This window comes from Atractosteus spatula, chromosome 27, assembly GCF_055471065.1.
Source record: "Atractosteus spatula isolate fAtrSpa1 chromosome 27, fAtrSpa1.hap1, whole genome shotgun sequence".
Lineage (NCBI taxonomy): Eukaryota > Metazoa > Chordata > Actinopteri > Semionotiformes > Lepisosteidae > Atractosteus > Atractosteus spatula.
This window is the reverse complement of record NC_142732.1, coordinates 5725625-5786572: the sequence shown is the minus strand read 5'-3', so window position 1 is coordinate 5786572 and position 60948 is coordinate 5725625. Positions and strand designations below refer to the sequence as shown.

At 37.3% G+C, this 60948-nt stretch overlaps 2 protein-coding genes across 2 annotated transcripts in view; one reads left to right on the top strand and one right to left on the bottom strand.

The window, feature by feature from the left end:
• The first annotated feature begins 489 nt into the window (after window positions 1-489).
• Window positions 490-43052, top strand: caln1 (calneuron 1). Its single transcript, XM_088906910.1, has 5 exons — window positions 490-610; window positions 6977-7120; window positions 13177-13289; window positions 36173-36329; window positions 39214-43052. Exons 1-5 carry the CDS (start codon window positions 493-495, stop codon window positions 39339-39341), a joined length of 660 nt encoding a protein of 219 aa, XP_088763036.1. The 5' UTR covers window positions 490-492; the 3' UTR covers window positions 39342-43052.
• A 12486-nt stretch (window positions 43053-55538) lies between these two features.
• galnt17 (polypeptide N-acetylgalactosaminyltransferase 17) overlaps window positions 55539-60948 on the bottom strand; it is an 11476-nt gene continuing 6066 nt past the window's right edge. Inside the window, exons 4-11 of the mRNA XM_088906907.1 lie at window positions 60945-60948; window positions 60107-60304; window positions 59491-59608; window positions 58261-58446; window positions 57662-57799; window positions 57307-57402; window positions 56194-56355; window positions 55539-55676 (exon numbers count right to left, since the gene is read on the bottom strand). The exon at window positions 60945-60948 is cut by the window's right edge and continues 171 nt beyond it. Coding sequence (XP_088763033.1) covers window positions 55539-55676; window positions 56194-56355; window positions 57307-57402; window positions 57662-57799; window positions 58261-58446; window positions 59491-59608; window positions 60107-60304; window positions 60945-60948 — 1040 coding nt within the window. The remainder of the gene's footprint in view (window positions 55677-56193; window positions 56356-57306; window positions 57403-57661; window positions 57800-58260; window positions 58447-59490; window positions 59609-60106; window positions 60305-60944) is intronic.

Genomic DNA, 60948 nt, shown 5'->3' with positions numbered 1-60948 from the left:
GTTATATTTATTGTATGAATACATAGCGAACACCATGTTAGCACAGTTACAATTCAATAAACACACGCAGACAATCAGCATGTAAATTAATAAAAATGCGGCACTTCAGCGGGCACTGGCAGCAGTATTAAACGCTGAGAAACCATAGATTTAAAATGAAGCAAAAGTGGACTGATCTCGTTTAGCGATTAGCGTGTATGTGTGAAATATTCTTTTAAGTGGTATCCGGAGGTTTAAAACAAGCCTGTAAATGTTAACAATGTTAAAAGCAATCCTCTTGAGAGGATGTCTTGTCAGTGGAGGCACAGCATGCTGTTGGTACGCCTAACTCTCCAGCCATCTAAGGAGAGATTCCACTACAATCACTTTATAACAAGGTAAAAGTAAGAGTTCTGTAGAGCGATCAGCAGTAAGTCATGGGTGTGCAAGCTAGAGAAAATAAAGTCCATTAACTGCTGTCTCTCTCTGTCTCTGATGGCGTTTAGGGAGAAGATGCCATTCCACCATGTGACTGCAGGCCTGCTGTATAAAGGGAATTATCTGAGCAGATCCCTTTCTGATGGGAGCGACAGTGAACAGTTAGCCAACATCTCGGTGGAAGAACTTGATGGTGAGTGAAGTGCTGGAGTAGTTGGAAGCAGAAGAGTGAGACAGGCTTCTGCACCTTCTTTATAAAGTCTTGCTGTTCAAACTGTTTTGATTCTCAGAATTGCGTCTTTACAATGAGAGAAATCCTGTCTAAAAGTTTAAAAGTTTTAGATATCTTGGACAGAATCAGCAGTTATACAATGGATGCACGGTATGAGCAACAAAATTTGCTCAAGCATTCCCCTTATTTGTCTCTGCTTTTACAGCAGTTGTTAAAAGTTTATTTGGCTGAGACAAAACCAGGGTTGTCATTTAGCAATCTTGATTCACATCGATCAGAATCTTCAAAATCTTGATCACAACCACGCAAGATAAATCGTACGTGAGCAGCCGATATGAAGTGTTGTCACAGCTCCTCCATCATATTTAACAGTCTAGGTAAATCATTGTTAGGCCTTTCTGGTCATTACTGTCTTTTCTTCCTCTCTGCACATCCACTAAGATAAAATATTAAATGTAAAACATTTAAAACATTGTACAAAGTACCAGAATTCATTCAAATTTTAAATGTGTTATGATTCTGCCCAGAGAACATAAAACCCTGAGGGAAACGAATACAACAATGTACAGCATAATAGAACGATAATAACCATATGGAAATGTTCTTTTCAATTTCAAAACGTAACACAATAATACAGCCGCTGTAAGCTGCTGGACAGAGCTCTGAATATAGGCATGATATAGTTAATAAACATGTGGCAGGATTCTAGATTATAATCTAGATTTGGTGGCATTTCTCCAGAGGTGCTCTGGGCTGTTTTAAACTTTGCTGTTCTTCGCATTAGGCAGCTCCTGTATGCTGCAGATAAAAAAAAAATCAGACTGTATTTACACATCCCTTTGACTTGAGAATTGCTAAGCTTATCAAACATTAATTCAGGCTTGTAGTGTATTTTGGAGGTTGGGCAGTTGAACACGGAAAAAAAATATTTGACAAATAACATATTTAAACTGGAGCTTTTGATATGGAGACTACAGTTGTCACATATGGAAATAAACATCTTTATCTGGATGTTTTGAAATGAATGGGCGAAATAAAGTCTTACTATCCGCAGAAGCTGCAGATATGATTTATGAAAGGTTAGAAAAAAGAAAATCTAACTAAACTGGATTGGAATGCAGAAAACACCAGTTACACAAAGAGTTATATGTAGAACCCAGTGCCTTCAAACAGGCACACTTACACCCTAAATTAAAGTGTACTTCAATTCATTAGAAGTAAAATTTATTTTAAAAAATGGTCCATCCTCAGAAAAATGCAAAAAGGTTTTGTTTTTTCACACCACAGTTCAAAAAGTGAAAAAGATTATATATATAATAACAAAAAGGACCTCAGAGAAAAAATCCATGCTAGTATACGACTGAATAGAAAGATCAATCATCTTTTTCTGGCTTTGATTATATCACATTGGAGGTTTTTCTGAAAGTCCTATTTTTTTCTTTTTTTTGGACTGCAGCTTTGTACGCAGCTGTAATAAATAAAAAGCTGTTTTATATGTAATTAAAAACATTCTTTTGTCTTTTATTTTTTATTGATGGTTTGGGTCTTGGAAAATCTTTTTTGGATTCATTGTTTTATTAATTAAGCCAGATACTTATATAGTACAGTGAAGTTTCCATTATTTTGCAAAACCAGAATGACCGAACCAGTGTTTGCTCATGTTACCAGTGAAATGTTGGTGGTGTGGCCTTTTGTGTCTCCCTTTTTCCCTTTGTGTTGTAACAATCCAATTAATTGTGTGGAAGGTCAACAAAGCCCAGCGTTAATTAAGCCTGGTTGAGAAATGCTATCTGTATGAGCAGAACGTGATAAGCTCACTTTAATAAGTTGCATCCCTAGACACATTTGTTATCATACTGTCCAGTAGCTACAAGTGTATGCCTTTTTTGCAGAGCAAAATTGAATTTGGTTTTGATTAGGTTAACGAAATGTGGTATTAATCTAAAGTGTGTGTTATGTTTTAATTAAACAGGTGATTTGGTGTCCACAACTGGAGGGATTCTATTGGACTTAAGCATACAAGGTTAAGACCAGTAGGTTGTTCAGCATACAATATTGAATACCAGGGAGGTGCCCAACAGGAGTTATTACTAGGTCTGAAGTTAAACCTTTAGGTTTGGGAGTTAGACCTATGGGGAATATCTGGAATTAATGAAGACGGGCCCAACGACTTTGTGTATCCATTTGGCAAAATCCAGCAAAGGGACCACTATTGCTGTGGCAGCAGTGTGTGAATTAGGGCCAAACAATTTGTTACTAAAGTAAGCATTACTAGAAAAAGCTGTTGATTCTTGAAGCACAAGGTAGAAACACCCCAGCTTCAAATCATTCAAAATGCCTCAAATCACTCTTCAGGTTTAGAACTGGAAGGGCTGCAAGTTTAGGGTATTAGATTGTGAGGTAAATTAATTGAAATTCACCATGAAAGCAGTTTGATGCTATGCCACAGCTTGGTCATTGTTTCTTCCTGTTTTAATTATGCATGAGCTGATCTTTCTGAATACATAAATAAATATCACTTTAATGTGCAAATTCTCCTGGAGAACTGGGAGCTTTCAGAACATTTGTATTGTAGCATGAATCGATAATACACAAATTTATAGCAGTGAGCCAGCTGTTAGGAAGAAATATAACAGCTCCTGTAAATCTTATCGATGATCCCAAAGCCATGAAGCCCCATAAATATGGCATCAAAGAATACCGTGGATGATGTAGACAATAGTGTTTGAGTCGATGAAGAAAGCAGCTGTTCTTGTTCTGTTCATAACTAGCTTAATATACTGAGCACAAAAAAAACCGAAACTCTATATATGCAATATCGGATTTGGGATATTGATTAAAAGTTTTTGTTGAACTGATCTGACTGACCATGATATGCAGCAGCTAAAGTCACTTGCTTGCCAGCACCACATTAGTGAGAGAGTTGATTGGGTATAGATGATGAGGTTTTTCACCTGGTAAATACAGTATGAAGCCTCTTGGATAAAACAGAACGGAACAATATGCCCTGCTCATCAAGAGAACAGTGCTTTCTCGCCAGCAATGGATTTGCCAACAGTTTAACCAATTCTGCAATGAAGCAAGGACCATTTTGATGCATATGGCTTATGCAGACATGATCATTTTTGTGTACAACAGAACCATCAATGGGGAAGTCCAAGTGTGTGGTGGTCTGGCTGGGAGTGTCTCATCACTGTAGAACTCCACTTCTAGTGACTGACGGGAGCCTGTTTGCATGGCGCTACATTAGTCGGGACCTCAAATAGCCTCACATGCTGACCTTTCTGCAGACTCATTCTGATGTGATAATATTCCAGAAAGACATTACTTGTCCTCGTGGTGCTTGTGTTGGGGCTGCTTTGTTGCATGATGAGAAAGTGAGAAAGCAATGAACATTTCTGAGATTATCTCCAATGAAGAGAGGCATCTAGAGCTCAGAGACTAGTGAACAGACCCAGGCTATATGATAGGAAGGGGATCCAGTCCCACAAAACAGCATCTGAAACCTGGTGCAAAGCATGCAGCTCTCTTGTGTTGCTTCCAGTGGTGGCGACACACACATTACCGCGGGGTGGTGGCTCTGTGGCTAAGGATCTGTGTCTGTGGCTAGAAGGTTGCCAGTTCAAATCCCGCAGCCGGCAGAGAAATCCTACTCCATTGGGCTCCTGAGCAAGGCCCTTAACCCCAACTGCTCCAGGGGCGCCGTACAATGGCTGACCCTGTGCTCTGACCCCAGGCTCTCCTCCTATCTGTGTGTCTGTGTGTCTCATGAAGAGCAAGCTGGGGTATGCGAAAAGATAATTCCTAATGCAAGAAATTGTAAAGGGTTAATAAAGTGATGTTGTTATTATTATTATTACTGGTCTGTGAGTTTCACAGTGGCGGTGATCTATTTTAATCAGCATAATGAAGTGATTAATGTCATGTCTGTTCAATAAAATATCTGTGCATCTGATACATAAAGTGTTTTCTGATTTTCCTGATTACATCATGAATGTGTTGCAGTAATAAGTGATGCCATCCTTTTGATGCTCAGTATATTTGAATATGAAGGTGTACAAGCTTCCCAGTAACTTCAATGAATGTGATTTGTGTTTGATTTGTAGCCCTATCAATTGTGATTGACACCTCAATGAATGTGGCACCATGTTATTTATGGTTTGACATCTGATTTCTCAGTTTTGTTGAATGCCTGATATAATCTTTTCCAATATTAATAACTGAATAGTAGTAGTCTTGTGTTTTAAAAAGGATTGTTGTATTACTCAGGTTATTAGAAACTATGCTGTACTTATGTAAAAAATTGTATTGCTGTGCTTTTTTGAAGGGAAAATTGGTTACACTTTATCCCCATAATCTAAAACTTGTAAATTTGTGGTAAAATTAAAGGCTAAATCACCTTTTTGTTTGATTATTTTAACAAAGAAATTTCAAGTACATGTTTTTGTGGATGAATATACTTTTAATTAAAAACCTAATCCTATTGAATTCATAATTTGATTGTCCAAAAAAGAAATATTTCTACTTCTAATACTATTGAAAATATGAAACTAAAGTCCTTGGTGTTATTCCAAGAAACAAAGACTTACTGAATAATTACGATATTCACTGAGAAATTGATCAGCATTTTAGCTTGTTGTGGTGAAATGCTTGAGACACTGATAAAGGTAATTTCCTGAGTTTCTTAAGAATTTGTGCTGAACTGATCTATAGACGTGTTCCATTTTATAAAACTTTATGATGCTGTAAATTCCTTTATGTGTAGCTGTCTGCATTAATGTACAAGACAGCTACATCTCAGATGTGGGTAGTTTGGTGACATAGGTCCCTAGCAGATTGCTAATTTGATTTTCAGTCATTAATTTTAAGTAGGGTTTGATTTTTGGAAGCGTTTTCTTCCAAATACTTTTTTTTTGATTTAATAAGAATTTTTTTAATATACATTTTGTCTAGTATCTTATACTGTATAATTAATAATATCCCAGTTTGGGGAGAAAGGCCATCCTCTTTACAGATCTGATTGAGATGTTAACTGCAGCATTTGCAGAGAATAAGACCAATAATACTGAATCAGATCTTCTATTAATGTCCAAAATTTGTATTTACTGAATTTATTCAAGATAACTCTTTGATACAAGTGAACAGAATAGTAAAATTGCTAGCATTTAACCTGAAAGTTAAAGCTCAAAGCTGGTATTGTGCTTTGTTCCTCAGCTTTTCCTGATCATTTAAAAATGTAAAGGGACTGACAGAGGTAGTTTTTTAAGGATTTGCTTTATTGTGTTATTCTGGAGGAGGTCAAATTCTAATATCGCAGTTTTGCTACCCTGTGTATAAACTCTCCCTGTCTACATACAACACTGCGTTCCATCTTTTGTGGCACCCCTACTTCACCCTTTGTATGTGAGGGGGTGTGACAGCACTGGGTGCAGATCATTTCCTCATCCAGGAGAGTATACTAGTAATACTAAGAACTCTATCCCTTTTATTTGTTGGCTCAAAATTATTTGTCACTACTCGATTATCAAAGAATGTCTGAAAGAACAGATTGAGCACCCGGAATTACTGATAAATTCCTAAACGCTACAACTAGTGCGGGGAGCAGTCTCAGCCCTTAAAAAGGAAATGCAATGCTATTTTTATACTTTGGGGTTAGAAAGAATCAGCATTGATGAGTGCATTTCAAACCACAGTGAAAGTAAAATGTACACAGTAACACAGTAACCACAAAATAGACAAAATTTCCAGGTATGCGCAGCGCCATGTTCTGTGATTTTGAATGAGTTGACCAAACTTCTGGTGACATGAAGTGGCACTATTACATTGTAAACGAGCAGGCCTGTGCATACTGTACATTTATTTTAATTCAATAGAAATATTGCAGATCACATTGGAACACTAGATACTCACCTGTACATCGCATTATGTTAGTTATTACAGTGACTAGTGAGCAGGAAGGGCTGCTTCACTTCGCAATTCATTGGAAATCTCGCTCTCGCCTGTGACGAGACCAGAGGTGTGCAACCACATGGCAACTATACAGAACTTCCACAAAGTACACAATTTTGTGCTTAATTCAAAATGTATACATTTTTTTCAGTACCGTCAATGAATGTTACTAAAAGTTTACTAACCGGTCTGCGAAATTGAGACTGCAGTTCCCCTTAAAAATCGCAAATGGCAATGATCTGCTGCTGAGAGTGGACGTTTGCAAGTGTGTGGACAATAGAAAAAGGAAGAAGTATACATTGTAGCTCTAGCTGGTGCCCCATCATGTACAGCCATTTTTAAAACATGCTTACATTTGTTTTTGGTTCTCTTTCACAGAGATACGGGAAGCATTCAGGGTACTGGATCGAGATGGCAACGGCTTCATCTCGAAACAGGAGCTGGGCATGGCGATGCGATCGCTGGGGTATATGCCCAGCGAGGTGGAACTGGCGATTATCATGCAGAGACTAGACATGGATGGTGAGTGTCAGATCAGACCTGGTCTGTTTGAGAGCCAGTGCCCTGCACATTTAATTGACATCCTGGAAAGCATGTTAATCTTCTCCTGATTAGACAGCTAATTGATCCGTTGTAGCCATTCAGGGCTTAAATGGGAAGTAATCTACAGGACGCTGTGACCCCTGAACCAGGTTAGTGGCATCAGAATGTCTTGATATAAAAACCTCCTGATCCAACTTGCCATCATATTACCTTTGATATCAATGAAGATATTGATCAGCATCTATGAATGAAACTTTATGAGTGATCTTATTTATGTGTTCTGTAAAGTACATATAATGCACTTTCCATTTTTGGTGTTTATTTTAGTGTCAAAACATTTTCTTAATCAAATTAAAATACCTATTGATTTGCAACACACTTTCTAATACATCATTGTAGGTAATAATAATAATAATAATAACATCACTTTATTAACCCTTTACAATTTCTTGCATTAGGAATTATCTTTTTGCATACCCCAGCTTGCTCTCCATGAGACACAGACACACAGACAGGGAGAGAGCCTGGGGTCAGAGGTACATACAGTATAAGTGAAAAGTGATAGTTTTTCTCTTAGTATGAGGTGAGTATAGTCACTATACTGCAAATATTTGAATTCCATTTGGGAAGCTGGAGCACAGTGACCCTGTGAGAGCAATAATTCAGTCCTGGAGTGAAAAGAAAGGCTATTGAAGTTATTCTCGCATTTAATTGATTTGTCTTTAATTGTTAATTGATTTTTTTGAGGAGTCAAAGCAAGACAGTTTTATTTGAAAACAGTTCTGTATGGAACAGATGTTGAGAAACAGCAGTCCTGTGTATTTACACTACACTGTAATTTCCTGACATAGTTATTATGAAATTTTGAATGCAATTTTGTTTTCTTCTCCATCCCACTAAAGTGTTGAAGCTGAAAGGGATTTACTGTCAGGGCAGTGAGTTTCTTGGAGAGACACATCTTGGCAAAAACAAAAGAAAACTGTGTGAGGCCTGTGCATCTGGTCACCAGTCTAAGCTCTGGAACACTGGAAATGCTTTGTGTCTAGTTTCTTTGTGTTCCCTGTTCAAAACAACTAACTTTTATGTGCTGTGTAAAGTTTGGGTCAGCGGTGCTTAACCTTTGTGCTTGACATTGTGCTTGAATGACAAGTTAAACATTATTTATTTATGCAATCTGCAACATTCAAGGTTTGAGAGTTTAAAAAACTGGGGACAGTGCTGAATATTTGCAGCTGACTTGGTAGCACTATTGTATAGTTTCTGTTGTCTATTAGTACCATATATATGCAGTGTATATTTATTGGTACCATAAATATACAGTGTATTGTATATCAAGAGAGAGTGGAATATTATGAGAGGCACAGGCAAGAACATGTAATAGTTTTAGTTATTTTTTAATAAAACAACTGTCTGACAAGTTGGTTTTCACTTACAAGTCCCCCAGTCCAAAAACATGCCTGCAAACATCATTCTGTAAATAGAAAATCTTCTATGCTGCTAACTACTGATGTGAAACCTAAAAAAATACTCTGCAGTACTTTTGAATTTTGTTGCTTTTATTATTTATTGTCTTCTGAACAGTCAGTAATTTGTTGTGCAAGTTAAAAAAGGAGAAGACATTTAAAGTTACTTTGACACAAATTTCTTTTTCGATATTTTAGCCTCAGTTTTTTTTCTTTTCTTTTTACAGTCCAGCGCTCTTCTGTTGCAGTTCATTGTTTCTCTGTTTAATGTAGAGCCCATAGAAATCCATTTGCTGGTGTTTTAAACTCAGTTAATTTTTTTCTGAAGGTCAATTTTTAAAACTTTCAGCCGAAGACCTGTGTGCAGCAAGAAACATACACAACTCTTTCTTATAGCAGCAATTGTCATATCAAAGTGACTTATTCGATGGGCACTGGTCAGACAGTCATTTATCTCCAGAACTGGCGCAGCATAAGATGTTGCCATAAGGTTTGTAAGATGTGGTGCAGCATTCCAAGAAAATGCCTATCGTTTCTCAGCAGTTGTCAACACAAATGAAAACTGCAGCTATGATTTGAAAAGTAGTTTTATGCACTCTACGTTGGGGAGTTGTAACACTGCAAAGGTTAGCAGTGACAAATAGAGATCGGTGTTTTAAATCTTTGTGGGTTTTTTTTCCTTTCAGCCCCTTAGAATTATTTGAAACCATTTTGAGTGATTGTAAAGAGACAGCATTTCTCTGTCACTCCTGCAACAGCACGAACTAATTTCTGTTTTACAATACTTATTATTTGCAAATGTAAGATGTTAAAACTGGACACAGTCTTTTGTAGATATATCTTGGTGTTACATTGGTGGGATAAAAAAATATTTTATCACAAACTTCTTAGCAAAGGAAAAAAAGCCTACTTTTGCTACTGATTACTTGTCAGATTCTTTCAAACTTAAATGTATGCTGATTTAAGGCTGGACTTTTGTTTGAGATAATAAAGGTACTATTGTGATTTGTGTTTGTGGTTTTATTTTTGGTTCTTTAGGAAACCATTTTCCAAATAACATTTGAATATAGTGTGAAGTATGTTATTGTTTGACCTTGCAGGATAACATATCATTATATTCAAGTTATGAAAAACAACCTTGCCTGATCTGACAATAGGAATAATAGTGACATGTTGATCTGTCTTGATGTTTTTTCTAGCTTTATGCAAAACTACTTTTAAGAAACACTTTCAAATTTTGAAATGAAATAATTTGATAGCATCAAGACTCCTCACACAGATCTGTTTTTCTGTTTCCCATTAACTGTGTTTTCACACTGAATGTAGAATGGCATAGATTTTTTTTCCCCAAATTGAACTTCTTGCTTGCTGCTATCAACCAACAGGAAGACAGAATACTATATTATGTACTATAATACTATATATACATATATACAAGAATTACTTCAAGATACATTGATTATATATCATTTTACAGTTCTGCTATTCATTTTAACCCTGTGCCATTATTTACCTTGTGTAATATTTTACAATATTATGGAATATAATTATATATGATAGAGATATGTAGAAAATTATAGAAATGTAGAAAACCATTCAATGCTATGAGGTATGGCGGTTTTTCTTACAAAAAAATATTTGTGCCACCTTCTGTTCGAATACAAAAAATCTTGGGTGCACACAGAATATCCCAGTCTGGAAATAATCATTTTCCTCTGTGTTGTAGCACTGTGGCAATAATTCATTAGCAATCAGCCTTTTGTAAATTAACCTTGCATATTACCTTTGTGGTGCTTTAGAGCTTAATAGTTGAAGGCCATTGTCCTTACTTTCATGCATAGAAAGTCACCTAGAGAAAGTGCTTGTGAATTGTAATCTGCTTGTTGGTTAGAATTCTTGTAGACCAAAATAACTAATGTTCTGCTGGAGGGCATGGGTCCGGTGTAATCCTTAATCATTTAATTGGACCAGATCAAAATTGAGTATGCAGGCCTTGAACTGTATGGCTGAATTAATTCAATGAAATGCAATTGAAAAGCTAATTTACATAGTGACATTAGATCACCCCCCCTCATTAACCCTATTCAATTGTATTTGTGTTTTGCTAATGACTTTTGATTGGAAAGTATATGAAATGCTCGCTCGGAAACTCTCAGCAGTATGTTTTTCTTTTCCTATTAATTTTCACTTGCATTTAAAGTTATGTGATTTAATAACCACACAAGTTCCCTATTTTATCCAACTATTATTTATTCAGGAAATTCCTAAGGGCATGCTTTTGCTTCATGAAATGTTCTTTTCTACCCTGCATATTAATTAAAAGCCATAATCAATCATAAATATTATTTAAGCAGAGTAGCACACATGCACCTACTCATTTTGCAATTACAAACCATCTGTGCTTTAATTACAGATGGAGGATTTGTAGTTTGTGAGTTATGGGGATCCAAATGCAGATAGACTGGTCTCAGATCAAATACAACAACAATAACACCAAGGTTTCGATGTGTATTAATTAAAACAATAACTTGGAATAAATGGTCCAGTGGAGTTTCTATATTACTTGTTGAATTTATAATTGCATTTATCATTTAGATTAATGGATTCATATTATGTATTTGGAAAAAAATAAGTCAAATCCTTTTTAATCACAAATATCGTTACTCTTATAAAGAGAACCAAAAGGTTCTCCCATTTCAAACTACCATAGCTTTGAATTACAGCAGTGTGATGCATGTTTAACAAAGATGGCTACTTAAAATTCATAGAAGGTCTATGACGCAGCACACAGATTTCTTAAGTGTTCCAGCTGTCCTTGCACAGGCAGTATTCATGTATAATTGAAACAAACGGTATGTTTCTTCAGTAATGAAATATCCCATGGACTGTGTTAGAAAGTTCTGCAGCCCTATAGGGCTCTCCTCTGTCTCTACCCAGAGCCCCAGTTTATCTCTTCCATTGATCCGTGCTGTTAAAGGGCACTCCACAAATATAATTGTCATTGCAATGAGCACTCTATTGCATATGCATTGTCAGATCAATGCCATTTATGTGCCTGTTCCAATGAGGGTCATTTTCAGAGTTTGAAGGAAGTCTAATTAGCAAGATAGAGTCATCTGGCAGGGCCACCAGTTTATCGACCAGTTCGCTTGTCTGTGTGCACTGGGAAGCGAGAAAATGAAAGCTGGCATGGCAATGTGTGGGTGCCCCCTCCATCCATCCCCATGTCGCTTTATCCAATACAGGGTCATTAGAGAGTCGGAGTCTGTTCCAGCAAGCAGTGGGTACGAGGTGGGATACACCCTGGATGGGATGCTAGTCCGTCACAGGGCACGCACAGACGCAAACATGGACACGTGCACGCACTCAAACCACGGTCAAATTTTCCAGAAGTCCATTCAGCTACCACTATGTCTTGGACTGTGGGAGGAAACCGGAGCTTCTGGAGGCAATCTGTTAAACACGGGGAAAACATACAAACTCCACGGTCAGGAAATGAGCCCAGGGCCCCAGCACGAGCAGAAGTGAGTCAGAGATGTCTGACCTATGTCACATCTCAGAGGACCCATGTTTGTCTAACATTGCCTGTAGTCTCTATTTTCGTACTGAATACATTTCTGTATTTCAGTTACAGTTCTGTTTTTTTATCTTTTAAACAGTAGATCATACTGATGGGGGAATGCAATTCTATCATCCCAGCCATCAAACAATGTATTATTTTGTTTTGTTTTTTCATCTCGCCTATTTTGCTAATTGATTTCTGTGAACACTTTGTGCTTTTTGACACTGGCTCAGAAATGCCCAACAGCTGAGAGCTGTCTTGCGATTAATTCCCCAATCAAACTCATTTAAATGTGTTCATTCAAAGTTCTTGCCTCCGTTGTGAATCTTTTAGACTTGTTAATTAATGCCGGCAGAGCCTTGCTTTTGAATGTCAGGCCCAAGGGAAGACTTTCTGGAAGTCAAGTGCTTTAAACAGGTGCACTAAGGGGAATTTGAAGTTGAGCAGACCCAGACATTCCCCTGTGAATGTGCTCCAGTATGGTAATCAAGTTGTGCAAAGTTTAAGCAGCAAGTGCTACAGAAAGGAATCATACTATACATTTTTATGTGGAGGAACAATGAATGTCTGACATTAATAACAGTTTGAAGTCCTGCAAATGTTTAAAATATCTCTTTGCTGAATTAAGTTAAGTGCAACAATGGTAAGAATTTCTTCTTTTCACACATTTTTTTCATTCTCTAATATTTTTCCACATCAATGTTGCCAGTCTTCTTAAATAGAGACTAGCAATATTTCAGCAGATTTCCTCCTGCTATACGCAGCGACCAAAAACCTAAATAAGTTATCGTTTCTTTCTGTCCAACCTCTTGTGATTCATTTTGATGATATTTTTAGAATATTAACATACATTGGTTAATCTGATGAAGACCTTTTCATGGGATATGCAACTGTAGCTTTTAAGTCACAACTAACACTACTCACTGTTACATTTGTTGGCTTGCCTGAGCGTCTTTACTTCATTTTTGTATTCACATGCACTAACACCTTTTCTTCCTGGTCCTTTCCAGGAGATGGCCAGGTGGATTTCGATGAATTCATGACAATACTGGGCCCGAAACTCTTGTCTTCCGAAACGAGGGAAGGTTTCCTAGGAAACAAGATAGACAGCATATTTTGGCAGGTAAGTCCTTGAAGGAAACGTTTTTTTTCATGCCCACTGTGGTTTATTGGATGTGTGATTGGTTTAAAGTAGCAGTAAGACGATAAAATGACCTAGAGAATTTGTGTCACTTAAGTTGTCCTAGCAACCAGAACACTCAGATCTCTGAAAGTCTACTCTTCTTGGCCTTTGTAACTTTTCTAACCCTTACTGACTTAGTAATGTGTGTTAAGATCTAATCTTACATGCAAATACTCAGATCACCACAGACAGGTCTCCTAAGTCATGCCCAATTTTAAATGCATTTTTATAGATTCTAGGTTTCATATTATTTCAAATTAAGCAAACTCTTCAATTCCTGATTGGGTTAGACAGATTCGTTTGGCCTTAGCTGGCCCATGGCCAGCATCTGTCAAGGCTGTTCTCACTGAGCTGAGTAATTCCAGTGAATCGCAAAGGGTGCTTGAATTCCAGATAAGTTCCGTCTTTCTGGTCTAGCTGCATGAACTATGAAATATTAACTGGTAGTTTTAGGAGAAATGTGCAATATAAGAACTGCCTATGCTAAATCTTAGTTTGGCTTCTGATGATTCATCAGGGTTTTTATATTTTTAAGTGGCAGGCAGTTGCCGAAAAACATTCTTTAGAGAAGGTAAGAAAAAACTTCAGGAGAATGGGTCTGTTTAATTATAGCTTTCAGGAGAGTTTGCAGCAAATTTTTTAAGTGGATTAGGAGTTGAATGAATACTATACACTAAAGTTTGAGTTCTGTAATCACGTTCTTTCAACAGTAAGTCAAATTCTACTACTGCTTTGGGTTTCAGCATTTTGTCCACAGTTAGACTAAGCATCATGAAGACAGAATTTTAAAGCAGAAGAATTGTAAAAAAAAAAAAGTCACACAGGCTTTTTAAAGATGTAGAATAGTTAAAGATTTTTGTAAATCCCAGCTAATTTAAAATCCCATGACCTCACACAGGGCAGAATGAGGAAGTGTAGGTGCTCCTACAAGCCACTCGTCCTTTTTAACACATCACAGCCAGCACCGCCCCCTACTTGAGGACTGGGACTGATTGGAGGAGTGGCCCAGTGTCGCCAAGAGCTGAGAGAGCTCTGACCGACCCATCCCCCCTCCACCCTTGGCAACATTCTCCTGATACTGCGCCACCTCTTGGGGAGTCCAGGTCACGGTTGGTTGACATGACCTAGGCGTGAACATGCAGTCATGGAGGTCAGCCTTGGTGTTTGGGTTAGCAGGTTTACTCAGGGCACTCTGGAGTTTTTAGTAGCTTCAAAATGGTGGAAAAACCATACTGTGCTGTGCTATCGTAGTCTTCTGTGACTGAGCTAGAAAAAGTCCCTGAGGTGGACACTGTACTCAGAGAGGGAGCAACACTACTGTGTACAATGCATTTTTAATTGTACACCGTTATTATCATCTCTACAAAATAATGATTAAATGACAGAATTCTGTGATGTACCGTATTTAAAGTGACAGGTCAATGGATAGTAGCTAGTAGCTCTGCAGCTAGTGTTGAACACATCCTCAGTTCATTATTTGGACAGTTTGTGGTGAGTTTAAGGTCAGCTGGTGCCTAGGGCATCGTATCTGTAAAACTCCTGTGCCTTCTCTGTTTCTCTTTAATATAACATGGGTCCTGTCAATGACATTGTAGTATACACCTGTTCAACTTAAACATAAATCACTGGCCAAAATATTAGAAACCTCTAATAAAGCAGAGCGAACATTTTGACATGACATGAATGCATGCCACAGGACTTTGAAATATTTGTAACTAAATCTTATCCCATGCTTGCAAAATGCAACATGCAAGTCAAGATATGTTAATCACATCAAGTAATCCCAGAGAAAAAACTGTGTGCTGCAATTTAATAGTATATTTAAATTGAGGAAAATATTCTAAATTTGTTAGGCATTTTAAGTATTTACATAGATGAGTTTTCTGTGGTCTGAGGGGTGAAAAGTCTTTTCTTTCAATCAGGGCTTTTAATTTGGCTGTAATGTTTTCAAGTGCATGTGAAGAAATTGGATAGATGGATTGGAATGCCAAACTAGGCTGCCTTTGAAAAGTGATCACTGAAAACGTCATTTATCATTTGACTCAGAAGCTATAGTATTGACACATGCAGTGCCCCTCTGTTGCACACATAAATTGGCATTTGTTGGAAGTTCATCTTAGTTTCTGCTGTGTCAAAGATGGGATAGATGTTCCAGAAACAAGACAGGAACTTCATTCAGAAAAAAGCTTGTGACCAAAGTAACATTGTGCAATCCTGAAAATGAATGGTAGTTCCTTTTTGCATGTTAAAACAACCATTAACATTTTTACTGTGAATAAATAGATATAAAAATCTTTTTTTTAATTCACACATGAAAGAAACATTTTTCAGTTCATTTTTGTGCCATAAAAATCTCCCATAGTTATGATTCCAGAGAACTCAATGCTGAAGGTCACAAGAAACCAAACTATTTAAAAAGCTGATAAGAATCCCCCACACAGTGAAAACTCCTTGGAATTCTAACCATGTTATTGTGTAACGTGATGTTGTAACATGATGTTGAGTTATGAGGGTTGGTCTTTATCCTAAGGAGATGAATTCTGCAGCACTTGTGTTAGCTAGCTGACACTGTTTTATTATTTTTACAGTGATATTATCTTATTAAAAACAGAATTAAATTAGTTAGTTTTAAAGATTGCTAGATATATAAAACGGTACACTTTAATTGTAATTACAATGCTTTTGTGAAAAGTAAAAAAGATTTCTGCAAATACCTGGAAAACAAATTATTCTTTCCTAACGTCTTGTGCTTTAAATTTTTTTCTAATTGTATCAGTTAATTTTGTTGGGAAATAATTCATTTGAAAAACGAATAAATATAGGCAGGAACATGACTTTGAGCATGAAAACCGAGTGATTCTGGATGTACTCTTTAATTTAAATATAGAATGCTTCTCTTAATTTACAAGGTAATTAGAGTATAAATGACACAGCTTCTTTCACTAAATGGCCAAAGGTAATCTTTGCAAAGTGATGCTTTTCATTAAAAATGTTATCACCTGTGTGTGAGTTAATAACATTGTTTGAATTAAAAACCTTCCATATATCAAACAATGTGTTATATTGAATGAAAGCTAGTTCTTAATTTACCAGTTGGCAAGTCAAACTTAAAAGCTGGATTTGAAAATTATTTTAGTTATTTAAGATTATGAATTCATTTAGTAAAATAAAAATTAATATGATAGTATGAAAATTAAACGTTTCAGAGGTTTCTTATTAATTTAGATATTAGATAAGCTATCTGTCATTTTCAAACTAATACTGATGCTTATGTGAACTGAACCTATATCACTGTTCTACTGAAGAAAAAAATCAAGAACATAAAGGTACATAAATGAGAGGCTGTTCATTTTGAAAAAGTCATCTGTGTAGACTTTGTCAATTTCTTTGTGGAATACTTGTATTAGGTCTTCTCTGTTAAAGACAAAGAAGGTTCAGTTCTTTCAGTGGAAGACAGTTCTTTCAGTCTGTCAGTGTAGGACATTCCCTTAAGCCCTAGAAAGGTTACTCTTCTCTGGACTGATTCCTGAGTAACTATCTTTTTATAACATGGTGACCAAAATTATACACAGTATTCAAAATGAGCCCTAACTAGTGCATTATGCGATTTTAACATGACATGCTATGGTTTGAATTCTGCACTACACCACAACAAGACTTGCAAAGTACTATTATCAATGCAAGGCTTAAATAGAGTTCATGGCTTACTTACTGTGTGCTTTATTAATTTCTTTCCTAGCTGCTAAGAGCACATTGTCATATAGTGTTTATGTGTGTGCTGCATCTTGCTCCAAACACTGTTTAGTGATGATACTGTATGTGCTTAGTTGTGATACATTTACTGTATATACTGTACTTACTCATTAATATAAATCTGCAGTCTTTCTTTAATACTTTTTTAGTTGTCTGAACGTTGTAGTCAGTAACCGTTTGGGTGACATTGGACTTTCACAAGAATCTAGAGAAAGCTGTTAAGGTATAAACAAGTACCAGTGGAAGAAATGGCAGAAATGTCAATGTGCTAGTACTGTATGTGGTATTTTTTATATTGTATATTTATTTGATCCCTGTTAGAATTTGTATAAGTTTTGTTTTTCTCCTTTCATGAAACAGTCAGGGGGGGGATGGGTGGGATGATGGGTTAAGTTAGAACAGAAGGGGAAAAAACTAATCAATCAGAAGATCTTCTAAAGATCTGAATTCGTTCTGAATATTCACAGTAAATTCTCTAACACGATTCAGTAATTCTTAATCTCATCAAACCCTGACCCTCATTAAATTGTTTCCTCAAAATGCTCTTCATTACTTTATATGCAACCTTGAAGAAGAGAATGGGTTTTCCCTAGACACCAATCCTATCCTTACACCACATCTACAGATACTGCAAATGTCAGAATACAGAAGGGTTGAGGGAAAAGACATGTTACACTATCCTGTATTGCATGCAGGCATCTTACCATCAAGTAGAAAATAAGTAGGAATATACATTTTGGTGTTTGACTTCCTGCTGCTTGACATTCTTATTAATTAGTCCCAAAGTGAGTGACCACACAGTGTTTATGTAATGAAGGAGTTACTTTTTCTCTGATAGTGTGGGGAAACAAATGACTGAGCCCAAAAAAAAAAAGATTAATATCCATGGATTTGAAAATGCACTTTCTACTGAGGCTGTTTGCCACTAGTATGAATAATCAAATACCTCTTCTCGTTTTGTCCTTGATGCAGGGACTTTTTAAAATACGTAGGCCATTCCACAAAAATGAAATACTCTGAAAAATGGAAATATGTGGAAATAACTGTATAACCTTGAATTGCTTTGCTCTTAAAATGTATTAGCTACTGTATACAATAAAACACATTGATACATGTAGAATAGTACTAAAGCCCTTGCATAGAGAGTATGTTAAATAGTCTTTATAGGTAGATTATGAAAATTCAGTGATATTTCTCACAAAATTGCATGCTAATACCATATACAGTAATTGCGTGCTTATACTTGTGAGCTACACATGAAGAGTGAAATTCAGTAATAGAAGTGTTTATACAATCATTTTTAATTGCAAGTGTTTACACAAGAACTGTATTTCAAGCACACTGTAATTATTAAATGTAAAGTACAAGCCATGTCTGCCTTTTCAAAAGAAATTTTAGAAGGGAAATTCAAAAGTCATTACTCATTACATTTTTGTGTAGCCCAATTTCATCTATTTGTAGTTAAATATTTTATTTATAATACATTCTTTCTGGGTGATTGATGTTATAGTATATACATCAGAAATATGATTTTTTAAAAACTTTTTTTCCTCTGTGCTAAATAGCCAGGCAGTCTTACTTGGACATTCATGATTAATATAGTAAATCACCACTAATAATTTATGCATGAAATTTTCTTGGGCTGTAAGGTGGCGTAAAATATTAAAACAAATGATCACAATTTGTAACCGTGGGGATTTTTATCAAGAATTAGGTTTTGAAGTCTGAAAACCTAACCTACTGAAGACAAATGTCTTAGGAAACATAAAACATTTTCCAGGCTGAGCCTGCTGCACAGAAAAGTATTACGAAGGTTATTTTCCATTCATATAAACTGAAAAAAAAATTGTTCACTGTCTGCTCATTTTATAAGTGCTCCCTTTATTTTAGAAACTTAATTTTTTTTAGATGTTGTTATCTGCATTCAAACTGTTGTGGCTTTTTTGTCAGACTTTATTCCTTTCAGATTAATTAATTTATTTATCTGAGATTTATTTATCTGACCATCTCTGCCTTGTTTAAAATGTCCATGATGATTATCTATGCCTACTGGACTTAAATAACAGTATGACTAAGTGTCTGTTCAGTGTGATTGTATAGACATGTATTATACAGTATATTTGACAGATTGTTGTCATGATAAAGAGATTGCAGCAGCTGTTATTAATTAAGAATTTACTCATGGAGATTAGATGGGACAGTATGAGGTAGTCAATCATTTATGTCTTGGATTACAGTGTATACAGAGTTTACCAAATTGATGGTATTATGCTCTAATGGAAGCCTTAAGATATTTAAGTTGTTTATATTAAAAAAATAATTCAGTGCACTTTGTAGGTTTTCTGTGACATGAAGATATAAACAGTGAAGGGACAGCTTTTTCAAACAGTCAGTAACATTAGATTACTCTACAAGAAAGGGTTAATACATTCAGTTTAACATTTCAGCAGTGTATCACCTTGTACAAAAATTAACATTGTGGTTAATGCTAGTGAGGACACATGCTTTATTAAGCGGCTCACATCAGATCCTTACACATCACACACATTAATCTTTCATTTCCCTGTGCGGAGCTTTGCTTGTTGTTTGTAATTTTGGAAAATATCAAATAAAATGAATTATAAATGAGCAGCACTGATGTTAGAAGGAGATGGGGAAAAACTGAATATTCGGATCCAGTCAATGAGGTTCTTGTTTTCATTATGCAAATTTAATATGTTCCATTTCAAAGTTATTGCCTTTGCTAACAACAGAAACAATGTTTGGTAATGTTTTCACTCTGGAAGTGCTTACCCAAATGTCCATTGCACGCATGAGTGCCAGTTTGGGTATTTAAAGAACGAGCCTAGATCCTTTCTGGTGAAACTAAAGGCTCTGAGATTCAGGGATAAATATTCTCTTTTTTAAAAAAAACTTTTTATTTATCGATGAAAGGATTTACAGATAGAAATTGCACAAAATAACAAAGTAATTTTCTGCTTTTTTATGTTGCGCCAGCGTAGATGGGAGATTAAATATGGAAACAGAATTATTTAGTAAAAATACAACAAACAGATAATAATCCAAACAAAAAAGACCTCTTCTTTCACTAATCTTAGTTTTTTGAGCAAATATTATTTGCAAAATGATGCAATTATATAAAAGCAATGCTAGTCCATATTCAAATCAATGTAGAGGTCTGTTAATGGATCTGAATACACTTATGGGCCTGGTGTCTGGCTCTTCGCCATTAGAATGTCTTCATATTTGTAGAGGATTCCCATCACGTTTTCTATGTCTAAAGCAACAAAATCTTAGAAGAAACACAGGCCCAAGGCATCACAGAACTAATTAATAATGCAACCTGAGTTCTCCTCTAGTTTGTATCAGCAAACAGTTACAGCAGTGAGTCAGACTTACATACCCCCTTTTGAAGTCAAGACATCTTAAACTTCCAGTGGAAATGTCATATGCTCTTTGACATTCCTTTTAAATGAATAAATATGCAGTAGTTTTGACATTTTGATAAGCTCAGTTGGTGATACAGTGGCTCATTCTAAAACAAGTACATACGAGATACATACATCATTTTGCCATGACTGAGAATTGCATTTGAAATGGTTGTTATTTTAGGCTTGGATTAATTCTGAACTTCGATCCAACCTCCAGTCTTAAACATCTAACCCAGCACCTCAATGGATAATTCCCATTGGGTGGATGAAGGGGGCTCATTAGGAATTCATGACTGACTTCTGTGTCACAGCTTTCATATTTCATATTCACAAGTTTGTTTTATCTTGTGAAACATATGTGGTTGAACCAGTGATTCAACCTCCTAGCTCCCCACAGACATGTTGCCTACACAAGCCACTGAGAAATCCACTATGGCACAGGAGACCTGAATATATATCTGGAGTCCTGTAATATTACCAGAACAGCTGCAGTCCATTCTACTAGACCTGTTACACCTAAAACTGTGTTACTTGTACCATTTTAGAAGGTCTCCTAAAATATAGTACATCACCTGTATGGCTTAGACCCCTTTAAAGAGTTATCTTGCCTACAGTATATAGCTACAGACATTTTTAAATAACCAATTTTTATTCTGTCACATACAGTATTAGATAGTACATTACATTTCAAGCAGACTATTCTAGCTTTGGTTAATACTCTATATTGAAACAGTCTCCCTATGATAGTTAATTATTTTTTTAATTTTTGGATGGAATTTTTAGTCCTCCTTACCATGGTCTGTATGCTGGACTGACAAATGATGCCAGATTATTTCTTGCTCTACCAGTAGTCAAACGACATATGTCTTGGTAGGTGTCTGTTCACTGGCAGGAATGCATAGTTTAATTGTGCTGTGGGGGAGGCTTTGAGCTTAAAAAATATTCTTCATCTAAAATATTTGCTGGGTAAGAATGAAAAATCCAATATTATCACACTCCTACCTTACTCCCCCACCCCACAAGTCCCTATCATTCTCTAATCCACTTAAGATGTTATTTGCTTAATGCGATCATTCACATTTCACAGCTGAAATACTAGGAACTGGATTGTATGCAGTTAAAGCTGTGGAAATCGTTCCTTTTTCTTAATTGTTCTGGGTGATGATTCTGGCTGTCAGAATCATTGTCTAATGAACAGAAGGTGTTTCAGGTTTCCAGAGCTATTAGGTTTCACATTGCAATTTGTAAGGCAGCTACTGTATGTTGTATAATGCATAATTGTCATTTTCGTTCAGGCCCCAATGTAAATCAGTAGCAGCTCTCTGTATGAGTCATTTGCAAGAAATTTGCTCAAAGTCAGATGTAAAAAAGAGCATTAAGAGACCAGTTTTAACTACTGATTAATTAATAACCTCAAAAAAGTTACCAAAACACTGTTAATTATGACTCACGTTCTCATTTTGTTTTAAAATCCCATGTTGTTTGTACAAATGTGCCTTCTGCAGAACTGCCTTCAACGACTTGCACATGTGCAAATGATATTATCGTGAAAGCTACAGTTTGCATGGTGCCACAATTTGGAAAAACTCCCTTAGTGGTGAACATCACCTCTACGGTGGCCTCCATTGCATGATCATCAGCATTTAATTTTTTGGTCCCTTATTCCTCTTTTCTTTTTTCATGTTTTTTTTTCTTTAAATATTTGGCACTTGCAGGCCTCCTAGCAGTGGCATATGTTTTTCTATTCTAATTATATTCTATTCTAAAAAAACCCTAATCCCATTAATTTGGTTTGCAATTATCAGGAGCACAGCAGAAGTGGGGAAACAGGGATGTAGGTCACGGTATTAAATAGCTGGCAATAAGACACATCAACCAAAGCCAAGGATTCTAACTCCCTCGCCAGTTGTCACCAGCATTATGGAAGAGCTTTTCTGTTTCAGAAAAAGTCTGCAGCATCTCATGGTAGACATGCTGTCTTGAAAACATCAGCCTGCCAAAATGTCTTAAGTGCTCTTGTACAAATATAATTCTTAAGAGCTTGTGCTGTACCAAGGCATGGCAAAGCCACCTGAAGGTAAGTTCAGAGATAGTCACAGAAGTCATAAAAACACAGACAAAAAGATTGCACTGAAATCTTTTGTTTACTGGTAGTGCTCTATGCAAAACAGATAGGAAAAAAAGACATCCAAAATCACTTAACTGCCACCATTCAAGGAAAGATTTCACTAGAATTTCAAGGATTTAGACACTGACTTGTTGCACCCTGAGGGCTGGGTTAAATACCATAAGCCTCCCCCCTCACTCCTCTTGGAAGACAAGAAGCCACCAGAGGTGAGATGGGCTCTGTAACCTTAACATTACATGGTGGATCAGACAGACAAGGACAGAACTGTGGCTCCACAAGATGTAAGACTAATATGAAACCAGTATATAGATTAATGCATTACAATAATTAACACCAAAGTACTTAGAAAGAGACTTTGTTTCAACAAACAGTCACAATAGGTAAGCAAGTGAATAAATGCTGGTGACAGACCTCAGAAGTTATGTGGTGAAGTTTTGCACTAGCCTCTTATCACACAAGGCTTTCTCATTTAAAATCTGAGACCATTTATTTCACTTTCTCATTTAAATTGGTGGCACTTTTTTCACACCAAGCTTAGTCCAGTCCAATGGAGCAGAATTCTGAGAAGTAAGATAAACACTGAATGAAAATTAAGCCTTTTCTTCAGGAATATGTATAAGGCTTAGCCAAGCACACAAATCCAATTGCATTGCACCACATTATGGATAAGACTAACAGGCCTTCACCAAGATATCAGATGGACTGTGTGCATGTACAGCTGTTCTCAGTGTTGTCAGATCAGTTGGTAATTCGACCTTGGGAGGTATTCACCTTTTAAAAATACATAGAGGTTTGGAGTAGTTCCTATTATATTGGCTGCAAAATCTTTCTGAACAAAGAGAAGAGAATTTTAAAGAACTGTTTTGAAGAAAAGAGTACGTAAATCTTCCATTTGTGATAAAAAACAAGGTAAAGAGTACACTGTTAGGAGTGCTTACATTATTACCAAGAAAGCAGTCATTTCAATAGTTTCTGATTGTAACAGCACACATTGTAACAGCTTTATTTACTGTACGTAACTCTATTAAAGCAGTAAGGACTTATTCTGTTTCATAGGAAATTAAGTTTGTTTGGATCTGTTTTTTTGGTTTCTTCATCAAGCTATAAACCTTTAAAAACAGTGAGAACAGACTGTAGATGGCTTCTCCCCAAGTGTCTAAAACATCAAGGTGGTTTTCACTGCAAGAACAGAATGTCCCTGAAAAGTTAACGCTTTCTCTTCGCAATGTACCATTTCATTATTTATATTACCTGTGTTTGAGTTGCAGAAGCTTTGCTGTTTGGCAGAAAGGTATTAAAATACTTATTGCAAAAAAGTAGAAAAGGCATTGAATGTGCTTGAACGTATATTCTGGGTTTGGATACTGCTGACTTTGCAGTTAATAACTTAGCTTTTGCTGTAAAATGTAGCAGCAACAAGCATGTTAAAGCAAAAATCAATAATACTGAAAAGAAAGGATGTAAAATGTGGTTTTAGCTTGCAGTGTATTTTAAATCATTCTCCTCAAACCACAGAAATATTTTCAAGTTCTGATATATGATTTATTTTATACCTTGATGTTATTTTTCTTTTAGTAAACATTAAAGCCAGTGGCACGTTTGAAATGCATATCATTATTATGTATGATTTTTAAATCGCTGACTAAGCTACATGCCATATTGGGGTCATAACTGAATGATGAAATTCATTTTTCTTCTAATCAAATTTGAAAAGTTTGTAGGCAGGCTTGACTATGCCGTGGATTTCTTTATTGAAGAGGCATAATCTAATTCAGCATATTCCCATGTTAACAAACGTTACAAAACTAATGCCGCACAGGTTAGGTAAAACAGAACATACCTTAAGCTAAAGACTTAACACACACAAGTGTTTCCTTGTTTCCAATCTCTTTCTGAAAGAATTCCCAAACAGCCCGAGACTCCAGCTCATCTGTAACCTGCCTTAGTCCTTCCTCTTGCATTGTAAGAAGTCACCTGTTACTGTGTAGCATGCATAACGTACAAGTCACCTTGACTACCTCTAAGCATTCATTAAATTACACAGAATAACCACTTGACCCTGAACACAGTCCCTGCTGATTTCAGCGTCACTCTGAACTGGTTGCATCCAAAACCCACGTTATGTTGGCTTGTGTCCAGGCTTCTCATTATTTTGCTGTTATTGAGAATACTAATAGAGAGAGTCTTTACTATCCCAAAGGGGCATTTTGTTTTACAGCAGCAGACAATATAAAGTAAAACACGCAAACAAACAATCCACAAATACATACACAAAAGAATCACGAGTTAAGCAATGCTATAGCCACATGTATAAATAAAAACTTAAATCTATTTGTTTTTAAAATGGTAGATCTGTAATTGGAGTAGTAATTGGAATTCATTAAGCAAAGATTGGGAAACGTCCTCTAGGACAGAATATGCTTTATGCAAAACTCACAAGTGATACAGTAGGTGTGGGACAAGGTCAAAAGATCTCACTCTTGACTTTCTGACATAGTTTGACAATACCTCCCAGTTTATTCTTACTCCTCAGATTCAGATTCCCATCAGGAACAACAAATAATACCATACACTGTAGACGGTACATTACAAAACAGTAAAGAATAGTGACAGTGTGTACAAACAATAAACAAGCAGAAGAATAAATATGTGGTAGCCAAGTCAAAAATGCAGAGTGCAGAGGTGTGTTGAATTCTGAGGCATTGCACAGTTAGCAGTTAGCAGCTCTGCCGTAAGGTTCTTAAGTCTAGCAGTCCGTGCTTAAATGGAATCAGAATAATATAAACAAGCAGCCAGATAAAATCAGAATCAGAATAATAGTTTAATCAGAAGTTGTTTGTTTGACCACTCAGTAAACCAAAGTGCATGACATTGTTAGGGCCAGAGGAAGGACCAGGGTCCCCCTGCCTGAACTGTTTTGTCCAGGCAGTGACTGAGATACCCCTGGGATCCTTTCTGAATTGAAAGGTGCTGAAGACAATCTAAATCCATGGCTTTATGGTTAGGGACCGACCTGTACCTGCTATAAAACCAGTCTGCACTGTGTGAATACCCATGCCAAGGAGAAGAGTGACGTCTTTGTTGGACTGATTTTAATTTCAGATATGTAGATGAAGCCGAGAGACTTTTGACAAACTGCCCTTCAGTGTGTGCTTTTCTGTATCACGTGTGGGAGTGAAGTGTTATTTTCAATCCTAGCTCGATGGAAGCTGGAGGGAGAGAGAGTCATGGCACCAGATATTTGAAAGTACACGCTACCTACAGTATTTGTGCTAGTAATTTTCACCCTATCTTTATCCTTTCCTTCATTTTCTCCAGTCTCAGCAATTACGGAAATGAGACAGCAGATATCAGGCACAGATCCCTCCATTCTGTGAATTCCAATCCCAGACTCATTTTCCTCATCCAGTAAAGGTGTTTGACCCACATAATGCTATCATGAGTCCAGCTTCCCAGGTTAATGGAGGTGATTCTTCTTTGCTTTATGATGGAGATTATGTTGGGGAAACAAAGATCTGTGGTTTTAAACTTGGTCCTGGTGAAATCAATAACTTACTGTTCCAGGTAGTGGCAGATCAATATATTAATTTCCTCCTAAACCCTGATTTACATTCTGCTCTGACCTCAAAGGCAAGGATAACTGGGTTATCGCTATACATTTCGCTTATTGTGACTTAATCACCCGATGCAGATTAATCTTGTGGTGATATTCTAGCCTCTGTGTTACTGTATGTTTGTCTCTGTGCTCACTTTGACAACAAGGCAGCTTAACCTGGTGGTTTCTTGTTGGTGTCCAGAATGTGTCAGCGTGCCCTCTGCAAGAACCAATTCACCATCATCCATTTTGTTTTTCGAATGTATTGTAATTTCTGGCATCTTCTTACCATGTGCTGCCTTTCTTCCATTGTGTGAAGTGAAAAAACTAGCTTCTTTGTCGAAGCTTTTGGAAAAAAAATATAGCTGTTTCGAGTGCTGAAGTATGGGGGCGGCGGGTGTTGTATTGCTCTTTTTTTTCAATCATATCCTGGAGTTTCTGAAATATCAAGGGAGACCTGAGCCATGCACAGTAAGACGGGGCCTATGTAAAAATAGTTCTAAGACAACCGAAGCCCCAAGATATTCTCCTCTTTTAACTTATTCCTTTAATTGAAAAGCAAACTGAACAGATAATCATCAATTTTGTGATAGATGCAGTAGCAGCAGTAGAGTTTTACAGAGCAGCCTTTCCTACAAATACCACTGAAGTGACCAGCCATTGAAAATTAAGTTAAAGGGTTTCTCTGAACTCCTTCTTGAGCTAAACATTTCCCCACTCATTATGGGTATATATCAAAATATGTTAAATATATTGCATAGATCTATAATAAACATAATATGCATTGGTTGCAGACGTTTGCTCAATTGGGGATTTATTTAAAAGCTAAAACTAGAGTAAAGTGGGGAAAGACTCCAGGCTAGAAAAGTTAAATAAAATCAAAATGTTAATTTTGAAGTTGTTTTCCCTTATGTCTACTGAAACTCATTTAGTCTGTATAGTGATATTCCTTTGCTTTGTTAATCATTTTGCCTGTAAATATTTAGGTTCATATTTAGAATCCAGTAAAATATTATATTAATATTTAATAAAATATTGTTCCTTATTAGAAGCAGGATAAAGCACTGGAGGTTTTTTGAAGGCTTTGATAACAGAACTGTTTTTTTTTTCTGGGGGGCCTTAAAACAAATTTCAAAAGGTTTTCGTGACGGCTTTTGAAGTCACTTTGTATTCAGACGGACAAGTCTTTGATTCAAGGCGCAAAATCGTATTCCAAGCGTGTCCTGTTTGATGAATTAAGGCCATATAATCATTTAAGTCGGGAGACTGCGGCTGACAGCAAAGGAAAGGCAGAGTTTATGAAAGAGCAAAATAACATTTTATTGCAGGTAATTGTTTTAGTTCATCCAGTGCAGAAAATGGTGCAGAGGTTATTGTAATCACTAGTGTGGTTAGCACTGATTTACCAGTAACATTTTAGATTAAAGACTGCAAATTACATTTATAAAGTGCTGTATTTATAACCTGCGATAGATTAAAAGAGAAATTATTCTTGCTATTGATTAATAATGTTTAATAAAAAAAGTATTTTTCTTAGATACATATTTTATTGACAATTTATTAAATTCACAATGAACAACAAATATGAGTCATTAGCTGATTAACAGTGTTATGAGTCCTTTGCAGCCCCTAAACTGTTTCCTTATATGATTGAAAGGAAAGACAGATGAGTGGATAATAACTGAGAAAATAAAGAGGGCAGCAAAACAGAAGAGAATCTTCCTCTGTCTGCTACCATCCTTCCTGATTAACACATCTGAGCACCTTTAATTTGATATCCCTGTCATCAGAAAACCATGCAGACAGCAACCATCTGTCCAGGCAATTTCCTGAGCTAATCTCTCATCTGAATAACATTCCTTTGTTTTCATAGAAACATGATGTGTCACACCCATGATTCATCACTTCTTAATAGTTTAGATCTCGTAGAGCAAACATTAGGAATAGTTGAGATCTCAACAAATGGCCCAGTATTGATGATCAGTGTACATCAGTACTGTATCAGCAATACATCACTGTTTACTGTACATTGGGTAACATTCAGTACAGCAGATGTCCAGTGCTTTATATATTGTCATCATCCATCATACTTTGGCAGGCTTTGTTTTTTAATACTTCTAATTATTTAGCACTTGTTAATTTCTTATTGCTTTATCAATCTTCCACCTAATGATGTGCAAGTGAGCGTCAATGATTAAAATATAAATTATGCTGGTATCCTGACGTATTTATGAGGATCAACGGGCCATTTGGAGATGGGGATCAATACAATTTCTGAACTACAGCTTTGAAATGATATATTTTTTGTGCTTCTGAACACAGATCTTTCTCTGCATTGAGGTTAGATTTTCAAACGATCTGGCAGTTCAAATGGCTTTTATACTGTGAAAATTGTTAAGAGATCTTAAAAAACTGACACTCATCTTCATCTATATTTAAAGTGATGATGCAGTGAACCTATGTAAGAGTGATTTGCATAGAAGCAGAAGCTGAATGCTGCTAATTTTAAAACAAGTCATATTGAAAATGATAATTATTTGATGGTTGATGGCTGTCATTGTCACCAAGTAATGAGGACAATATGTGGAACTACTGGAGGGAGTAGATAACAGCTTAAGAGCATCTACTGTACAGTGTATCACAATTCAGAAACTAGCTTTCTGCAAAGGACTACAAAACGTAAAAGTATCAGGAGCAATGTAGTGTCTACTTTTCTTGACTGGCTCCATTATTATGACTACTGCTTGCACCTTACTTATTTTCTTTGTAAAAATAAGTATACTTATTAAAGATAAAGATTTCATATTTAACATCCAGGACCCAGAGTCAACAAACAGTTAAATATGTCCCTGAAATTGAGGTGAATAATGCTGTCTAAAGACTAGACAAGGTCTTTGCAAAGGCAGATGAAGACCTATGTTCTCTCTTAGCTACGTGTATGCACAACTTCACTGTAGCCTTGAAGACTGTGGACGCCAGGTTCTTGGCTGAGCTTAGATACTTAGAAGGTAACAGCTTTGTTTCACCATAGAGCAGTGTAGGACAGGGGGATTCCGGGCCTTAATCAGAGAGAGAAAAAAGCAAAGGAGGATGGAAAAAAAACATCATGACACTTGCCAATTATTATATAGCATAATCAATACTTTGGTATGATTATGGATGGTACACTAATGGAATCAGTGTAGCTGGTGGCAGGCTTACATAAATATGGCACCCCATCCTTGTTCCTCTACATTACTGGGCCACCCACCTAGCGCCATTGTCAAGGGTAGATGGGTAGATGTTCACTGGAGAAGCCAAGATAGATACGAGTTTAACAATCCAGTTAATACAACAGATATTATTCTGTTTGTAAAGTGTGAGCAGATGCTTGATTTTCTGAAAATGAGCACAATGCGTGGTCTGCTTTTGACATAAAAGGACTGGATTTAAATAGGCAGAATTATGATTTTGGGACAAATAAAATAACAGGACACACACAAGTTCCAAGCTGTTCTGAAGCAATTAGATGACTGAGCAACTGAGCACAGATGCCAGCAGTACATAGAGTTCAAGTCTGTGGCTAAAAAAGAAAGAATAACCCATGAACAATATGGACATTTGATCACAAGGTAATCCAGACAGTGAGCCACTTATTGTCATCGATGGCACTTTCCAAGCATGTAGTGCAGCCGGTGAACGTGATTTCAGTTTAATGAGCCAGATCAAGACCAAATTACAGAAATGCTTCAAAGCCAACCACTTGGACCAGCTCGTGAGGATAAAGTCCACTGAAGAAGCAGATGGAGCCATAATCCTGGACAAGTCGACAAGGACAGATGGGAGAACTTATGGGGTACGTTGCTGCTTAATATGCCAGCAATTCTTAATGCTTTAAAATCTTTAGGCTTTTGTGAAGTATAAGTCATCTTGTATACTCTAAATTTTTGCTTGCATTCAAAGGTTACTCCTTGGTTATATAACAGTATAACAGTGACCCACACCGAAACGTTTTGAAGATATTCTGCTTGAAAGACTGAACGTATTTACCCCAAGAGCAAATCTAACTCCAGAATGCATTGGCGCCCAAATGCTTTAATAAATGAATCAAGAAGAGCCTGAGGAATAAGAAAGTAAAAAGATGATTTAAAAAAAAATAAAATGAAAAAACATCTGTTTTTTCTGCTCTAAAACAAGAGGTAAATTAAACTAAAAAGGAAAATGTCAGAGATGCTTATATTAATAAGTGAACCACAGCCGAAAAGTTATTTAAAAGCCTTTGTTAAGAAAAAGAATCTTTGTTCATCCATATTAGAAGTGGCGTGTCCCAAGACAGTAGAACCCCAGGCAGGATTATTCCTATTGGAATTGTAACACACAGGGAAACTCTATAGGGATGAGCACAGGAGAAGCATTTAATTCTTGCTTGAACAGAAAAATGGAAAAACATGCAAAGCATTTGTTATATCCTGGAACATTTTCAGCTTTTGTTTTTTTTTTAATTCCTGATCCATAATAGACTGTTGAGCTGAAAATCAAAGTCTCATAAAAAGGTTAATAATAAATAACAGTTTGGCTGAATGGTGCTGTGTGTTTTTACTAACGGGTGTCGTTAGAAAAATAAACTCTGTTGTCTGGCAGGGACTGTTACTTCCATTTAATCCGTGTTCTGGTTGGTTACCCTTTATAATAATAAATTTCTAATGTAGCTGTTTTTCAGTAGACTTTGGAAATGAGAATCAATGTATCCCTCTAGACATTAAATCTCACCAATGCAGCTTTAAAAAGGGTTCTTTTTTTATTTTTCCTCATGTGCTCTGCAGAGCTGGGCTCCACATCCTTTTGTCTCATCAGTAGAGAACTGAAGAGTCAGTGGTTGTCATAGAGGAAATAAAGCGGGCTTCTTAACAATATTAATTTACCGTGTTGTGTGCTAAATATGAAGGTTTGAAAATATTTTGCCCACAGAGTCTCCCAGACAGTGCCTTGGTAAGGGAATCTAGAAAAGTAACTGGCTGTTGTCCATTGTGTGTCTTAAGACTATGTGCCATTTAAAGCTGTTTTTCTCCTAAGCCATTTTTTATTTGATTCAATTCAAGGTGCTTTATTGGCATGACCAAGGAGTAAAATCGGTGTGGCCAATGCAAAACAAATACAATTAACATAAAACAAAAATCTACATTTACAATCAAGACCCTCTATGTCTTACCCTCTATGTCTGCAAAGGCTGATTGCTACATTGTATGTATGTTAACTCTCTAGCCATACACGTGGAATGAAAGCTGTGTGATTTCAGCTTTTCGGTATTGGCCTGTTGACAACTTCAGCTGGGAGGAGGGTGGGTGTCCTTCGTGTTGCTGGTACTGTTTTTGTCTGATTATTAGGCATCAGTATAGGGTGAAATAAGGACGTTCTTTGACTTTCAGGCTTCCATGCTCGGGCACATCCAATTAATGTGGTAATAATTACTGTTAAGTGGATTAATGCATGAACTAAGCTAAATCTGTCAATAATTTCACTCCTCTTTAAAGATCAGGAGGGAAGGGAGCCCTGTGTACAATCCCATGCTTTTTAACAGGTGACCTATTACGGAAATCGAAAACATACTAATACATTGATAATCAGTGAAATGCATTAAGCTTTTCTTTCATTCATACTGTAGCTGCATTTTTTCATCATTGATCCATTTCTCTGTGCTTCATGGTTAGTCATGCAGGATATATTTTACAACACGTAAAGTAGTTTTCATGCTCAGACGAGCAGCATATGCAAATAAATAAAGGCATTATCTGACAGACTTTTCGATAGTGTGCTCTGTGCTCCAGAGCTTGGTAGGAAGAGGGAAAATGGGCAAATAGGTATTTGTCCAATCATATACTGTATTTGAATACATATGCTAACTGTACTTAGGATCTTAGGCATTTCTTTAAAAAATAAAATACATTTCTGTGCATACAAATTCATGATTTAGCATGCAGCACTTTGTCCAGGGCTGGAACCACAATAATTAGTTTACTATTCATTTTTTTTTGTTGAGATTAAATAGAACAGAGACAACCAGAAAGCTGATGAAATTGATTAGGATTAGTGCCAAAATGCGCAAAATGGGGTGTTCAGAGAACCCCTCCCCCCCCCCCGAAACATGGATTAGTTGGGGATATTTTATAGAAATACTTGAATAATATATGGGGACTCTTAGATTTTGGAATCCGAGTCATAAATAATCATAAACTAAGAAGTACAGGAATAATATACAGTGTATGTATTGTTGAATTTGAATTGAGGGTACTGAATGAGTGATTAAGGAGCTAAGATCATCCTTTCCCTAACCTGACTGAATTCATGGGGGAGATCTGCCGATGTATGTATCTCCATTGCTCTGGAATTTATTACATTCTATTTCGTTCTCTTTCCCCACAACTCTTGTTTCCAACCCAAGATACTGCATTTTTTATCTGGGCCTTAGAAGTAGCAGACTACTGACAGCTGCAGATTAGTATGCTGCCAGTGAGATCTAACTCAAGTTATTTTCTGGGGCATTTAAAACATTTCTCAAGCTGTCTACAAAGACACAACACAAGATCTAGAGCTGCAGCAACATGCATGGCTTCACCTGTTGTTTGTAGCGAACATACTGAAATGCAAATCAAAAGCACGATCCTGCGCACAATATCAGCTTCATAATATTCTCTTTTTTTTGTGTATATCTACAAAAGAAACATTCTTAGTTTATGTATGATAAGACCAAAATAAGTGTAGATTGTAATATGTTCTTGATGGAAAAAAATATGTGGTCAACCTGTTCAGGCTGTTAGTGTGTATGTTTGTCTCAGTAACTGGATTCACTCATGAAAATAAACTCATGAAAAAAACAAAGCATTTCACTGCTTTTTGCCTATGTACCCTGCAATGCACAAAAGGCTGTTCAAGGCTGGTGGCCATGGTAAAGTGTCTGAATGGATGCACATTGTGGGTTCTGCATCTACTTCAAGGCTCATAGATAACCACTGCGTAGAAAACTCTTCCTCAGTAGTAAAGCTTGACCATGAAACTTGCCTTTCTTTTCACTCTGGTGAATTAGCATGTCTGTAGAGCATGCACAGTTCACAAACTTGTTTGCTTTGATCTTTTCTCACCCTTGAAGGTCACTTTAACTGCAATGACAAATGAAATAAAAGTGTTATTCCACTGTCCGCGGTCTGTGTGATACTGTATAAAATGAATTGAGTTTTCTTTTTACACTTTCTTCTCATTCATCGGTTTGCAATAAACTAATCCCACCCAGGTGTCAAAGCTTCATTGGTTGAAGGTACATATATACTGTATGATCATAAAGTGTGGACTTCATCATCTAAATGTAAACAAAAACGTATTTATAGTTACCGAGTCCTGGGGAAAATAGGTGTAAATGTTTTTTCCAGATACTTAATCTTTGCCAACAATATTAAAGAATAAATGCTTGAGACAAGTACGTAAAACGACAGCTGTAAAAAGATTGTAATGTATATAGAATATATTGGTTTATATTTAGAGTGTGTTCGATCTCTGAAAAGTATGTACAGTAATACCCCCCCCCCCCCCGTCTGATTATGAATTTGATTTTGAGGTGCATTAAATAATTTGTGTAATGGTAAGACTAGTCACATGCCCTTTATTTATCTATCATGAGAATTTGAATAATCTGACCTCTAAAATGGGAAATAGAAGCTTCTGTTCTCAGTGCAACAGCTGCACACTTTATGTCAGCCTAAAAGCACAGTGTGCACACAGTATGTTAGCCTCCAACCTTGAGGTGTTCCCCAGGTGACTTAACTGTAAGGTATGCGTTGCTGAGAGACTATGCTTGGGTGTTCCCAGTGGGGTAAAGATTTATCTAAGTACTATCACAGTTGCTAGGGGATACACTTCTTTGTGATATCTGAGCTCTGTTTGTTCCGGGTACAAATGGCAAAAAATAAGCAATGGGCTAGATGTCATGTTTACTTTCTTACAGGTTTCTCTTTTTTCCTCACAAGTTTGTCACAAAACGGGAGAGATGATTTTAACAATAGTTTGTAATTCCAAATTGTTGTGTTAAAAAAGTCAACGTATGTCTTAATGGATATGGAATGGCTGTACTATACTTTCCAGGTGCTTCAAGGAACTTATAGAACTTATAGACAATATGACATTTGTTTTAATATTAGTGATTTAGAGACTCAGGGCTGGAATTACAGGGCATAAAAATACAACCATGCTGACTTTAATGGCTTCTATTAATTATGATTACATCTTTATATCTACCTGCTCTTTGTTGTTTATTAACTATGCCAAAAGTGAGATACCAAGGTGGATGGTCATATTTTTAAAATACGTTTACTTGCTTTAAATATTTGGAAAGGAAATGTTAGAGCTTGCATAAATGTAGTCGACCATAATGACCAAATAAGTTTAATTCTGAATATTTTAATATCTGTGACTAACCCTCCATACCCTACTGTTAGATTTTATTGCATAGGAAGGTTATTTGAACAAGGTTTTTAAACCTAGGAATGACAGTAAGTATAATTTCTTGTCATAAACCTTCCTCATGGGATGTGTGTTTATATCTAATTTTCCTGGTATAATCTGGAGCATTTCTAGCCACAACCTTTCCCATTTCAAATGTTCTGACATCTTCACTAACTACATATGACATGTTTGTGCCATCACTTAAACATTTTCATTATGATAAATTCGTAGGAGATTAAGACATGAATATACTGTAAATGCACTGTAATACTTCTTAACCTTCAGTTGTTTTCTTTAGAATGAAGGACAGGAGAGGAAAATAGTCACACATTATTGATCAATAGAATTAATTTAAAAAGAAGGCTGCCAAACAGCTCTATGATCCTTTACGTACGAGGATTTTGTGGCACAGAAAAAAATGCACCAGTGTATATTAAATATTCGACTTATTCATTTGTCATAGGGATAAGAAGATCAGCTTTGGGAATCCTTAACAGAACCCATATCACTGTTGTTTTCATTGACCTTCGTGTAAGCAGAGATGCACCTTTTAGGGGAAGCCGATTGGCACTGAATCCTGGAATTCAGAACATAATTCCATGAGGGAAATGGCAAAGCATAAAAATGAGCACTTTGTAATTTTATTGTAAGGCCATAAAAGAAAGGCGCCTGCAGTAACTCCTCTTCTGTGTTGGAGAAGGGCTTTGTGCTTGAGACACTGTTTCTTTTCTCTAAAATGTAATCCCTTTTAGTAGGTCTTATAAATCTTAATGCTGGGACTGGCACATCGACAGCTTTTGCTGCTTTTATGTTCTCGGATTTTATCCTCCTAAGCCCGTGTTGGTTTCACGAGATTTCCTTTCCACTGGTTGCCTGAACTTCATTAGGTGGTTTAGCAGTATATTCCTTTTATGCTTCAAGAATGCTTTTATCAGGAGTCTGAAAATTACAATTTGAGTATGGAAAAAGCAGCATTCAGAAATATCACTAAGTATGCTGTGTACTGTATGGTACTTCTTTCTTTAGATTCACTGTTTAGTAAGGATCACTTTGCTTGTGAAGCACGTGACTGCATTTAACATTAGATTTAGCAGGTGCAATAGAAGACTCAATTAAACTATGAAGGCTGTTAAAAAGTTACTGATAGAAATTCTGAAGCATTTTTATGACTATGAAACAATGAGAATATCCCCTGGTTATAGGCTGTGTTATAGGTTGATATCACATTGGTGTAAAATTAAAAATGAAATCTGCATTAAGATGGAGCTCAGATCTGCTCTATGAAACAATTTAACTGACTTGTTAAAGAAATGCTGTGCATAACGTGGAGGTTAATTCATCCCGGACAGAACTGAATTGTCACACAGTTCACATTGAGTCGTTTATTGAACTGGAATGGTTGTGCAAAGTCTGCAACATTAATGATGTGATTTTTTTTTTCATCCAGTTTGACATGCAGCGAATAACACTGGAAGAACTCAAGCACATCTTGTTTCATGCTTTCCGGGATCACCTCACAATGAAAGACATCGAAAACATCATCATCAACGAAGAGGAAAGCCTAAATGAAAACTCTGGAAACTGCCAAACGGAGTTTGAAGGAGGTGAGTAAGGAATTGGCATGGTGATTTTCAACACACATAGCTTTCCAGCCACTTTAGATCTGTCTTCCCTGTCAGTAAGTATTGAGGGGAGGCTTTCACGATCAGTCTCTGTCAAACAACTGTACATTGTCTTTCACTGATGATGCCTTTACAGTACTGTATGTAGTGCTAATTAAGTAATGTCATCAGTACAACAAGTGATGAAATAATCAGCAGATTAAAAAGACAAGCAGGGTCCTTTTCTTTTTTTTTGCTGTTTCCTACATTAGCCTTCAAAGCTGTTGAAAAGTATTGAAGAAATAGTGATGAATAAATATTGCTAAGTCCCCACAGTCCCCATGGAATTAGTTGTGTCACTATTGGATAACATATTAAGTAATTTATTAAATATTAGTATTTTCTAGTAAAGTGCTGTGAGTCCAGCAGATTTTTTGCTAATAGCCACTAGAATGGAAATTAAAACCTATTTTTCAGTATAAATTACATCTACCTTTTCAAAGAAAGAAATAAAATCTTCCCATGTTTTTTCTTTATTCAGATCTCCAGCACTCCTGAAACTCACTGATGAATACCCTAATAAGTCATGGCTTCTGGAAGCTCTGGTTATTTATGAGCAGTTTTCTTTACTAATTAGACACTGACTTTGTTAATTTAAGGAGAATTTGGGCAGACAAATGAAATTTCAGTCTAGTGCGCTACATGGTCTTTTAAATTGAGAGCACCATGACACGTCTGTCTCTACCTGGAGAAAGGCAAATGTGTTTCAGTACTGGAGGATCACAGAATTTGCTGGCACTCTGCAATGTGGTAAATAGACTGGTAAAATGTTTTACTGGGTTGCATTGCAAACTTTTCCTGCAGGTTAGGTTTGGTTTTGAAGTGATACAGGTATGTAATTTATAACATGCCACTTATTTAGCAGTACTGTCTAGTGGAAACTCCACTTAAAAAATTATTTAAATACTTTATTGTTGTCAAAACCGGCACATAAATAAGTTCTGAGCAATAGCCATTCCTGTCGAAATTGCACAAAATCTTGAATTGCATTCTTTTCATAAACCACTCAAACCATCCTTTTACCAGCACCATTACAGATCTTCTTTAAAATTGCTCAGGGAAGGGCAGAGCCTAAAATTTCTGCTCTAGCTTTTGTTGATTCTGAAATGTGATTTTTTTAATTTGATGATGAACCTTATTTTCCACTGAACCTTTTTGTTATAAGAATATTCACAATCCTCTAGTATTTTTTTTTACAAATTTAAAATCCAATATGCTTACTAGTTTGACAGATCCACCCTGTTTCAGGCATGATTATATAAGAACCTAAGAGCAGTTACAGAAAAGAGGAGGCTCATCCATACTGCTTGGTAAATGTAGAAATAAAAGCTGAAAAATGTTATATGGAGAAAGAACAGAATCAGAATCTTCCAGATTTTCTGTCTCCAAATTTAGAATCTTGTGTTTTGTTGAAGTGATCAAATATATCCGTCACATCAAGGGGACGATCCTGATCTGTATTGGTCATACAGCGTATCTGAATGGATTAATTACATTAAATAACTTTGCACCTGTCTGATATTAATAATGATTTGAGGCTCTCATTTCACTCCATATTCTCATGTTTACAGACATTATGTTTTAAGTATTGGCTTTCATGAGGTGAATTGTTAACAGTTATTTATTGGATATTCTGAATTAGTGATTTGTGTTTAATCTGTATTAATTACTTGTATTAGTTATGTTTTACAAATCCAGATTGGAATGTTGTAGTTGAATGTGCTCTCCACCTATAACTTGCTTTTGAACTTGCATTCTACAGCCACTTGAAATTAATTAATGGCATAATATAAAGTGTAACTGTTTTGACGCTTGAGGGTGTTAAATGCCAGTCATGGCTGTTCTTCATTTGCTCAGCACTAATGACACTGGCATACTTCTGCACCAGGGACTTTTTGATGTTTTGGAATACTACATGTAGTTCTGCAGCGTTTTTGAATTAGAGTTCTGCTTTCTCCTTCTTCATCTAATCCCGTTGTGCATGTGTCCAGAAATTCATTAATTTGTTCATTTGGGATAAAAACTAATTTGGACATGAAAATGAAACATGCTATAAGTGAATTGGGAAATCTGCAGTTGGTTTGCACTCTTCCCAAGGTTGTGAGTAGCACATTACTTTCTGACTGAACGAATTCTCTGGAATTCATACTTTTCAGGCTGGTGGCAAACTCCTGTTTATCGTCAGCGTTCTACAAAATGATTCCTTACACTATTGAAAGTCTTGATTGCCCTGGAGCAAAAGAGAGCTGCCGAGTTGGATCCTGTTCCAGAGGCTGAGAGAAATGAAAACAATATTGTGGAATGGAGCATGTTTCCAATTCCAATCCTCTTTGTTCCTCAGCTGCCTGAGTCTAATAACTTGGTTTCTGTTTCAGTTTGAACTGCGTTTTCCTGGCAGATAAACATCTGAAACACACAAGCTGTAAGCACTGACTTATTTTGTAGAGTAAATAAGGGCACCCATGTCACAGACACCCAGCCTATTATCCATGAATCAGAACGGATATTGTTTTTCCCCTGAGTAAAAAGACTGGATGTACAGTAGTTCAACTGGAATTTGCTGAATGTCTGAATCCTTAGTAAGAGAGGGAAACAAATTGTTAACTCTAAGTTTATTAGAGATTTGAGCTATGTCTTTTAAAGATGCAGAAAGTTAAAAAAAAACCCAGTGCTTTAAAATTCGTAGTGTATTTTTGCTTCACACCCAGTAATACATTTAAAGGTCAAACCCACACGCAGAAACACCTTTGAATTGCATTATTCTCTGCCCGCTCAAATGACCTTGTCCTTCTTGTGATCGTGACTGTCTCCTTTCCATTTTTTTCAGTCCATTCAAAAAAGAAGAACAGACAGACGTGTGTTCGGAAGAGCCTTATTTGCGCCTTTGCCATGGCATTCATCATCAGCGTTATGCTCATCGCTGCCAATCAGATGCTAAGGAATGGCATGGAATAGCCACAGCACTGTGAACAGGGACTAACCATGCATGCGCATGTCAGTGGGTGAATTCATTTCCTTTTAGAAAAAGAAAAAAAAAATCGAACAAATCCGTTTTTAAAAAGAGAAAGGGTTGTTTTTTTCCCCCGCAGGTGGGTGACGCAGAAAAACATGTCTATTGAGAATGAAGCCGGTAGTGTGACTTGTCTGGAGACTCAACTACATCTTTCTGGCAGGGACATAAAAGGGCTGTCTATCGCTTTTAGGGTATTTTGTTTCCTAATGCAATAACGTACAGGAGTTCTGAACTATCACTCCACCTGAGCTGTTGTTGTTTTAAGTGTTTCAGGCTTCCAGTTTCAGTAAGCATTGATGCAATGTTGTGTACAGTAATCAGCAACTGGTTTGAGATTAGATAGATACTTTATTGATCCCGTGAGGGAAATTGCAATTAGCAAGGGACAGTGCTAAACTATCTCTCCAAGAAAAATGTTTTCATTACTGTTTTTTTTAGAATAAGCATTATGGTCCATAGCATTTTTTTAGGGGGTAGTGTTAGAATGCCTTCATATGTCAGATGTTTGATATCATGACTCTGTATCCATTTTTAAGATTTCTTTTAGCAAAGCTTTTAGTGCTTGCATTTGGGATGAACTGAAGGACTTACCTTCAAGGTTTTTCATGCTTATTAATGAGACCTTTGGAATATTTAAGATAACATCTGTTTTCTCAGGTTACATTTGCTGGAATTTTATAGACTTTCTTTTGAGCTTAGGTCAAATGGGGACCGTGTTTCATCATTGTTTATGCATGTAATTTAGTGAGACTTGGAGCTAAACACGACACTTTTAATGCTTATGTTTAATGCATTCAAAAAATTGTGTTTTTGTTTTTGTACAATCACAGCTGCCAGTAGGTCTTGTGCTTCACCCATCCCAGTCTCTTGCTCATAACATCAAAACATCAAAACAAATCCTCAATTAGCTCAGAAATTTTCAGCTTCATCTTCAAGAGCCTCAGTGTACTTGAGGTGAATGCTATCTCTATCAAAGGCTCGTTTAACACTATGCTGACTGGACAATTTTTACAGTCTGTTTCAGATTAAATTCTGACCTATATTTCTTTTACATTTGGCTATATGTCCCCGTATGAACTCACAGCCCAACGGCAGGGGCAGAATGCAGTAAATACTAGGGGTTCTGAGAATAGAGGTTTCTTTTGTTTCACTGAGCTCCGCTCCCACCTGCCTGTCTTGTCAATAGTAACGACAACCTATCCTCCTTTAAAATGGATGAGTGTGCAATATTTCATCTGGAACAAATATTGCAAAGATTACCCAACCAAGCTTTAGATTTAATTTCTGTAAGGGCTGCTTTACCTGTATTGTCAAGACTGGAGGTAAGATATATTTGAGATGGTTTTCTTTTATTTTTCCCTGATGTGTTGTTTCAGTTCTCCATAAGCAAGCAAAGTACTTTATTAACCTTAAATATATTCCTTTTCTGTGCTTTTTGGGAACTATACATATTGGCTTGTTCCGAATGTTTGTTACGTGCATTACCATTAGCGCTTTTGTGACTTGGGTCACAAGAAAAGCTGATTGAAATTCAGCTGAAACCCTGACAACGGGTGGATTTGTGCCCAAAATGACCTGAAAGCAGAGCTTTATTGCTGCTATGGGCATTGATATATATATATAGGCAAGTACTGTAGTATATTCCAGTACATTGGCCACTTAAAGAAAATGACCTCAGACGTTTTATTTTATTGGAGAACACAAAGAATCAGGAATTGGAAATGGACATATAGCAAAATGCAGGGATAAAATGAGGGAAAAGAAAAGAAGTGAAATGATACACAAACACAAGGAGAAGAAGTTCTCCTTGGTGCAGTAGTTGTCTTTTCCTAGTGTGTTTTTTTAACCTTGGACACTGAAGCTTTTAACGAGGGTACTTCTGAACTCCTGTATAAACCTTCTTGGTAATGTACAAATTTTAACCACCTTAAGTTTTCTGAGGACTGCTTACATTTAATGCATGCTATTAATAATAAATCTGTATATACCCCTTATTGTAAGACCTGTATCCAGTGTTATTTGATGATAATGTGCGTGCATGATGATTTGTGAGCCCTTTAATACGTTCTGCTCCTGAAGACCTCAGTAGTGTATGAGGGAGTTGAGTACTGATGCTGATGGCAGGAACACTCAGAAGAGTAACCTGTCATTAGTCTATCAATCCCTTATACAACCTCTGTGTTAAGCCATACAGCAGAAATGTATTAAACCCGCAAAAGAGTATGTATATATTTTCTAACCCTCCCTCAGAGCAAGCTGTTAAATTTGGAAACAGAAAATCAATTATTTTGTTGGCACCTTTTCTGATATTGCTATTTTTTCTCTCCATTTTTTTCTATTTCACTGCAAATAGACAACCAGCTACACTGTAACTGGCTAAGTAATGTGCTATTAAGTGCTAGCTTAATGTCATTTATACAATGGTGGCATCTGGTGGCTATGTCAAAAATTACAGAGAGCTTCTACAGCCAATGCTCTACTGTTTTCAGACACAGAGTGGATACTAAGGAGATGCAAATTCTCTGGGCACAGCTGCAGACATATGTGTGATACCTTTTACATTATTGCTTTAATGTTTTGCATGTGTTTGATCTATATTTTGCATTCACAATGTTTATTTCTAATCCTCAATTTATGTAATCTTTTAGAGCAATTCTTTTTTGCTCTTCCACCTTTCACTGAGACAAAATAACATTTGCCTTCTGTGGCAGAATGCCAAACATTCTACAGAAGGACTTAGGCCACCTATGTTGAGATGAAGCAAAAAATATAAAGATATATTAAGATTTTTAAAGGATTAAGACGCTAATTGTTTGACTTGGTTCATTGCTGCTTAAAATGAATATATCCATCTGTGTAGCTCCCAGAGCTTCCCAGAAAATATTTTCTTATTTATCACTAAAGGTTGACAGGATAGTTATGCTGTTTGAATCCTATTGCTTTCTTGGAGAAACAAAGGAGGTAGAAATGGGAAGAAAACACATCATTCACTATGGAAAATGAAAGAAATGTGAACAATGAGCTTTTTGTTATTGATTCATATGCATAGGTCTGTTTCCTTTCATTTCTGCTACTCTGCTTTCTCTGAAGTTTGATCACCATTCATAAACCATGAACAGAATACTATTTTACCAAAACTCCTTCGAAATCACTCTTCTCATGAATTTTGGCAAAGACAGTGTTGGAATGGCGCTGGCGCTGTATGGTTTTTGGAACTCTGATGGCAAATGTTATAGTATAGATGGATGCTTTAAGAGTCCAGCTGTTTTTCAGATTGGACAAGGAGCTAGTGCTGTTTCATCCTTAAACATTGGCAGAGCGTTTGAAAGCTTCTCTAGGAGTTATCCCTTTATTTCAATGGGAGGGACAATTGAAATAGAAAACTAAGCAGTCTGACTTAAACTTCAGTAGCATGGTGGTTAAATGACAAACTATTGTATAAAAATATGTACATAGTCTATATAAATACATATATATATAAATATATATGTAAACTTGGCATGCAGAGTATTATATATGTAGGCAATAGACAAGAAGGTATGATCATTGTTCTAATATGAATAGTAGAGAAAAAAGCTAATAAAACAATTGTAAATATTTAAATCTGTACAAAAATAAATGGACAGCATTTATGCAATAAAATGAAAGTTTTTATAATGTGTCTGTGTTTCTTTTTTGCTTGTTTTTCTGTGGAATTCTTTTGCAGAAGTGATTTGTGCCTTTGTGTTCTGGCTTTTCAGTGTTGACACTGAATAATATGTTGGTCCTGTTGTCTTTCGCTATCCTGGATTGCATTTTGTGTAGGTGAGTGAATTTCTTTTCCATTTTGACTCTCATATTTTGCCCTGGTCACAAAGCATGTGGAAGCCCTGCTACTATGTGCTTTGGATTTGAGTAAAATGTATCTGGTCTAAAAGGGGTCTTTGTGACAAGGTGGTGAAGTCTTTCGCTTGGCTTTGTTAATGGGATTTTTTCCATGTTGGAAATATGTTCCAGCTGTAGTACAGGGAAGCCCAACACGGGTCCTCAAGGGCTGCTGTCCAGGTTTTACAGGTTCCGCTCAACCTCCAGCTTCTTAAGAACCGGGAAAGGATACACTTTGTCCAATTAAGCACGTAATGAGTTCAATTAGGTAAGTAAGGACTCAAGGAGAAGGAAAAACAGAATGCTTTTGGCACTCCAGGTTGGGTTGTGTCTGTGTCAATCACAGTTACAAGCTTTTAAAATGGATTTGTGTTTGTTTAGCAAACTCACAGCCCCCACCTTATCTTTGCCTTTTTGTAATCTTTAAAAAATCAATCTAATCTTACACACTTACCCATAGTGGTTTGGGCACATATTGTTGCCTGTGATCTATACCTGTTAGCTAAGCATAGTCGCTTACAGAGACCTAAACCAGAAAGATCATTCTGAATCTGTAAAAGACAGGGTGGGCACCCGAGTCCTAAATCTGTTTACTGTCACGAGGCTGTCTACCCAGGAGCAGGCTATGTCACCCGCTGTCAAGGACTCTTCAAGATGGCTACTTGCCTTTTGAGCAAACCTGTCAGGAATCACCAGGTTTGTTGTTTTAAATCAAACTCTAAACCCAACCCAAACTCTAGCCTCCTGTATGTGGTGGAAACTCTACTACTGTATTATAGTCACTACACATGTGTATTGTCTATATGTATGCATAGACATTCACGACAAAGGTTATGCACATTCTTTAAAGGTTTTTCCAGCATTCAGAGAAATCAGCTTTAAACTGACCAAGCAGCTCAAATGGATACGGTACAGCAAAGGTACCACAATACACTTCAAAGGTATAGAGTTTCAAATGACACGGTGGTATGTAAGGCATCTCTTACCTTAATATAACATCTAATAGGTTTATTCCATGCTGAAAAAAAGAAGAAAGAGAACACAACGTTTCGGCCGTGGAGCCTTCTTCAGGTGTGAGAGAGACAGGGCAGTAGGCAAAGGTAAAGTAGCGGGAGAACAAAGGTTGGGAGGGAGGAGGAGTGAGAGGCGGGAGCAGGGGACAGAAAGAGAGGCCAATCAAGAGGTGTGAAGTCAGAATGGGTGCAGAGAGGTGTGAAATGAAACTTCCAATGAATGGAGAAAATTTAAAAGAACATTAGTCTGTCGTTAAGGGAAGGGAGAAGGTGTGATCCTAGCTGCAGAATAATTTTAGTTTCGGTGGTCTTTCTGATGTATGAGTTTGGAAAACCGTCTTTGAGAACACAGACGGAGAGATTAGAGTGGTCGTGGCCGTCAGAGGTGAAATGAGAAACAATGGGCTTGGAGAGATCTTTAATCTTTACAGCCCTGACGTGTTCTCTGAAACGGTCTCCGAGTCTCCTTCCTGTTTCTCCAATGTAGATGGCTGGGCATTTACTGCAAGAGATACAGTAAACAAGGTTGCTGGAGGTACAAGATGCTGTCTGGGTGATCCGGAATTGTCCTGAGGGGCCTTGAATGAGTGTGGTGGTGGCTGTGTATTTGCAGGTGATACAGCGAGCTCTGTTGCAAGGGAAAGTGCCTGGTGTGGATGGTTGTTGAGGGCGGTCAAGGGAGCTGTGAACAAGGAGGTTACGCAGATTAGGTGGTCGGCGATATGAGATAATCGCCGATTTATCTCATATCGCCGACCACCTAATCTGCGTAACCTCCTTGTTCACAGCTCCCTTGACCGCCCTCAACAACCATCCACACCAGGCACTTTCCCTTGCAACAGAGCTCGCTGTATCACCTGCAAATACACAGCCACCACCACACTCATTCAAGGCCCCTCAGGACAATTCCGGATCACCCAGACAGCATCTTGTACCTCCAGCAACCTTGTTTACTGTATCTCTTGCAGTAAATGCCCAGCCATCTACATTGGAGAAACAGGAAGGAGACTCGGAGACCGTTTCAGAGAACACGTCAGGGCTGTAAAGATTAAAGATCTCTCCAAGCCCATTGTTTCTCATTTCACCTCTGACGGCCACGACCACTCTAATCTCTCCGTCTGTGTTCTCAAAGACGGTTTTCCAAACTCATACATCAGAAAGACCACCGAAACTAAAATTATTCTGCAGCTAGGATCACACCTTCTCCCTTCCCTTAACGACAGACTAATGTTCTTTTAAATTTTCTCCATTCATTGGAAGTTTCATTTCACACCTCTCTGCACCCATTCTGACTTCACACCTCTTGATTGGCCTCTCTTTCTGTCCCCTGCTCCCGCCTCTCACTCCTCCTCCCTCCCAACCTTTGTTCTCCCGCTACTTTACCTTTGCCTACTGCCCTGTCTCTCTCACACCTGAAGAAGGCTCCACGGCCGAAACGTTGTGTTCTCTTTCTTCTTTTTTTCAGCATGGAATAAACCTATTACTTGTTCCTTTGCAGCCTACGCATGCTGACGCAGCTACCCACCTGACTTAATATAACATCTTCCTTATTCATATCTTTGGAAGTCTTTCATAATAGTTAAGATAACCTCTGAGGGTATTCTGAAGTGTTTGATATCATGGTACAGGTATAAAGAAGAGTCTTTACATGTGCAGTGGTCACATGCATTTGTCACTGGGGTGGGTGCTTATACATAACTATAACATCTAATAATTTGATAAGTTGATGTGCACCAGCTGCATAATGGAAACAGAGAGGCTGTTGACTGACTACAGCTTATTTCCTTACCATATGAAGCATGACACTAAACTATTATATTTTTCAGAGACAAGATTTCACCCTGACATCGTTTATTGTAGAAATATGAAAAGGACAACTTGAGAGCAAAACAAACAAATGCAGGCACATTTCTCCCTTGAAATTTCAAGGCAGATATCCAATCAAGGAGGCTATGCAGGTAGTCTGCTGCTTGCTGTTCATCAGCCTTCGTTTTGCTTATTTTCACCAGTCTGCCTGCTTATCCCCAACTCACACCATAAGGTGCAATTTATTAGTGTGCCATAGTTCACAAAGCTAACTCAATTAGGGATATAATTTGTGTGTCATAATACTTTGGTTTATTTCTACTCCTGCTTTGATCACAACCCAGTAACAATTCAGTGGATTCCAGAGGCATATCCCACTCATGCAAAAAGCCTTAGCAGCCCTAGCAGAGAGTTTAGATCCTCATCCTGCCTACTACCACTCATCTACATATATATACCGTATTCTGGATTTCCCTTTGCTCGTTTTTCTTGCGCCTCTCTCACCACCACTCTTACAGCTGCTCTCTAGCTCATTCCTTGTGAAAAGTGAGAGGTTTTGGTCAGTCTAGGCTAGTTGGTCCAAATAACCTCTAATACACTTGTCCCCCTATTGTCATTCTCTAGGATCTAATAGACAGATAATGCATAGAGCCTATGTACACATGGGCATATGTTTTTGAGCCCAGTGTAGGTGTGCACATGAGGTTAATTCTGACCCCACTGTGGCTCTTGGGACTGTGCAAATCTCAGTGGAACATGCAGGAGCACTTAAGGTGTTTAGCTCATGTTATGCTGTTGCTGGTCCAGTGCAAGTCAAGTAGCTGTCATATCTGGTTTCTTTTTCCATCACTTCTATGGGTTGCAAAATGCATCAGTTCATTTTTTTAACCGCCTCTTTCAACTCTGGGTCGCGGGGGAGCCGGAGCCTATACCAGCAAGCAACGGGTGCAAAGCAAGGTACACCCTAGATAAAACATCAGGTCAATATTTGCAATATTTGAGCATCGCCAAATGTCATTTGTGATGCCTGTAAGACAAAAGTCTTTGAACATCTTTGTTCAAAGTAAAATGAATCTTAGAAATGTTTTATTTTAGATCTGGGCTACTCAGTCAGAGGCAGGCATCAGAACATTAACATCAAGCCTACCCCAACCTGAACTACAGCTAAGATTTGTTTGCAGCTCTGCTCTGGGTAACGTGTGGTCTGCTGAAACAAAAATGCCTACAATTTTCTTTCCCAGGGGTAGAAGTACTTTTAGGTTGAATTGCTGGTTCAGCATGTCGCTTTGCCATAAAGTGCTTTTAAGCTCTGGTTGTGAGGAGAAAGCCCAGTACAAGAGTGCTATTCTGTTGCTATGGAGTGAAATCTACCAGGGAACAAAGTGAGATTTCTGACTTGTCTCTGTTAGAGAAAGAGAAGAAATGCTTTCAGGAATATGTTCAACTCCAGAAAAACTAGAGAATATAAGATCCTCAGGGACATTCTGTCAAAACGCAGGACTGGACTGGTTTGAACCAGGCTGGTTTTTACACCATTACTGTGCAAACGTTTTGAATTAATACTCATGAATTAGTAAAAATAATACATTTATACAGTAACTAGTCTGGCCTACTACTGAATCTGAAAATTCCTACGAGATTTGAGTTCTGAGGACTGTTATATTCATGCAAATTAGTATTAAACAGGTAACGCAGTATCTTTTGCTGTGTACTTTATGAGGGCATGTGACATCATCAGTTACCCATGATGAAGAGGTGCAGAATGTAAAATTACCCGTATCGTTATTGCATATGCAGGCGGGAATCTTATGGACAAATTTCTTCTTATTCAAAGCCAATGTTGCACTCACGGTGTTTGTACTCTTAAAAGTCTCAAGGGGCTTTCATACAGAAGCTCTTTTCTTTGGCCATAGAGCTGTATCATTAGTGTCATAGCCTTCATCTGGCCACAAGGGGGAGCACAACGCAGTTTATTACTTTCGGGGAAAATTTACAGGTTCGCTTGGTAGATTATAAATATAATTATGGACATAAATTAAACATTATGCGCACAAATGGGCACCCTTAATCTCTAATAATAACATCCAATGAATTATTATGGCTAATAAACACAATTTAAAAATATATTTTTTAAGGAATTGCACCCTGCTGTAGTCTAGATTTCTGGTTAATCTTAATTTTAGAACATGAATATTCCCTGCAGCTCAATCCATCTGTGTTCCAATTCATTTACGGTATACTGTTTCTTAGCAATTTAGTTTTTCTTTCTAGATATGTATAAAATGAGTCTGAGAGTCAGTGAAATTACGCAGGTGTGTGATGGCGGGGCTGATGGCCGCTATCAGCTGTTTTCATTAACTCCTGGTGTGCAGTACGCTCACGCACCGGTAATTGTACAACTGTTTTGTGCGTAACTCGCTTTAATCGAAAGTTAAACTTAGTTAAATGTGACTTTTCTCCTCGAAGAATTCAGAGAGTAAACTTTACGGTTTCGTATCATTATACAGTAGAGAAACATTCGTGGACAAGCTGGACTATGAATTCGGTGAGTCGCCACCTTTCAAATTTCAACCTTTTCACTCCTAGCATCATGTGTTCGTTTTCTTGCAAAACAGTGTTCAATAGTAGTGAGTTCAAGTAATATGACTTAATTTGTTAATTAAGATTTCATTCCCATTTACCTCCAGTGTAATGTTTTCGTGCATTTATTTGAATATATATCCTTTAGTGAGAGTACTTACTGTACTGTTTGTTAAAGCAGACCCTAAACCAAACTGACTGGCATTATCACCGTTTCTGTGATGTTGAACAGACCGATCAGTTTGCCAGTTAGAAGTTAAGAGTTAAATCTATAAAAAAAAACGCTTAAATCTATTACAAAAAATAGCACGGAGTTAATTGCAACATATTTGTAAGCTTTGGCTATACACTGATCAGTACAAAATGTTGTTAACCCCTTTCCCAGCTAAACCTGTGGAAACGCACGCAAACCGATTAAGTCGGTGAACTCGGCGTGCGTACCAGCGCAGAAATCGAAAAGCTAGACCTCATGGTTCTCTACTTTATAAACCTTCAAATCCGAGTAATTTTAATATCCTGGCTGTTAGTCCCGGCTTGGATTGGATTTCGACAGTCTTTATATTTTTCTATGGCGATGTTAATTTTATGAACTACTGCACAGTGGTAAAAAAAATGAATATCAAAGTAAATATTACATGACATGAAATTATGGAAATCCCTTGATCATTAGAACATACACTATAAATGCATTAATTCTAGGAAGAATTCTGTAGCTTCACGTGCTTCTGTGATAGCTGAGCATTATGTCGAGTATTTGCAAGTTCATTAGCAAGAACAGTATTTACAGGACTATGTTTCAGCACCAAGTCTGATGTGTATTTTGCAGCATACAGTAGTTAGAATGTGCTTAGTTCCTTGTAAACGGTTCAGCATATTGGAGTCGGCAAGCACCAGATAACGTAATTTTCATACATTCGTCGCAGGAATTAGCAAAAATTCAATCTAGCATCACGCAAATTCACTACATATTCAATATGTTTCTTTTAATTAAACAATATGCACAGTACAGACTGCTGGAACTGTTGGAACTATTAATTCAACATTCCCCGGAGGATATATTTATTGAAAGTAATCTAGAATGTAATGATTTATAGCGAGATATATAATACTCCATATCTCAATGAGATGCACTATTTTTGTGAAACTGAAATTTTAGCAGCTTTCATTGAAGCGTAACGTACTTAAAAACTCAAGCAAACTCGGAGTCCTATGATGAAGTATCTCTCCCACCCATCCTTTAAATCCTTGTGGTTAGACGTTAGAACCACTGCAAAATGTCCCTGATCCTGAAATGGCTGGGCCGGTGTATGCGATGAAATGCATGACTCATGATTAATCACTTTCAAGTAAATTACACGCCGCAACATCTCCACGCTTAACTGGGGCTGTCAGGAAGGCTGGATTAACGCTTGGTTTGGAGACGGGGCGAGGTGTGTGTTGTCTTGGCATACTGTTGCGTAAAGAAAAAAACTTTACGTGATGGAAGAACTTTGCAAGAAAAAAACCCAAAAGATCAAATTAAATTAAAAAATGATGGTCGATGCGTTGCGTGAGCAGGAGGCACGCTGTTGTGGGTATATTAATAATCACTTTTCATTAGCAATCAAGTGTTCTTATGTCTTTATTGTCAACGATCGTTGTTTAAAAATGGTTTTGGTCAGCCTACGAGAGCCACCAGTTTTTCCAGTGTTTTTTGGAAACTTGTAACCCTTTAGAAAAGGCGATGACTTCAAATTACAGTGTAGAGGCTAGGACGCACAAGTGAGCAAGACAAGGAAGAATCTTGTAGCTTTTCTTTTTGTAAATTCCCTTTCTTTTTAAAATCTCCCGAGTGGACAGCTTCAGGTTATTTGGTGGCTGAAATGCTCACCTGTCACGAGGAGGCTGTAGAATGTCTATCTTAATTCTGTTGATATTTTCTCTCTAGATTAAGAAATGTGTTTGTAATCCTCATTTTAAATCCTTTAAAAAGACCTAATTCGTGTCGAGTGGTAGTTAATATCCATCCCTCCATTTTCTAACCGCTTCTTCCAATTCAGGGTTGTGGGGGCTCCCGAGTCTATCCCAGCAAGCAACAGGTGCAAGGCAGGGTACACCCTGGATGGGACACCAGTCCATCGCAGGGCACACACAGACAAACACTCACAGCAGGTTGATGAGCCCCTAGTAATCAAATACAGTAAGACAATGAGCCTGTTGGCCTTATTTGTCACCTTTCTGATGTGATGTGGAATATACAACGCATGACGCAAAGGTTTGTATACTTCTTCACTCTTGCCCAACTCGGTGTCTTTCCATGTTGTCGTTTCTATGGCTGAGCTTCATTGTATAGCTTAAACACAAGGCTCACAGGGTGAGAGACGAGATCAGGTCTGATTCTGACCCCGGGGCACTCCAGCATCTATGCATTTGTATTTTACTCAGTCTGTGATGGATGTGTGTTTCTGCAGCGCTATATTCAGGATGACACTTGAGGAGTATTCCTTCCATTGCATTTGTTTTATCTTGGTTCTGGGCACCAAAGCTCTAAAAAAAGACAGCACGCGCTGCCTGAAAGCTTCTCCGTCGTTACACAACCTCTGCAATTCCCTGAAGAGTAAGACAACCACTGATATTGGGTTAGCTGATTAGTATGCGCTGCTGATCAGTTTTGATGTGTGCGGTGCTTGTTCTGTGGCAATAAAAAGCGCTCCTTGTGTTAGAAGGATTTCTGTTTCTGAATTCATTAAATAAATGATCTGCCCTTGTTATCCTTTGAAGAATTTTTTGTGGGACTGGTTCAGAAAAAAATATACTCAGCTTTTATTGCGAACTAAGAAGGAATAGAAATCTTTTGTTTTTCCATACCGCCACAAGGTCCTTTTAACAGATACTGGCTGTGTTGTACAAAATTCTGCAAGACTTTGGTACAGTGGAGAAAACTACTTGAAGTGTATCTACTTTTGAAAATACTTATTTTAGCTGGAAGCAGCTCTGTACTATTATGCAATTGTAATGATGCTTTACTAACATGCAGTGTATAGTGTAAAGGTAGTTACAGGTAAGGAAGGACATCAGTGTGGAGCAGTGGTTAGGGCTCTGGACATGTGACTGGAAATTCTTGTGAGACAACCCATTATCACAAATGAGGAGAAATCTCCCTTTAACAGAATCGGAGTCAAAGAAGAATGGGACATCTTTCTCATAAGTCCTTTATTCTTTTGGAAGACAAGTTTGACAAATATAAACCACAACCTGATGCACTCTTTAGTACTACACATTTACAATAGTAACACAACCCACTAAAGTTAGCTAAACAAATCCTAAAATAATAGTTTTTTAGTACCTGAAAGGGCGTTGCTGTCTGTGTCTTTTACTAGGAAGCTGAAGAGCCCATCGTATTTCTTTGAGTCTAGTTATTCTAGGGAAAAAGCTCCTAAAGCTGCTTCTGTAGTGATTATTCTACATCTCAAAAAGCATTTCAGCAATTCTTGCAACAGAACAGAAAGTCTTAAAACATTTAGGAGAAAATATTCAAAAATGAAAATTCAGGCTTTATAAACAGTTACTGGCAAAGCAACATTTAGATCTTTGTTTTTTTCTAATATAACAGAAATGCTAGAAATATTGAAGTTGGCAAAGTTTTTGCACACATAAAACAGGAAAGTTACAAGAACCTTAATATACAGTATATCGGTGTTTTAAAAATATATATTTATGTATGGACCTTAGAGCAAAAAACAGTATAAATGTTTTTTTTTCATTTTTGCGACAATATTGTAAATTAAATTTTTAAACATCACCTCTTTTATATGGTTCATTAAACTCAAATGCAAAAATCTGATAGTGTCAGTTGGTTTCGATCCAGTTATGATCTCCCTGAGCTTTGTTTGCTACCGTCCTCATTAGTTATTGTCGGTTTTAGTGGTAGTAATAGTTTTAAGTATTTTGTTTAATAGCTGTTAATAGTACAGCTTTGTGTATTTTAATGTTTTCATTCTCTTGATTTATATTAATTACATTAAAACATTTTTAGCATTGAAAATTGTTCCCTTGCATCAAAAACTGTGACTGTGCTGTGACAATTGTTAGAAATGCTGTATAATGGGAGACCACCTGGAATTGGAAAACTTTGATTCTACTATTAACATGAAGGAGATTGTGGCTTTTCCTCTGGCACTTTTAAAAAGGAACCAAACTATTATTTGATCATAATTCTCTCAGCTTGAACAATATTTGAAATTGTTCATATCTTAGATTGAAGGAAATATATCAGTTTTTGTGTTAATATGTCCATTATTAAAAAGCCATTTATTCCTGCTTAGGGTCTCAACAACTCCAGACCTATCCCAGATGGGGCACAATGTGGGACTTCATACTGGATAGAATGACAGTGCATTTCAGGTCACACACATGCACACAGGGACAATTTAGAGACATCAGTTAGACTAGCCAGCATGTCTTTGGCACATAGGATCACCTGGAAAAACCCATGTGAACATGAAAACTCCATGCCACAGTTTGCACACAGAGCACACATCTGTACATCTCTTGTAGAAGGTGTGGAGAAAATAAAGATGACCCATGCTTGATGCATAGAAGGACCCATCTGGAATCAAGCCCAGGGCTCAAGACCTGTGACAGCAACACTAGCAAGGATGACGGTGACGGGTTGGACGGTGACGAGGCAGTTAATCTGACCCTAAATGCTTGGATGTAAAAATACTCCAATGGCACAGAGCTTTTTGTCTGCAATTAATTAGCAACTGCTGAAACTGAAGATCACTTTCTAAAACAGAATCTAATGTAATAGTCACCTTGAGTAATGCATACAGTACCACAACAATCATTAAAATCAAATAGGCTAAGAAATATTTCAAATAAAATTTAAAATTATAATCACAGATCTACATTTTTGAGATTTTATTCAATACATTTAAATCCATAGAAGTAATGCTGTTGATGGACTTCAATACTTGTCACCTCCAGATAAAACCTGTTTTATTAGACCCAAGAAAAGGACAGAGTTGTAAAGCATTCACCTCCTAAGACATCGTAGATCTCTTCTAAGCCAGTGTTTCTCAACCTTTCTTGAACCAGGGACCAGATCCTTAAGGCTCTCCTCCTCTGGGGAGTGCTTAGGCTTAAAAGCAGTTCAGAGCAAGACCACAATTTAATAAGTAATGTTACACAAGAGCCGTCCATGGACCAGTGGGTTGAGAAATCTGGTGTTAAGAGACAAATACAGCAATGTGTCAAGAATGGCCTTCATCGGCAAGTAGTTATTGCTTTCAAATAATGCAACCAGTACGTGTACAATGAGTACACATAAGTGCTGCATATTAAATAGTTCCTTGGTGGATTTTAATACACTACACTGTATGCTTGCTGGTCAAGAAATCTAGAACTTCTAGATCATGGAAGAAAAAAAAGTCTCCATGTTTGATACATTATTTTAAAGTATCTTGCTTTTCAATTCAGAAAGAGAGGTCATCAGCTTTCCAAATAGCACAATTTCTGTTTTCAGGTTTTTTTCACCTTGTTTGTGAAGTCGTTTTGAGTCTATCAGTTTTCTTGAAGATTTTTTTTTTACCACTTGAATCAACTGCTCCAGTGGCACGGGTCAACTGTCCAGGGCTGAAGGTTTACAGTATTTGACCCAGTAAGCCTTAGAATAGATAGGTCTCCTTCTGAAAACCCCCCACATTGATCATATTGGCAATTCTAACGTGTTGAGAGACCACCTATCCGAGAACTTGCAGAGACTTTCCTTTGCTCTCTCCTGATCAACCGTTTATCTTCTGCCTTCAAAATGCTCTGATTAGAAAGAGCATTTAGGAGAATGTCCAGGCAAACGAGTTGAGAAAAGGCTTGTAACCATTGATCAAAGCATTGAACAGTCCCAGCCCGACACCACCACACAGATTCTTTCCATTGAGTGGTCAATTCAGATTGAAGTTTCAGTTCCTTTCCCCCTTTCATCAATGTAGAAAAATCTGTATTCTGCAATTGTTTTAATTCTACAGCATCTTTTTAAAGCCCTGAACATACAAGTTAAAGAGAAGTCACAGCAGCCCTGTCCCCGAAGAACTCAAAAGGAAATCTTTGGAAAGCATTAATTGCTTGACTGAATCTGGTTGAAAATGGAATTCTTTAATTTGCCTCTAACAATCCCAAAGCTAGAATAAATGCCAGGAGGTCAGGGAGGAAGTAAGAATTCTCAAGAGTGTGTGAATATTAGCATACCTAAATTACCCTACTGTCTAGGCTAAAGACCGAACTGGTTAATGGAACAACAGCATTAGACCAGAGCTGTTCAGTCTTAAGCTTCTCCAAACCACTCCACGGGAAAACTTGACGACAATCGGCTCCATTTCTTGAACTGATTTGCAAGATCGATACCTCAATCAATGGGACAGGCTGCACTAAGGCCCAGCAAATCAGCACTCCACAGCGCCCCCTGTCTGGGAGATAGGGGAAATCTCAAAAAATGCAGAAAGGCCCCCAACAAGCAGTCGATGTCAGGAGTTTTCCATTCTCAATTTAACGAAAAATCTCCTGAAATGAGAAATCCTTCTATACACTTGTAGGCTTTGTCTTCTGGGTCAGGGAGCTGTAACACTCCTGCAGAACTTTTCCCCGTCATTTGCCAGTTCTCTCTCACCACTCCCACAGACAAAGTGTTCAGAATAGCTGTGGCTATTTAAATGTGGTGATGGGCAATTTGTACTTGTTCATTAGAAATCTGATGAATGAATTCAGAAATTACAACAGTTTGTAGGCGTTTATTTTTGTTAAATCTGTACATCTGTTGTGGGAGGTCTATCGGGGAAAAAATAATCCATGCTCGGTATAAAAAATATTTTTTTGGAAGAGAAAATGGGCGTTGATATCCTGTCACAAGTGCTTCATGGAGTTCTTGATGGTCCACTTTTGGCCAGTGCAGGGCTGTAGAACAAGCAAGTACCCAAATCCTTCATTGGCTGGTGTTATTTCCAAACAACGACCAGTCTCCATATTAACGATTGCTTCGTTCTGCAATTAGAAAATAATGACTTAAAAAGAATGACTTGAGTTGGGTATCTTCTGTGTTTGTCATCCTTATAACAATAGTGTAAAAAACATAATGCAGTGTGGAAATTTAACTCTTATTAACTCAGTCATGTTCAGCTGAATAACTTTAATGAAGAAAATGCTGGCTTAGGTAATATGACCTGTAAATTCTAGTTAAACTGCAAATCTGTTTTTTAGTCCAGCTCCTGAGAAATCCAGTATCTCTGGGTTTAATTTTGAATTTTTGTATAGTTAATCCGAAAGTTTACTTGTTTTTTAATTAGATCTGTCGATTCTCTCCAGCCTTTAAAGAGATGGTTATAGTCATAGTTTGAAAATTTCAACTTTGTCAGTGATTAAAACAAAGTTCTCTTAAGGAAAAAAACTTAGTTCAATTAAAGCAACAGTTAGTTTAATATAGGAGGCCTCATCGGGAGGGAGTATCGGAGGACATGAGGACAGAGGATGAGGTGGTTGGAATTGGACTATGTGGACAAACCTGGGAGAAATGCCATGTTTTTTGCTGAAGGTGACTGATTTTCTCGCAGTCCAGAAGCTGAGGGAACCTGCTTATTTTGTCATCTACTACACATCGTGTATCTTCCCATATACTTCCCAGTGGGCCTAGATACAGGAACCCCTCCTTAGTGTACCTTCCAAGCTGGAAAACAGAATCCATTCCTTAATATGGTACTGGATTTGACTTTTTAAAAATCATATGATGGAACCGTATACAAAAAATAAAAGCATGCTTCCTTATCACTGAATTCCTTGCTTTAAACCCAGATTCATGCAACTTTATTGGCGTTTCTTCCTACCTCATATTATTGGCTTTAAATCCCAATTATTTATACCTACCCACATGCAGTAATAAAAGAAACCATCCACAGAGTCATCTTGTATCTGCTCTCTAATCATGCACAGTAATACACAGCATGGAGTTTAGCAAGTACTGTAGGTCAAAGGTTTGATTTCCTCCTGGCTTTTCTTTAGTTTTAAAATAAAGAGTGGTATTAAGTAAGCAAGAATCAGTGATTTCACTTTTCATAGGAGATAAGCTCTTCAGCTTTTTTCTTGTGTAGATTTCTACAAGTAATCCCGTGATGTTATCTGATACAAGAACATTTTCTTATACTGTAGCGCTGTGCATGTTGCACAGAAGCTCATACAAGTTGAAACTGTCTTGCACGTTTGTTTAATGGGACTACTGGAGGAATTAAGATTGTGTTTACCAAATTATCACTGATTATGAGTTAATTTATTGGCTGTGCATAAATATTGCTATGACTGACATATAATATTTTCATCAGGACAGCATTAGCCTGGAATTAATGAGTTGCACTGAAAATCTTATGAATTTGAAATAAGTTAATTGCATATACAGTATGTGGTTTGATGCACAGAATCAGGTCCGTTATCCACCACAGTATTTTAATACTGTGTTCCTTGTTTTATAAGCCTAGTACTTTCGAGCCAAGTGATGTGAGGATACACTGCCTGCACACTTGTGACGTACCATTAAATAAAACCTCTGTTCCATTATTTCTTTAAACCTTACATCAGGTCTAGCACTTCTCGAGATCTGTTCGAAAATAAATGCAGAAACACTCACTTGAGGACTCCACCCATGACAGGGATGCAGAGTAGCTGTGTGATTTGCTTTGGGTCCTTGATCAACGCACAGATGGGAGGCTTTGTCATTACGAATCTGTACCACGAAAGTAACATTGCAATGGAGGGTCAGTGTGACATAATACAAATAGTGTTAAAATGCTAAACTTGCTAAATGCTAAAAGGACAAGGAAACCTCTCACAGCTCATTTGAAATTATTTCTTCTTCTTGTGCGGATGACCTTTTTCACTACCAAGAAATACCCTTTTCTCAAAAAGATTTCATTCCGTATCATGTCACTTTAAATATTGTACTGCATTTATTTCTGCAAGAGTTCTTGCGAAATGTCACTCACCTCCCCATAATATACGGTATTATTGTATCTCCTCAGCTCCGGGTACACGTTGTTCAGATACCACTCAAACTTTTTACACTGTAGCCTCTTCCTTAGGGCTACTCTTTCTGAGATATCTCCATAATCTATCCCATGATTCTGGAAAAAGAAGCAAAAGTAGAACTAAACAATTTTTACCGTGAGCAACTGCTGCAGCACACTTCTTTAGTCTTTAGTTTTTCTCTAGTTCTTGCCTTTTGGGTAAAATACCTTTCATTTTGGTAAAACATTGTTTTTTCTGTAAATGCTTTAATGTGTTCTGCTCATCGACGGCAGTAGGCTTTAAAACGAAGAGCTCTGTGCAATAAAAGAGAATATATCAAAATCAACTTCAAACGCTGCTAATGCACCATTAGAAGAGCCTCTCTCTTTCATGGCAGGTATTATCATTACCCGTGGCTATTGTTGTACATTGGTGTACTTCTAAAGGCCTTTTAAACATTCCTCTTAAGACCACATGTTGTCTGGTAAGTGTGTAAATGAAATTTGATAACCGTTTTTATACATTCTGCTTATCATGACCAAGTCTCGCACCGTGACAGCTACGGTAACGGGCTCACCTCCATGGGAATATTCCACGCTAGGTACACATGAGACTTGTAGTCATCCATCCAGACTTCAGCAACACGTAGGGCATTCCTCCTGGCATAGTACCCAATGTTGTTGTGATATGGTTTCTTAGTCCTTGCCATATGGGCAACTCGAGAGCATGGCAGCACTTCCATGCTTCCTCCACACAACCAAACCTGAAAAGGCAAATGGGTAGTGTCAGTATTGCCAGTTCTCTCTAACAAGTGTACGTAGTACACCGTCTAGGGCGGTGCCCCTCAGATCTAGTCCTAGGAAACAAGAACAGTCCACCAAGTGTATGGTCAGACTTGTGCACAAGGGTAAATTTGATCCAGTAAAGCCCTAAGTAAGCCAATTTAACTGTCTTGCTGAGGTTTTGTTCTATTGATGATGATGATGATGATGCTGCATCTCGTGTTGCATGCTTGTACTGTACTGTCTGAAAAACGAAATCGGTTTCCATGAGATTCCTTACTGAAATAAATGTTACAATATGCTGCGCATCAAAAAACGATATCTTACAGCTGCAAAAAAATCACAAACCTATCCTGAAAGTAAAATATATATTTTTTTGTAGTAGGTGCACTGACACTGAATTGAAGAGGCTGTATAAATTCCTTATGCCCATTAACATTTGTCATTAACAAGGAGTCTACTGCAACACTAACGGGTTCATCTCCTATCGCTGCTGTTGGAAGCAGTCTGCATATCAGTGATAGATTCGTTGCAACAGGTTGCTGATGCTGTCTGTTGTTTTGTCCCATTGCTCACATAAAGCATGAGCCTCTTCACTGCTCTCTGAGCATTAGAAGCCAAATGTCATCCCATAATGTTTCAATGATGCTCAAGGCTGACAAGTAGGCCATCCACAGCCTACCTGTCACATTTTCATCTTTTCAACCTTTGCTACAGAAGCAGCATGAGTTCTGTTGATAACAGGCATACTGCTTTCCTTTTTTGATTTTCAGCAGGTTTGACATTAATCAAATCGAGTGACTTCATCATTTGTGCCCAAGCACCTTTCACACTGATGAGGAGATCTTGTGCTTATGGACATTACTCGAGTGTTTCAGTCAGTCTTGAATGATCAATTCACTAAAATGACCCCCAAAACTATTACCCAGATTACCTCAAATACATCTTTTAAAAAAAATATACATGTATAAAGTTTATTTTAAAGCTCAGAATGCGAAAATGATTTTGACACAAAAAATACTAACCTTGATGCCCAGTTCTATGTTCTCTCCTCCATATACATCCATACCAGAGTCAAGTAAACCCAGATCCCCAAAATAACTCCGGTTCACCACAAAGGAGCAACCTATCATAGCAGGGGTCCTAACACATTGAAGCAAAAACAAAGTCTAAATGTTTGACAAATGTTTTAAGCAGAAAAATAAATGACAATCCTATACAGTAAATCCCAGTCCTGTGCTATTATTCCACAAGAATACTTGCTCTATCAGGTTTATGGTCTTTGGCTAAACTCCATGCTTGCTGTCCTCAGTGTGTTATGGGATAGCCACACCTGACTACCGATGACCATAAGCCTTCCCAAAAAATCCAAATAAATGCATTAATATATTACAAATATTCAATTCATTTTCTGAATCTTCTGATATAATTTACAAGTTTGTATTTTACCAATAAGCAGATGATAATACTATTGACATTTAGTCCAGTTTAGGTTGTCCATGCTGTTAAAAACTCCTGTTTTTGACAGCCCTTCAGAGCTGTAATACCTGCACAGTAGGTGAGGACAGGGAATTCGGGAGTGTGTCTTTGTGAGATTTGTGTATCCAGTTCTAATTGCCCATTCTTCTACAGTCCACTCACCTGATTGGTGCTGAAGTATCTCCTGCATCCACCCACTGTTTCGGAGGGCTAATATACATACACCAAAGCTCCCAGTTGTAACCATGCCCAGAGTTTTCATACCGTTCCAGTTCAAATGTATCATGCTTGATGTTATCAATGGAAGGGAGAATAATCCGCTTGTAGTTCTCTTTAATTCTTGACAGAACTGGTTCAGCCCTAGCAAGGAAAGATCACATGCATAAATTATGTATTTACCCTTTGAAAGATACATTTCCTCTAGGCTTCACTGGGGTTTCTAATGATTATGAAACGTGAGCATGTAAATTAGGGAGTGGAAATTGCATCAAATTCCTCTTCCTTACTTCAGCAAGTGCATGATTAGCGTGGTCTGTGACCAATACATTTAATTCAATTTTTTTGCTTCAGTTGACTGTTCGAAGCATAGAGGGATCATGTACAGTACAGTATATACTGTATACCTCGACACTTTGAGAGGACAAGGATTTTAAAACGGCCTTTACAGTAAATTGAGTCCCACTGTCTTCCTAGCCAGGAACTGAACCTTTATAAATGCACCCAATGACATTTAAGCTCTATGCACCTTTTCTAGGAGAACATAACGTGAAGATACTTCGATAGAGGAGAAATTCATTAATAAATCTGGAAAATGTGCAGTCAGGCACTGAAGACAAATCCACAAAAAGCAGAACCTAGCGTCTTATAAACAGTCGAAGGAATGCAAGCTTAATTGTTTAAAAATTGGATGCGATTCTGCAGTCTAATCAAAATGTCTGAGCACTTGTAATTACTTTTGCAGTGTATATAAAAATATGCAGAGTGGGACATTTTTACTTACCATG

Coding starts and splice junctions, on each gene's coding strand:
- caln1 (XM_088906910.1), top strand. CDS start 493: ATGCCATTCCACCATGTGACTGCAGGCCTGCTGTATAAAGGGAATTAT. Junction 7,121..13,176: donor GCAGAGACTAGACATGGATG/GTGAGTGTCAGA, acceptor GGTCCTTTCCAG/GAGATGGCCAGGTGGATTTC. Junction 13,290..36,172: donor TAGACAGCATATTTTGGCAG/GTAAGTCCTTGA, acceptor TTTTTCATCCAG/TTTGACATGCAGCGAATAAC.